The sequence below is a fragment of the Engystomops pustulosus genome, chromosome 1, assembly GCF_040894005.1.
Source record: "Engystomops pustulosus chromosome 1, aEngPut4.maternal, whole genome shotgun sequence".
In the NCBI taxonomy this organism is placed as follows: Eukaryota; Metazoa; Chordata; class Amphibia; order Anura; family Leptodactylidae; genus Engystomops; species Engystomops pustulosus.
In genome coordinates this window covers 159,457,847-159,529,935 of record NC_092411.1, presented here as the reverse complement: position 1 = coordinate 159,529,935, position 72,089 = coordinate 159,457,847, and the positions used below count along the sequence as shown (strand labels likewise).

The 72,089-nt window shown below is 41.1% G+C and overlaps 2 protein-coding genes across 4 annotated transcripts; both read left to right on the top strand.

The window, feature by feature from the left end:
- The first annotated feature begins 16,638 nt into the window (after window positions 1–16,638).
- Window positions 16,639–51,266, top strand: PIAS4 (protein inhibitor of activated STAT 4). 3 transcript variants are annotated; one of them, XM_072113174.1, is made up of 11 exons: window positions 16,639–16,857; window positions 34,470–34,914; window positions 41,585–41,669; window positions 42,877–42,918; window positions 43,000–43,090; window positions 43,185–43,313; window positions 46,998–47,103; window positions 47,351–47,424; window positions 48,159–48,319; window positions 48,580–48,710; window positions 48,831–51,266. In XM_072113174.1, exons 1-11 carry the CDS (start codon window positions 16,699–16,701, stop codon window positions 49,037–49,039), a joined length of 1,632 nt encoding a protein of 543 aa, XP_071969275.1. In that variant the 5' UTR covers window positions 16,639–16,698; the 3' UTR covers window positions 49,040–51,266. The 3 variants fall into 3 exon arrangements, with proteins under 3 accessions (XP_071969275.1, XP_071969281.1, XP_071969284.1); XM_072113180.1 differs by lacking the exon at window positions 16,639–16,857 and adding an exon at window positions 16,920–17,037; XM_072113183.1 differs by lacking the exon at window positions 16,639–16,857 and adding an exon at window positions 17,176–17,304.
- A 12,944-nt stretch (window positions 51,267–64,210) lies between these two features.
- Window positions 64,211–68,405, top strand: LOC140096275 (uncharacterized). Its single transcript, XM_072126580.1, has 3 exons — window positions 64,211–64,826; window positions 65,343–65,515; window positions 67,440–68,405. Exons 1-3 carry the CDS (start codon window positions 64,356–64,358, stop codon window positions 67,642–67,644), a joined length of 849 nt encoding a protein of 282 aa, XP_071982681.1. The 5' UTR covers window positions 64,211–64,355; the 3' UTR covers window positions 67,645–68,405.
- Window positions 68,406–72,089: the final 3,684 nt, after the last annotated feature.

Here is a 72,089-nt window from a genome sequence, read left to right as displayed (position 1 = left end):
GGGTTCCGGATTAAAATTTGCTTTCCATTTTTAGTGATAGACAGCCCAAATGGAAATGTCCATCTGAATGGGGTGTTTGTTGATCTCAAGGTATCCAGCAGAGGTTTTAGCGCTCTTCGCTTGGCCAGAGTAGATGGAGCCAAATCCTGGAAAAACAAGATTACAGAGTTCTCATATTTAAGTTCCCCATGCTCTCTACTGGCCTTTAGTACCGCTGCAGCCTCTGTATAGCTAAGGAAACCGCATATAATATCTCGCGGCGGATCTTGCGGCCTAGGTCTCGCTTTGAGCGCTCTATGGATGCGCTCTATCTTGAGGGCATCTGCTCTCTCAGGCCCTAGTAGTGTGGCGTAGATTTCTTTAGCTACAGTGGGCAGAGTCTCGTGCGCGACGCTCTCCGGTAAGCCCCGGATGCGCACATTGTTTCTCCGGCTACGGTTTTCCTGGTCTTCTGCCCTGGTAAGTGCTTCATTGATGAGATCATAGTGTCTAGCTAGAGAGTCTTTCACTTTCCCCTCAAACTGCACCATGGCCGCTTGTGTGGACTCCATCTGCTCTACCCTGTGGCCTAGGTGTTTTATATCCGTCTTGATTTCTGAGAGGTCTTTTGCTATGGGTGTCAGAGCTTGAAATAAGATCCTCTTTATAAACCCCCTAGATGCCGGTACCTGTGTTTCTTCTCCACCCGTATCCGACTGTTCACATATGCTCTCTCCATCTGAGTCTTCCTCTGTCCCCTGCGTGAGCTCAGGCGCCATCTTGGCCATGCGGGCGGGAGATGCTGCCAGCTTTTTCTTTATATATCTCTCCAGATCCGCCTGTGTTTTACCTCCTTTGGAGGTGCCGGGGGTGTCCTTATGCTTTTCTTTGTTGGGTTTCCCCATTTGAGAGGATGTTGGCTGCTTTTAGCTGTGTTCCGAGGTGAACCTGGTGAGGAGCTCAGCGTTACACGTCTGACTCCATCCGCGGTCAAGCTCCGCCCCCATCTCCCTACTCCCAACCCATGGATGAAGACAGGTAAGAGCACAACCAATCTAGTGCTGTACCTCGCTCCTCTGGATGAAGACTGGTGAGACCAAACCTTTCTTTAATATTTTCCCCATATCTGCCATTGTACATGCTTTAAGTACCTGCAGGCCCTCAAACACTATGAATCTGTCCAGGATTAATTATCCTGGTTTATGTTGACTGTCCCCGACTAGGTTCAACATACATTACAACCTTATGTGTTTGTTTGTTTGTTCATGTATATGCTGAGACCACTTTTTAATTTGATTTAATTAAATGCTAAGTTTTATATATTTTTGAGGGCATTTGCTTCTGTAAACTTGACTACTATTTGTGCCTGGTCAAAGGACTGGTTCCCTGTGATTGACCAATCATTTAGTGTGGACTGGTTACTGCTTTGTATCATCTGTTGGAGGGAGACAGATTTCCAGTCAGCATCTACACAGACCACAAGAACCTCCAATACCTACAGTCGGCTCAGCGGTTGAACCCGCATCAAGCCCGGTGGTCTCTCTTCTTTTCCCGTTTTGACTTCCAAATCCATTTTCGTCCTGCCGAGAAAAACATCAAGGCTGACGCCTTGTCCCGTGCTTCAGATGTTATGCGGGAGGACTATACCCCGAGACACATCGTTCCTCCTGAGAGACTTGTGCTGGCAGTGCCGGTGGACCTCCGGCAATTACCTCCCGGCAAGACTTATGTGCGTCCTGGTCTTCGAAAGAGGATCCTGACCTGGGGACATTCTTCTCGTGTGGCTGGGCACCCTGGGGTGCAACGCTCTGTGGCCCTAATTTCCCGATTCTATTGGTGGCCTGATTTGGTCAAGGATGTTCGGGATTTTGTGCGGTCCTGTACCTCTTGTGCTCGTAATAAGCCCTCACGACAAAAACCAGCTGGTCTTCTGTTGCTGTTACCCGTGCCTACCTGCCCGTGGTCTCACGTGGCTATGGACTTTATTATAGATCTGCCACCATCATCTGGCAATACCGTTATCTGGGTGGTAACCGACCGTTTTTCCAAAATGTCTCATTTCGTTCCTCTGCCAGGCCTGCCGTCTGCTCCACACCTTGCCAGCCAGTTCTTCACCCACATCTTTCGCCTACATGGACTTCCGTTGCACATCATCTCGGACCGAGGAGTCCAATTTGTCTCCCGCTTCTGGCGAGCCCTGTGTAATCAACTGCAGATAAAACTGGACTTCTCTTCTGCGTACCATCCTCAGTCTAATGGACAGGTTGAAAGAGTTAACCAGACTTTGGGCTGTTACCTGCGTCACTTTGTCTCTGCCCGTCAGGACAACTGGTCCACTTTGCTACCTTGGGCAGAGTTCTCATATAACTCCCTGGATTCGGAGTCTGCTGGTGCATCACCCTTCTTTGTTCTATATGGAAGACATCCACGTCCACCACTACCTCTCTCCGTGTCTGCTGATGTTCCTGCTGTGGAAGAGTTGGTAGCAGACCTTAAAGCTATTTGGGAACAGACTCGTCAGTCCCTGCTTTGGGCGTCTGCCCGCACCAAGACCCAGGCCGATAAAAAACGCAGGTCTCCTCCCATCTTCTCTCCAGGGGATAAAGTGTGGCTGTCTTCAAAATATGTCCGGTTGAAGATTCCCAGCTACAAGCTTGCCCCTCGCTATCTGGGTCCATTTGAGGTGCTGAAGCGTATTAACCCTGTGGCCTATAAGCTGCGCCTTCCTCCCACCATGCGCATCCCGAACTCCTTTCATGTCTCGCTGCTCAAGCCTGTCATCTTGAATCGCTTCTCCCAGCAAGATCCTCCTCCTACTCCAGTGGCGGACTCTACCAACACCTATGAGGTAAAAGAGATCTTGGACATGAAGACGGTGAGGGGGAAGCGGTTCTTCTTGGTTGACTGGAGGGGGATCGGGCCTGAAGAAAGGTCGTGGGAGCCAGAGGACAACATATTGGATCGTAATCTTCTGCAGAGGTTTCTCCAGCCTAGGAGGAGGGGGAGGCCGAAGGGGGGGGCACTGTCACTGGTGCTGCCCTGCCCCCGCCAGTGCGCCGCCAGCGCATCTCACCCGTCCCGGCTCCTTGCTCGCTCCCCTCCGCTGTGTGCGCGCGTCGCCGACTGCTAGGGCGCGCACGGCACCTTCTCCAAATTTAAAGGGCCAGCGCGCCATTAATTGGCGCTGCCCATATTGCCCAATTCTACATAAGCCTGCCTCTTCCTGTGACCCTTGCCGGATCTTTGTGCCTCATAGCCTAAGAGAAAGCATCCAAGCGATTATTCCTGCGTTCCTGTGTATTCCTGTGTGTTCCCGCTCCTGAGTCCTGTGTTACCCGAGTTCCTTCGTGTTGCTGTGTTCCGTGTGCCTGTGTTCCCGCTCCCACCTGCCTAGCCCTTCCGTTGCTGACTTCGGACTTGACGTTGCATCTCTGCCGCCTGCCCTGACCCTGTGCCTGGACCTGACTACGAGATTGTCATTCGCTAAGGTACCTCGACCTCGGCTGCCACCGCGGGCTGGTCGCACCTGTGGAACGACCTGGTGGTATCTTGCCGCAGCAAGTCCAACCCGCTTTGCGACGGGCTCTGGTGAAAACCAGGTGCCGCTTGGGCTCTGGTCCCAGGTGTCGGCTAGTTCCATCTCCCGCGTTGGTCCAGAGGATCCACTGATCCTGACAAGAACTCAGCGAAGAAGGAGGTGATGTCAGCTGTAACCATGTCTTTTCTGTCCCAGAGGGGAGTTGCCCATGCCAAGGGCCTTCCTGGAGAACAGGATGTTGATAAATGCCACCTTAGAACTTTCCATGACGAACTGTGTAAGCATAAGCTCACTGTGCAGGGAGCACTGGATGATGAAATCCCTGCACAACTTGGGGTCCCCATCATATTTAGACATCATGGATAGTCTCAGCCTAGGTTCAGCGGAAGGTGGGCTAACTGGAGTAGCTGGAGGAGCCACATGAGCTTGCCGCTGTTGCTGAGTTGCCATCATTTGCTGCAACATAGCGAAATCTAAGTGGCACTCGGTTTTCACCAGAGCCCACTGCAAAGCAGGTTGGGCTTTATCCGCGGTGGCAGCCACGACATGGTAGACAGACGTTAAGCACAATCATAGTTGGGGACAGGCAGCAGGTCAGGAAGGGCAGTACAGGATCAGAGTCGGGGACACAGAAATATGTCAAGGCAGGCAGCAGAGGAGCGTTGTCAGGAACAAAAACGGGGTCACAACGGGAAATCACAAAAACAGCACTGGGTGTGAGACAAAGCTTTCTCTAAGGCACAAGGCACGAAGATCCGGCAGGGTTTGCAGGGAGAGGCAGGTGATAAAAGTGCAAGTGTATAATATTACATTATTGTGTGTAATTTTATAATCGTCATTTTTGTAAGATGTTATGTGAACTTTTCCCATATAGGATTATTGGCTAGAATAGTGAGTCTGACCTAGTAGATCCAAGTATCTCAATCATGCTAATACCAGCCTTTTCTATATATCTATATAGAATAGTATCCAAACAGATAATAAGAACTTTCTGGTGCCATTTTTAACAATGGAGTCTAACAACAACCAGTCAAACCATTCTCCATGTCAATACTTATTGCAGTGAAAAAACTTTTTTATTTGTGTATTTACTTGTAATAACCTGTGAAAAGCCATTCCTTGTTCAACCCCCTTGGGGTCATATAGTTGAGATCATATATCTACCTTGATTCTTTTTGCAGAAGCTTCAATGTTGTGTTGCCTGCCCTGATATTTGTGGTGATCTTTTCTAGGCCATATATTTTAAGATCTTTACATTGGCCCATGTAAGGTGTTCCAGTGTAACACCCGCGGTCAGAGTGGGCTCAGATCGCGGTTGCTCAACCTGTTAAATAAAAGCTCTGGGGGCTCTTTCCCCCAAGATGGCCCCCGCCGAACAGTTTTTGGGGGGGCGCCGATCGTTGCTGTGGCATCAATGGGGTCCGATCTGGACCGCAGTGTTGCCTGCAAGAACTGCCGGTAAGATGGCGTCATGCATGCATGAGTATTGCAGAGTATTATCATGAACAAGCAATCAGATGATTGCTTGTTCATGTCCCATGCTAGAAAAAGTGAAAAAGTAAAAAAAAAAGTTATTCAATAAAAAATAAAGAAAGAAATCACTAAAAATGCCCAAAAGCCCCAAAACATATAGGGGCACATTTACTAAGGGTCCGCCCCGCGAATTTCACGGGATTGTGGCGCACGCGATCGATTTTTGGCGCAATCGGGGGGCGTGGCCACCGGACAACCCGAAGGATTCGGAAAAACCACGGAATTTAAAAAGCCATTTGTGTCGCAAGATCAAGCACTCACATACACCAGAAAAAAGCAGGTGAACTTCGGCGGACCTTGGTGCAGCAGCGAAACCTGGTGAATATCGGCGCACGGACCTTAGTGAATCCCAGCAGAACCCAAAACAGCGTCGGAGAACCCGCCGCTGGATCGCGACTGGACCGGTTAAGTAAATGTGCCCCATAGAGACATATAACGCAAAAAAAAGTCTAAATTATAAAACAAACCCCACATATATAGTATCACCACGTCCGTAACAACCCGTAGAATAACAGTAAACCCGCACGATATTATTGAACCCGCACGATAAACGCCGTAAAAAAACTGTTATAAAACCTCCAAAATTATGATTTTTACCTATTCAATCCCACAAAAGATGCTATAAAAAGTGATCAAAAAAACTTATGTACTCCAGAATAATACTGGTGTAAAGTACAACACATCCCGCAAAAAAACAAGCCATCAACCAGCTCCGTAGCCAAAAAAGTAACAATGTTATGGCACTTGGAAGACGGCAATACAAAAATGATTTTTCGCCAAATTAGGGTTTTATTTGACAAATTTAGTAAAACGTAAGAAAAAATATTCATGTATGGTATCCCTCTAATCATATCGACCCGTAAAATAAAGATAACATGATTATTAGGCTAAATGGTGAACACAAAAAAAAAAGGCAAAAATCCAGTACAGAATTGATGCTTTTCTACTCCTGCCCTCAAAAAAAAGTTCCTACATTTTCAACAATAGGGGATACCAACCCCAAAATGGTAACACTGGAAAAACCATCTCATCCCGCAAAAAAAAAAAAAAAGTGATCAAAAAAACTTATGTACTCCAGAATAATACTGGTGTAAAGTACAACACATCCCGCAAAAAAACAAGCCATCAACCAGCTCCGTAGCCAAAAAAGTAACAATGTTATGGCACTTGGAAGACGGCAATACAAAAATGATTTTTCGCCAAATTAGGGTTTTATTTGACAAATTTAGTAAAACGTAAGAAAAAATATTCATGTATGGTATCCCTCTAATCATATCGACCCGTAAAATAAAGATAACATGATTATTAGGCTAAATGGTGAACACAAAAAAAAAAGGCAAAAATCCAGTACAGAATTGATGCTTTTCTACTCCTGCCCTCAAAAAAAAGTTCCTACATTTTCAACAATAGGGGATACCAACCCCAAAATGGTAACACTGGAAAAACCATCTCATCCCGCAAAAAAAAAAAAAAACATGACATGGCCCAATAACGAAAAAGCAAAAATGTTATAGCCTACAAAAGGGGCCAACGAGGAAACTAAAATCCTGGCAGTTGCAGGGCGCTCCTTCCCTTCGCTGTGCACCCATAAAACAAATAACGGCCACATGTTGGGGGTCTCTGTACTCAGGAGAAATTATAGAACAAATTGTATGGTGGGTTTTCTCTTATTATCTTTTGGAAATGTGTACATTTTAGGGCTAAATGAATGTATAACTGGCACAATTTGACCATTCTAAATTTCACCTCCATTTTGATTCAATTACAGGCGGTCCCCTACATAAGGACACCCGACTTACAGACAACCCATAGTTACAGACAGACCCCTCTGACCTCTGGTGAAGCTTTCTGAATGCTTTACTATAGCCCCAGATTGCAATAATCAGCTGTAAGGTGTCTGTAATGAAGCTTTATTGATAATCCTTGGTCCCATTACCACAAAAAAATGTTTAAACTCCAATTGTCACTGGGGCCAAATTTTTTTTTCTGGATCTGCAATTATAAAATATACAGTTTCGACTTACATGCATATTCAACTTAAGAACAAACTTCCGGACCCTATCTTGTATGTAACCCGGGGACTGCCTGTACTATGAAGATCTCAAGGGGTTAAGAATCTTTGTAAAAGCTGTTTCTGCTTGAGGGGTGCAGATTTGAAAATGGGTTGGTTATATAGGGGGTTTTGATGCTAAATATGTAAAATTTCATGCAAAATGGTATTTATCCCCAAAATTCTGAAAATCCCGGAAAAGCGATATTCGATTTGTAAGCTGCGTGACATCAAAATAAATTATCCAGACATTTCAAAAATTATGAAAATGTAAAGTAGACAAATGGGAAATGTATTCAGCAATTTATTTAGGTGGTAAATCTATCTGCCTGAAAACGCAATTGGGCAGATTTACTTACCCGGCCCATTCGCGATCCAGCGGCGCGTTCTCTGAACAGGATTCGGGTCCGACGGGATTTATGAAGGCAGTTACTCCGTCATCCACCAGGTGGCGCTGCTGCGCTGAAAATCATCTGGACCAGGTGAAGGTAAGCGCTTCCCAAGCGACACATTTTCGGTTTTTAAATGCGGCGGTTTTTCCGAATCCGTCGGGTTTTCGTTCGGCCACGCCCCCCGGTTTCCGTCACGTGCATGCCAGCGCCGATGCGCCATAATCCGATCGCGTGCGCCAAAATCCTGGGGCAATTCAGGTACAATCGGCGCAAATCGGAAATATTCGGGTAACACGTCGGGAAAACGCGAATAGGGCCCTTAGTAAATGACCCCCATTGATTTCAAAAATGGCAAATTTTTTTAAAAATTCATAATTTTTTCCTTTTTTATTGTAAATAAACGCAAAACTTATCAGCCAAAATTTACCACTTAAATGAAGTACAATATGTGGGGAAAAAACTATCTCAGAATCGCTTAGATAAGTAACAGTGTTCAAAAGTTATAAACATATAAATCGACGCATGTCAGAATTTTAAAAATCGGGATGAGCCTTAAGCTACAAAATGGCTACATCCTTAAGGGGTTAAGTGCTACTCATAAGCGTTCGTATTCCAGAATCCACTGCACACCAGCCAATTTTTTAGTATTAAGAAGCAGAGCAATGGGGGAGCCCTGCGACCCTGCAGAGTATCCACAAGGGGCGCCCCAGAGCAATACTATTGCAGTATATGGGGATTTTCCTCCTCATTCATTGTAATGAAGAGGTTAAAACAAGACAGCCTCGGGTCTTCGGAAGACCCAAAGCTGTCATGTCGACGGATCGCCGCTCCCCGATGACGTCACGTGGAGTGACAATTCTCAGCAAAATGGGGGCGCCTATGCGCAATATGCAACAAAGACTCACTAGCTATGGAGATGGCTCAGCCCGTGAGCCCTCTCCATGCACCCGCACTTCTATGCCAGACAGTTTACACTGCTCTACAATGAATTAGTATTGTAGAGCAGTGTATTGTACTTGAACCAGCGATCAGAACATCAAGTTCAAGTATGTATAAGTGAAAAAAGGTAAAAACAGTAAAGTTTAAACATTAGAATAAATAAAAAAATAAATACATAAAAATATAAGCCCCTAAAATCTCACTTTCCCATAAAAACACTTAAGTATAAAAAAAACCCACAAACACACAAAAAACCACCACATATTTGGTATTGCCGCATCCGTTATCTGTATAATAAAACAGAATTTTTAATTAATACCTTTAAATAATTCTCTAAAAAGTGTAGGGGGGGGGGGGAAATGTTACACAATCTAAAATAAGACCACTAAAAAGAACAACTCTTCTCTCAAAAAATAAGCCCCTAACCAGATTTGTCAGCCGAAAAGTAAAAAAGTTATGCATATGGAAAAAATGGTGATTTAAAATTAGTTTTTATTCAGTAAAATTTATTAAAATACACAAAACCTCCACATATTTGGTATTGCTGCGTTCTTGACAATCTGCATAATAAAACAGAATCGTTATTAGATCCACAAAGTGAACCCCGTAAAAAACAACCCCAAAAAACCCTCAGTTATAAAAAAAAAATGTAATTAATACCCTTTAAAAAATACTCCAAAAAGTGATAGAAATGTTATGCACTCTAAAATAAGACCATCAAAAAGAACAATGCTTCTTGCAAAAAATAAGCCTTTAATCAGATTTGTCAGCCAATAAAAAAGTTATGCATAGGAAAGTCGGTGATGCTAAAATTAAAGGGGTATTCTCATCTGGGCATTCACATTCAGTTTTATTGATCTGCCATATATAAACATTTCTTCAATTACTGTATATTCCGGCGTATAAGACGACTTTTGAAGACAGAAAAATCTTCTGTCTTCTCTGGGGTCGTCTTATACGCTGGTAATCGTGTATTCACGGCGGCGGTTGGGTCGCGCTGCATGGAGAGGGCACACGGGCTGAGCCCTCTCCATAGCCGGTAAGTCTTTGCTGCATATTGCTAGCACCGATCGCGGGTGTTTTCACAGCGTTGGCTTCCGGCAAAGCTGCCGGCAGCCTCAAAAAGATAGCGGCGCATGGGCGCCACCATCTTACCTGGGATCGCCGCTCCCCGTGACGTCATCGGGGGCGGCGATCCGACTCCATGGTAGCCTCGGGTCTTCCGAAGACCCGAGGCTATTTAGTTTTAACCCCTTCATTACAATGTGCTGATAGCACATTGTAATGAATGAGGAAAATCCCCATATACTGCCATACTGTAGTATGGCAGTATATGGTAGGATCGATCAGACAACCTAGGGTTAAAGTACCCTAGGGAGTCTGAAAAATAGTATAAATAAAAAAAAAAAAAAAAAAATTATAATAAAAAAAACTAAAATTTCAAATCACACCCCTTTCCCTAGAACTGATATAAATAAACAGTAAAAATCATAAACACATCAGGTATCGACGTGTCCGAAAATGCCCGATCTATCAAAATATGATAACGTTTTTTTCAATGTGTTTAACCCCGTAATGGAAAATAGCGCCCAAAATCGAAAATGGCACTTTTTTTGCCATTTTGAAAAATATAAAAAAATCTATAAAAAGTGATCAAAAGGTCGTACAGTCCTAAAAATTATATCATTGAAAATATTATCAAATTTTGCAAAAAATGACACCACCCACAGCTCCGTACACCAAAGTATAAAAAAGTTATTAGCGCCAGAAGTTGGCAAAATCAAAAAAATTATTTTTGTACAGGAGGTTTTCATTTTTGTAAATGTATGAAAACATTATAAAACCTATACAAATTTGGTATCCCCTTAATCGTACTGACCCAAAGAATAAAGTAGACATGTCATTTGGGGCGCTCAGTGAAAGACGTAATATCCAAGCCCACAAGAAAATGGCGCAAATGCGTTTTTTCACCATTTTCAATGCATTTGGAATTTTTTTTCCCGCTTCTGAGTACATGGCATGGAATATTTAATAAAATAAAAATTTAAGGTACAGTATGGTAACATTTACAGTAAAATGGACGATGGTAATGTTGTTGTTGTATGCCTTATGTTTATGAGCGACAGTTTTCCTGCTATATACCTGCACGTCATAATTTAAATTAAAAAAAGGACCATGTTAAATTCAAATCTGTTTTTTTTTAAATTTTTACCAGTGTTTTGTATGCGTTGGAAAAGGGGTAGTCTTATACGGCGAATATATCTTAAACTCTATATTTTAAACAGGAAAGTAGGGGGGTCGTCTTATACGCCGGAATATATGGTAGATGTTATTAAAAAAATGTTCCTGTGTGAAGATAATTTCTCATAAATGTAGTCATATGGTCCCTTAGAAACAAGAGTGTTTCCTTGGTTACGAACACCTCTGCTGGAGGGATTGCACAAGGAAACAAAAAGTTACTGAATATTAAATGTCCGAGGAGTTACACAGCCGTCCTGTGGTAATGATCGCTGAATCCATGTGGTCAGGCAGAGCTCAATAGCACATGTCTGGCCATTGCTGCCAAAATGTGAGGCGGTCGTTTCCGAGGAAGCTATCTCGTTTCTAAGGGAAAACATTACTACATTTATGAGAAATTATCTTCACACAGGAACAATTTTTTAAATAACATTCAATTGAAAAAATGTTTACGTATGACAAATTAATTTAATTACCGTATATACTCGTGTATGAAAATGTGCTGAAAAACGTCCCCTCGGCTTATACACGAGTCAATACAAATGTCAATGCACTTTAAAAATAATAAACTTATATACTCACCCTCCGGTGGCCCTGATGTGCAGCGCTGCTCCCCCGATGTCAGCACGGCTCCTCTTCTGACTTCTGCACCTGTCTTCTTTCTTCTGTAACATCCTGCAGGGCGCTGCCATGTTTTTCTCCCAGGCGGTGCATAGTATGACGTCAGCAGTGGCTCGTCATACTATGCGCCTGCTGGCTGGGAGAGAGCGATGGCGGCGCCCTGAAGGATGTTACAGAAGAAAGAAGACAGGCGCGGAAGCCAGAAGACGAGGCGCGCTGACATCCGGGCCATCGGAGGGTGAGTATATAAGTTTTCTTTTTTTTTTAATGCTGGGCTGGCTGTATACTACTGGGGGCAGGTTGAGGAGGCTGTACACTACTGGGGGCAGGCTGGGGTGGCTCTATACTACTGGGGGCAGGCTGGGGTGGCTGTATACTACTGGGGGCAGGCTGGAGTGGCTGTATACTACTGGGGGCAGGCTTGGGTGGCTGTATACTACTGGGGGCAGGCTGGGGTGGCTATATAATACTGGGGGCAGGCTGTATACCACTGGGGGCAGGCTGGGGTGGCTGTATACTACTGGGGGCAAGCTGGGCTGGCTGTATACTACTCATAGCTCCCAACTGTCCCGCTTTCAGCGGGACTGTCACGTTTTTTAACCCCTGTCCCGCCTCCCGTCAATTTATGGTTTGTCACGTATTTCCCCGTTCCGCTCTGGCTAGAAATGTCCCGCCTCCGTCTGTGTTCCGCCCCCGACACCTACTTCTTTCTCTGGATGGCTGCAGTTAAGCCAGGAGGCGGGGTAGGCATCTTCCCGCTGCTGTGAAGATCTGGTCAGCACAGCCCAGCACCTCCCCTCAGTCCGAGTTTGGCCCCGCCCCCTCCTCTGAGGATATGCCTGCTGAGATGCCTCTTACCTGTGAGTGTATATCAGGTCCCTGCCCCCTCCCCCTCCCTCTCACAGCCCGGGAAGAACACATGTAGCAGAGCCGGGAGTGGCAACCGTGATGTCAGGTATCTGTGACTGCTGTGTCTGCATAGGAAGCTCTTGTGTGAAATACTTCACTTCCCATAGACCCCCTGCCAAATAGTATCCCCCCCACAGTGCCTGCTATTCTGCTTTATTTTACTAGATGTGACTTAACCCCTTAACCACCAGGCCCTTATTTATTTTTGCGTTTCCATTTTTCATTCCCCACTTTCAATGTTCCATAACTTGTTATTTTTCCATGTCCAGAGCTGTGTGCGGCTTGTTTTCTGTGTAACACATTGTCCTCTCTAGTAACGGTATTAAATATTCTGCGCCATGTACAGAGAAGTGGGGAAAAAATCCACATGCAGTGATATTGGTGAAAAAACGTATTTGCGCCATTTTCTTTTGTTCCCTGTTTCTACAGATTTCACTGTGCGCCCCACATGACACCTCTGCTTTATTCTTCGGTCGGTACAATCACAGAGACACCACATTTATAGAAGAATTATTGTGTTTTAGTAGATTTAAAAAAAATGTAAATGTTTTGTAGAAAAAAAAATTCTTAATTTTGCCATATTTTGGGGCCAATAACTTTTCTATACTTCAGTGTGTGTAGCTGTGTAAAGAGGACCTGTCACCCTGAAAAACGGTACTAGGAGGGCGCGATCACACGTTGCGTTTTTATTGCGTTTGAAACGCACTACAACAGCTGAGGAGGCGATTTGCCTAATGACATTACTGTTAACATTTCCGTTTACAGAACGCACTCTAAACGCAATTCAACGCATGTGTTAACAAACGTAAACAGTAACGTAATTAGGCAAATCGCCTCTCCTCAGCTGTTGTAATGTGTTTCAAACGCAATGAAAACGCAGGCAAAACGCACCGTGTGATCGCGCCCAGAGATCTTACTAAAGTGAGCAGCTCCTAGTGCTAAGCCAGACGCATCAGTTCTATACTGATAGCGTTACCGAAAACCTCCGATAACACTAACAAACTGCGCTGTACCCTAGAAACGCCAGACCGCTCTCAAAGGGTCCTACTTATTCATGAGGGGGCGGTCCGAGGCGTTGCCTCTTCCCCTGAAAGCCCCGCTCGATCCATAGGCCGGTGGTGACTGCCGCGTGTTATGCCCACAATCCCGCCCCCTCATGAATACACCACTTTGAGAGCGGTCCGGCGTTTGTAAAGTACAGCGTGGCGGTGTTAGCGTTATCAGAGGTTTCTGTGTAACTCCGCTGCGTTTGGTTTAGCACTAGAAGCTGATTACTTTAGTAACATCTAGTGCTGAATTTCTGGGTGACAGGTCCTCTTTAAGGTGTCATTTTAGCGGTATAAGATGACATTCACATTAATACCATTATTGAGCGGGTGCACAGAGCATGTCACAATAATTCAGTGCATCCGCCACAGTGTGTATTTGTGTCTTCCAGGACCGTGCCTGCTGTGGACTACTTCGGATTCGAAGGATTACGTCGATGACCGACACTTCTAGGAAATAAAATGGTCAACGAGGGTGTGTCTGCGTTTTTTGTTCAATTAAATTTATATTTGTTAAAAACGGTGTGATTTATTTTTTGGCGACATTCAAAGTTTGCCATAGTAGTGGTGCCGGCTAGATGACGGTGCTCATTACTAAGGGCTGGCCTTAGTGTTTGCCTTAATTTTGGCAAATTCACACTAACGCCCATACCATTAACCCGGTACCCACCGCCACCAGGGGTGCCGGGAAGAGCCGGGCACAAACCAGTACCTGACCGTCTATAGATGGTCAGGTAGTGGGGCGGCTGCAGGCTGTTATTATTGCGCTGGAATAGCTCCCTAACAGTGGGCTATCCCAACTCAGTAATGGCAAGCTGCTGCTGCCTGGGAGCCCCCTTTTAAGGGCGGACCCCACGCATATTTTTGCCAAAAATTGGAGGAAAAAGTTGGGAGGTATGATACTACTGGGGGCAGGCTGTATACTACAGGGGGCAGGCTGGCTAAAAACACTAAACACAAATATTCCCTATACACATGCAATAAAGTGAAAAAACACAAAATAGCCAAAAAACCCCACATATTTGGTATCGCCGCATGCGTAACAATCCGTACAATAACTCAGAAACATTATTGGACCGGCTCGGTGAACGCCGTAAAAACAAAACACGAAAAACGCGCCAAAAATGTAAATTTTTCATAAAATCTTTACACAAAAATGTTCTAAAAAGTGATCAAAAAAAGTTATGTGCAAAAATAGTACCACTGAAAAGAACACTTCAACACGTAAAAAATAAGCCCTAAACTAGCTCTGTCAACCAAAAAATATTAAAGTTACGTCTCCGAAAAGATGGCAATGCAAAAACAAATGAGATTTCCTCTATATTAGTTTTTATCCAGTAAAATTGTAAAAATAAATGAAAAACTATATAAATGAGGTATCACCGTAGTCGTAGTGACCTATAGAATAAAGATAATATAGTATTTTTAGTGAACGATGTACGACGCCCAAAAAATACAAAAAGAAAGTAAACTAAAATTGACAATTTTCTTTTCACCCATACATTCAAGAGTTAATAAAATCTCATCAATAAGCTAATGACCCACTAAAATGAAGTATTTGTAAAGTGCATCTCATGTCGCAGAAAATAAGCCCTTATATGTCCAAATTGCCAAAAAAATAAAGATTGTATAGCCAATAAAAAGTGACAATGCATAATCTGCCCTGTATGGCGCAGCTCCCCCCTCCAATGCCCTGGCGTGTGCCCATACAGCAGGTTACCACCACATATGGGGTATTGTTATACCCGGGAGGGATTGGGTATCAAATTTTGTGGAGCGTTTTGGTATTTTATCCACTGACAATTTGTACATTTTTTGAAAAACACATTACCGTATATACTCGAGTATAAGCCGACCCAAGTATAAGCCGAGGCCACTAATTTTACAACAAAAAATTGGTATAACCTATATTTTTTTACTCAAGTATAAGCCGAGTTAGGGTTTTCAGTACATTTTTTTGTGCTGAAAAACTAGGCTTATACTCGAGTATATATGGTAATTTAGCCAAAAAAAATTTACTTTCAAAATTGCATCCGATTTAGTTTTAACCCCTGTAAAACAATTAAAGGTTTAACAAACTTCATAAAAGTTGTTTCACGTACGTTGAGGGGTGTAGTTTCTATAATGGGGTAATTTATGGGGTTTTCTTTTATTTAGGCCTCTCAAAGTGATTTGAAACCTGAGCAGGTCCCTCAATAGCAGGATTTTGCGTTTTTTTATGAAAATGTGAAGAATCGCACCTAACGTTCAAAGCCCCATAACATCCTACAAAAATAAGAGTATGCATAAAAAACCATGTCCACATAAATTAGACATTTAGTAAATGTTAGTTATTACGGTTTTTTGCAGTTATGACTACGTATGGAAAAAGTAGAACATTTTGAAGTTCGAAAATCAAGAATTTTTCCAAACTTTCACCAAATATCTGATTTTCTCATAAATAAATGCAAAACATACCACCAAAATTTTTCAACTAACATGAAGTACAAAGTGTCACGAGAAAACAATTTTAAAATCACTTGGATATGTTAAAGCGTTCCGAAGTTATAACCACTTGTAGTGACACAGGGCAGATTTGAAAAAATGGGCCATGTCAGGAAGGTGAAAAGTGGCTTCAGCGTTAAGGGGTTAAAAAAAGATAGCCTTTACAATTTGACAATACAAATCTGCTCTAGATGTCACCGCCTTTCATTCTATGCCCTGCCGTGTTCCCATACAGCAGGATGCCACCACATAGAGGGTATCGGTGTACTCGGGGGAAATTGGGTATCAAAATTTGTGGAGCCTTTTTTCATTTATTCCATTGCAAATCTTTAATTTTGCACCCAAAATGAATGTATTGTGAATAAATATTACAATTTGTAGATCACACTTCAATTTTGTTTTAACCCCTATGAAACACCTTAAGGACGCGTTCACACATTCCGCTAGCGTTGCGTTCATAACACTACACTAGCGCAGAGGGGGCGGGGCTCGGGGCGATCACATATGCGATCGGCTTATGAATTGCATGCATATCGTCGCGTCGCGTTATGGACGTGCCCTAAGGGTTAACATGAAATAACAGCCTATTACGCTACTGCATGGAGGAGCTATGGTAACTCCCCCAGAAACCATTCAGCAGTTTCTGATAGGGATTCACCTGAAGCTGCTGTGTCCCTCAAAAATCAGCAAAGTATAACCAAATATTCACAGCCAAAGAGTCCAGTTAATGAATAAGCCTTTACCATAAAATAACTCTTTTATACTTTATAACCAATTCCTAAGGCTGCGGCCTAAATTTACATTATGAGAAATGCTGACCTGAAAACTTAGTAATTAGTTCCCGCCCACCCTCTCAGACCATCAGAGCCCGCCGTTTCTCCTTACAAAGCACTGCGTCACAAGGCAGCAAGCATGTGGAAGGTTCTACACTACCCCGCCCTCGTGTGATTGGCGTAGAAAAAAAAAATCATGAAGCGGCGTGCGCAGACGCGTAGAGGTTGTGACCAGGCCCGGCGTGGAGCGGATGGGGATAGGTCTGATACAACGGAATTGTGTCACGTGGGGCGTCGTCGGCCGGCGCGGAGGTCGCTGGAGTCCAAGATGGCGGCGGAGCTAGTGGAAGCGAAGGTGAGACCGGGAAAGATGGGGGAGGTCCTCTTAGGGATGCGTTTTTGTTAGTACTTAATAATACATCGTCAACTATATTTTTCGAGAGCTCGTTTGGTAGAATTTGTGATCCATTTGTTAGCTCGCAGTTCTTTTTACGCTGCTTCCCGTTATGTGCCCATTATTATGCACTCTCTTCCGGTAACCGCGTCATTCCCCTTTTTTTTGTCAGGGGATTATTCAGCGCATTGTAATGTTTTGGTTTTGATGCTTTACTTCCGTCATTTTCTACCTGCTGATGAAGTCATTTTAGAGGGAAATGCAATCCTGCTGTTAGACCATTTGTTAAGTCTATGTAATGGTGCCTAGCTGCAACTGTGAATGAAGTGGGTGGATTGTGAGTGAAATTCTTCCAGCTGCGGTGTATGTTGATGCAGAACTGGGTTTTAATGAGATCAGAGATAAAGGGTAAAGTATAAAGTTAACTTTCTATTATTTAATGTATGTAGAAATGTTGGGTATGGTGTGGTTGCTACAGTAGGTGAAGTACTGCTGTTCTTTACAGTAGGTTATGAACTGCACTTACAGGGCATCCTGGTGATATGTGCCATATGTGCAGAGGAAGCTTAGGTAATCCTTTTTTTTTTTTTTTTTTTTTTTTTTTTTCCTTGCAGGTTATTGTCTGAGACAGGTTGTGCTCACATGCAACATTTGTATTGTGTAGAGAAACCCAATTCAAATGTTGCAGGAAGGAGCCTGGCCTGTTTGCCAATGTGTTTCCATTGAAACTGTGCAAAGCATCTCTAGAAATGGATCTTCATTCAGCCTTACCCATCCCAGCATCCGTTGCATTGCGTTTCAAAACGCAATTTAAGCATTGCATGTGAGTGCAGGTTGTCTGAATATACACCAATATCTATTATAGTGGCATATGCTCTTTCACTTATGAGGGCTTGTTATTTGCAGGACAAATGTACTTGCCTATTGGCACAAACTAACATTCTGTGCAGTGTATTGGAAAACTGCAAATTAAAAAAAAATCCCAAATGCGGCAGAACGTGGGTGCCCCATTTTCTAGTGGCTTTTTGTTGTTACGGCTTTCTATGTATCCGGTGCTGGTTCGGCTCTGCATCGAAGCTGGCGTTGGTAGTCGCGGGGTGTCAGCGATAATCTACTGACATCCCAGAGTAACACCGGCGGTCGGATTAGGCTCCAATCGCGGGTGTTCAACCTGTTAAATGCCGCAGTCAGCGCGACTGCAGCATTTAAATTGTCTGCCAGGGGTCTCTGCTCCAATATTGTTCCCCCAGGGCTGTCAGCAGGCTGTGCATGTAAGATGACGTCATCTTAAAGGTATAGAGTCAGCCTATGCATGTGCTTAGGCTGACACAGCTACTACCCTGCAATACATCATTTTTGCAGGGCCTTATGAACAAGCAATCAGATAATTTTGTTCTTGTCCCATGGTGGAACTAGTAAAAATGTTAAATTTATTTTTTTTATTGAAGAACTTTAATAAATGCCCATAGCATAAAGACATATGAGCAAAAAGTAAACCCCACGTATATAGTATCACCGCGTCTGTAACAACCCGTTAGAATAAGAGTAAATAAATATTGAACCTGTATGATAAACGCCGTAAAGAAAATTGTTAAAAACCCTCCTAAAATTATTTTTTACCTATTTAATCCCACAAAAAATTCAATAAAAAGGGAAAAAAAAAATATGTACTCCTGAATGATACTGTTGCAAAGTACAACTTGTCCCGCAAAAAAACAAGCCATCAACCAGCTCTGTAGCCAAATAATCAAAATGTAATGCCACCTGGAAGACGACGATGCACAAATGATAGATTTTTCCCTGCATTAGCATTTTATTTGGCAAATTTAGTAAAACATAAGAAAAAAACATTTAAGTATTGGATCCGTATTGACCCATAGAATATACATAACAACATGATTATTAGTTTATATGGTGAACACCAAAAAAATAAAAGTAAAAAATCCAGTGCAGAATTGATGCTTTTATACTCCTGCCCTCAAAAAAAAAAAAAAAAAAAAAAGTTCCCAAATTTTCAACATTGGGGATACCAACCCCAAAATGATAACACTGGAAAAAGCATCTCACCCCACAAAAAAAATGCCATCACATGGCCCCAATAACGAAAGCTAAAATACTTTGAGGAATGATTCCCAGGGACTCCTGGATCAGAATTATGTATCTTTTTTTTTTTTTTTTTAATTTTTGCTCAGAATGATGGTTACACTTTAAGCTAAACCAGTTCTAAGCAGCCAAACACACGGTAAACGGTCAAAACGCATGCTTAAAAACGGACCAGAAAAGCCACGTGTGGCATCACCCTCGGGCTCTTTTCTAACTCCTCCACAAAAGGGTTTGTCCTTGGGGGTATGACCACACTGAAAATACCTTGTCTGCCAGAAAATTCAGTGTTGTGGTAGAGCAATGAATAGGAGGTCTTGTGCTCTTTTCACACAAACGTATGCTCGCCTGGGCGAGAATACAGCCGTGCACAGGAGAGAGGAGGCGTGTAGTACATATTTTCACGTCTGCCTTGCTTCGGACAGGACTTGCGTTCATATGGATTGTGCATGTCTAGACTAGTTTTACTCTGCACTAGTTTAAATATCGACAATTTTTTTTCATGACTAGACTGGATTTTTAGAATCCAACGTGTGATGATAATTTGTTTTAACTGCGGAACGCTTTAACATATCGAGGTGATTTTGAGATTTTAACATTTTTTATTTCATGTTAGTTGCAAAATTTAAGTAATAAGTTTTGCGTTTTAGTTTTGCCAAATTTTCATTTTTTTCATAAGTTCGTAAAAATTCTTTATTTTCAAAGTTTGAAATGTTCTTCTTTCCAGACAGGAAGTAAGACTACCCAAAAAGCTTAATAATTAACATTTCTGGAATGTCTGCTTTATGTTCGGACGATATTTTATGCGTCCTCTCATTTTTCTTGGATGTTATAAAGCTTAGAACTTTAGATGTGATTTTTCTCATTTTCATGAAAAATGCCAAAACTTACATTTTGAGGGACAACTCTGCTTTAATGTGACTTTGAAAGGCCAAAATAATGGTAATGCCCCTTACTCCACTATAAAAACTTTACCCCTCAACATATGTAAAATCACTTCTATTAAGTTTCACATGGGTTAAAACATTATGGATCTGCGATTTAGAAACTTGAATTTTTTTGGAAGTTGCATTCATTTAGGCCAAAACTGACACTTTCATAATGAATTAGATGATGAAATGCTCTGCAAAATTTGATGTCCAATTTCTTTTAAGTGTACTGACACCCCATATGTGGTGGCAAGCTGCTGTATGGGCACATGAGCAGATTTGTAACTGGGGTAGTTAGGGGACTTTTCCTGCGAATAGCGCTCAGTGCAGTACAGCTACTGCGCAGAGACTATGCCGGTTCATCTCTGCACAGGAGCCGAACCGGCATCGGGGATCGCGGGATGTTAGCGGTAATCTACCGCTGACATCCCTGGCTAATACCCGCGGTCGGAGTGGGCTCCGATCGAGGGTGTTTAACCTGTTAAATGCCGCTGTCAACGCGACCTCGCATTTAATGGGCCTTCCGGGGGTCTTTACCCCACGATCGGCGCCGCCCGTGCCGTTTTCGGGGGCGTCGGTCGCTGCTATTGCCGCTCTGGGGTCCGATCGGGACCCCAGAGAAGCCTGAAGGCAGTGCCTTTAAGATGGCGTCTGTGACGTCATCTTAAAGGCAAAAGCATCTGCATAGGCGGACACTGCTAATACCCTGCAATACATGAGTATTGCAGAGTATTATCATGAACAAGCAATCGGATGATTGCTTGTTCATGTCCCATGGTGGATCAAGTAAAAAAAAAAATAAAAAAAAAGTTTTTCAATAAAAAATAACTTTATAAATCACTAAAAATGCCCATAAGCCCCAAAACATATAAAGAGACATATAACACTCAAAAGTCTAAATCCTAACACAAACCCCACATATATAGTATCACCGCGTCCGTAACAATCCGTAGAATAAAACTAAATAACTATTGAACCCATCTGATGAACGCCGTAAAAAAAAAAAAAGCTTTAACAAGCCGGCAAAAATGATGATTTTTACCTATTATATCCCACTAAAAATGCAATAAAAAGTGATCAACAAAACATATGTACTCCAGAATACTGTTGCAAAGTACAACATGTCCCGCAAAAAAACAAGCCATCAACCAGCTCTGTAGCCAAAAACGTAACAATGTTATGCCACTTGGAAGACGGCGATGCAAAAATGATAGATTTTTTTTTTTTCCCCCCCACATTAGGGTTTTATTTGGCAAATTTAGTAAAACATAAGAAAAAATATTCATGTATGGTATCCCTGTAATCGTATTGACCCATAGAATAAAGAACATGATTATTATTATAACGATTATTATAACGATTATTTTCGGTGAACACGAAAAAAAAAAGGAAAGAAGTAAAGTACAGAATTGATGCTTTTCTACTCATGACCTCAAAGTTCCTAAATTTTCAACAATGGGGGATACCAACCCCAAAATGGTAACACTGGAAAAAGCATCTCTTCCCGCAAAAAAATGCCGCCACATGGGCCAAATAACGGAAAATAAAGCGAAAATTTTATAGCCTTCAAAAGAGGGCAACGAGAAAACTAAAATCCTGGCAGCTGCAGGGCTCCTTCTCTTAAAACAAGTAATATGGGGGGTCTCTGCACTCAGGAGAAATTGTAGAACAAATTTTATGGTGGGTTTTCTCTTTTTATCTTTTGGAAATGTGTAAATTTTAGGCCTAAATGAACGTATAACCGACAAAATTTGACCATACTAAATTTCACCGCCATTTTGATTCAATTACTATGAAGATCTCAAGGGGTTAACAATCTTTGTAAATGCTGTTTCTTATAGCTTGAGTGGTGCAGATTTGAAAATGGGTTGGTTATATAGGGGGATTTAATGCTAAATATGTAAAATTTAATTTCAAACAGTATTTATCCCCAAAATAGTCAATTCTGAAAATACTAAAAATCGCTATTCGATTTGTAAGCCGCGTAACGTCAAAATAAATTATCCAAACGTTTCAAATATTATGAAATAGTAAAGTAGACAAACGGGAAATGTATTCGGCAAGTTATTTAGGTGGTAAATCTATCTGCCTGAAAACGCAGTGATTTCGAAAATGGCAAATTTTTCTTTATTGTAAATAAACGCAAAACTTATCAGCCAAAATTTACCACTAAAATGAAGTACAACATGTGGGGAAAAAACGATCTCCGAATCGCTTTGATAAGTAGGTGTTCAAAAGTTATAACCATATAAAGAGACGCAGGTCAGAATCCAAAAAATGAGACTGAGCCTTAAAGAGAACCCGTCATGCAAAATAACCCCCCTAAACTAAATATATTTTCATAAACTGCCATTAGAGAGCATTGCCTCTATCCCTTTATTGTCCCTCTACATGCCTGTAAACCTAAGCAATGAGGTCCTAAAGCTGTATGCAAATGACCTGTGAAATGTCCAATGAAGCATTAGCATATTCAAGCTGTCCACTCTATTCATGAGTGGGAGGCACAGCCACACCCCCAGTGCTTGACTGACAGCCTGTATAATGATGTGAGGCTGTATAATGATATGCTTCCTGGTGGCCACGCCCCCTGCAGCCTGTGTGTGTGTGTATAGGAGAGATACAGCAGCTCCAGGCAGCCATGTTACAGCAGAACATGTCAGATTCATGTGTAGCTGATGTCTGTGTCTCTCACCTGTATATTAGGAGGATGCAGCATGTCAGCAGATGCAGCACTCACACTAGCCATGCTTTACTACACATTACACACAGATATGAGCAGGGGGAGGAGAGGGGAGGGGTAACAGCGGTGACATCACTGCCTCTGACCATGTGACCAGCCTCATTTACATGATAAAAAATAGATGATTTTACAATGATTAATGTATGAAATAAGTTGAATTATTCTTACCGTTAATTCCTTTTCCATTAGTCCACCATGACGGCCCCACATGGAGGATGACCCTTGACCCTGCAGGGACAGGAAGCGGAGAGGTTAAAACACCCCCCCCCCCCCCCCTGCATCCACATACCAGTGGCTTCCAATAACGAACCTTGGCAGTGGATACAACCCATTTATTATGTTTCATTCACATACAATATAGTCATAAAACATTTACAGCAATTATATGACATAGGGTGGGAATATACATGGGCCGTCATGGTGGACTAATGGAAAAGGAATTAACGGTAAGAATAATTCAACTTTTCCCCTAGCGTCCCCCATGATGGCCCCACATGGAGATATAACAAATAACCATTTCTTTTTAGGGGGGGACAACAGCCTGTAAAACCTTTCTACCAAAGGCTAACTCTCTAGCACAATGTAAGTCTAGTCTGTAATGTTTCGCAAAAGTCATGTGGCTGGACCAGGTAGCTGCTCTACAGATCTCCTCTATTGATGCTCCTCTCTTCTCTGCCCAGGATGCTGCCATGGCCCGAGTTGAGTGCGCCTTAACCTTCCCCGGGATCTCTAATTGTTGAGTTGCATATGCTGCTCTGATTACCGATTGGATCCATCTTGCAATCGATGCTTTGGAAGCTTTTTTGCCTTTATTTCTCCCCCCATATCGAAGAAGGATATTGTGATCCTGGCGCCAAGATTCAGTCTGTTTGAGATATTGTAACAGAGCTCTTCTAACATCCAGGGAGTGCCAGGCCATCTCTTTCGGATTTTTGGGCTCCTGGCAGAAAGAAGGCAGGATGATTTCCTGATTCCGATGAAAGTCAGATGAAACCTTGGGAATAAAAGTTTTGTCTAGAGTTAAAGTTACTCTATCACTGGATATTTTTAAATAAGGCTCTCTAATGGAGAGGGCTTGTATTTCTCCCAATCGTCTAGCTGAGGTTATTGCAACTAAAAATGTTACTTTTTGAGTCAGATCTTTAATGCTAGCCGATTCTAGAGGTTCAAATGGTGGCCCGGTTAGGTAGTTTAGAACTAAGGAGAGATCCCAGGTAGGAACTCTTTGTTTGAGTTGTGGCCTCAACCTGGAGGTGGCCCTAATGAATCTCTTAATCCATCTATGATCTGCAAGAGGTATATCAAAAAACGCCCCTAAAGCTGATATCTGTACCTTCAGCGTATTGGTTTTTAGTCCTTTTTCAAATCCTGCTTGTAGAAAATCCAGGACCTGAGAAATATTGGGAGATAATTGATTAGGGGTTGCTGTCCCACAGAAAGCTACAAATTTCTTCCATATTTTGGAATATATAGCCAATGTTATCGGTTTACGACTTGCCTTAAGTGTAGAGATCACACTGTCTGACAAGCCTTTAGACCTCAATAGTCCCCATTCAGGATCCAAGCCGAAAGCTTCAGGTTTTGCGGGTCTGGATGGTATATGGGTCCCTGATGAAGAAGGTCCTTCCGATATGGGAGTAATATTGGGTCTGCTATTGCTAAGGCTTTTAGTGTTGCAAAGCAATTCTTCTTGGGCCAAAAGGGAACTATCACAATCGCTTTTGCTCTGTCCGTGATAATTTTTTGTATCATCTTGGATATCAACGGCATTGGAGGGAAGGCATACATTAAGGGTGCGTCCCACTTGTGACTGAATGCATCTCTCTGACAGATCGAGACATCTCTTTGCAGCGAGAAGAAAAGACCTGTTTTGGTGTTCTCCCTGGTAGCGAAGAGGTCTAACACTGGAACTCCCCATTTCTGTGTTATCTGGCCATAAATTTCTTGGTTTAGAGACCATTCGTGATGGTCTATCACCCTCCGACTCAGGAAGTCTGCTATTCCATTCTGACTCCCTTTTAAATGTATAGCTGTTAGAGACAAAATGTTGTTCTCTGCCCAAGTGAAAATTTTTCTTGATAGATGCAACAGGTCCTGACTCCTGGTGCCCCCTTGATGGCGGAGATAGGCTACCGTCGTCACATTGTCTGAGTAGACTTTGATATGGGAGTCTTTCAGATATTGAGAAGCTCCCCTTAGTGCTTCCCAGACCGCCTTCAACTCTCGATGGTTTGAGGATCGTTTCTGAGTCGTCAAGGACCATTGCCCTTGAAGATACCTTCCTTCCAGATATGCTCCCCATCCTGACAGACTTGCATCCGTCTGAATGATCTTTATTGGCCAAGGAAACCAGTGAACTCCCTTTTTCAGATGATCTTCCTCTGTCCACCACACTAGGGATGACTTTATGGATGGAGGTAGTTGGATCTTTTGATCTAGGTGCGAGGGATCCTTGTCCCAGGATGACAGAATCCAACTCTGAAAGGTCCTTGTATGACTCTGGCACCATTGGACTGCTCCTATGCAGGCGGTCAGATGCCCCAACACTTTCATAGCCTCTCTTATTGTGCAAGACTGACGTTGCAGAAATAACAGCATTTTTTGAATCATAAGGCTCCTTTTTTCCTCTGGTAGGAAGGACATCTGGAGACTGGAATTTAGTTGTATACCCAGGAAGACAGTTACTCTGTTGGGAATAAGATTGGACTTTTCCCAATTGATGATCCATCCCAGTTGTTGCAGGGTTGAAATAGTTAGATCCCTGTGTGAGACCAACTCTTCTTCCGTAGTCCCAATTATTAGTAGGTCGTCCAGATATGGAATGATCTTGACGTTTTTCATTCTCAGATGGGCTATTACTTCTATTAAAATTTTTGAGAAAGTCCTTGGGGCTGATGAGACCCCGAATGGTAAGGCCCTGTATTGGAACCTGCAGATTTCCTTTGTTGGAGAGAGGATCGCAAATCTGAGATACTTTTGGGACTGCTGACAAATGGGAACATGGTAATAGGCATCTTTCAGATCTATTGTACATAGGAATGCCTGATGAGGGATGAGGTTGGTAGCTGAACTGATTTTTTCCAGTTTGAATTTTCTGTAGAGGATGAATTTGTTTAGTGATTTTAGATTGAAAATTAGTCGGAAGGAGCCATTGGGCTTCTTTATCAGAAACAAGGGGCAGTAATGTCCGGTCAATGTTGCACTCCTTGGTACTGGTACTACAACACCCATCTCTTGAAGTTTCATGACTTCCTGCCATAGCTGAAGAGAAAGAGATCGATTCTGCAGATTTGTTATTACAAATTTTTTGGGAGGAAGGGCTGTTAACTCCAATTTGTAGCCATTCTCCAACAGATTCAGGACCCAGGGGTTTGACGTTATCTGCGCCCACTGTTGATAGAACCTTAGGAGTCTTCCCCCCCACTCTGGCGTCATTGCTTTCTGAACGGCTGAGATGTGTTGCTAGAGCTGAGGAGAAAACCTCTTCCTTTTCCTCCTTTGGGATAGCTCCATCTCCCTTGCTTGCCTTTTCCTTTATAAGGAAATTTCCTTTCTCTTGGCTCACGAAAGGGTTGTTTCTTTGGAAAAGACTTTGTTTCTGGAAACCCTTTCCTCTTGTCTGCAGCCTTCTCTAGAATAGCATCTAGATCTGGTCCGAACACATATTCTCCCTGAAACGGAATACCACACAATTTGGATTTGGAACGGAAATCCCCACTCCATTGTCTCAACCATAGTGTACGTCTGGTAGCATTTGAGAGGGCGCCTTCCTTTGCGCTAAACCTCACTCCTTCTGCTGATGCGTCCGCTATAAACGCCGTTGCAGATTTCAAAGTTGGCATTGTATCCAGGATGACATCCCTCGGGGTTCCACTTCTAATATGGTTTTCCAACTCCGACAACCAGAAGAACATTGTACGAGCCACCGATGTTGTTGCTATATTGGCTTTAAGGTTTAACATACTAGCCTCCCAGGTTTTCTTCTAAAAGCTGTCTGCCTTCCTATCTAATGGATCCTTCAATTGTATCGCATCTTCAAACGGAAGATCCGTCTTTTTTGCAATTTTGGTTACCTGAATATCTACCTTAGGGGGGTTATCCCATAGGCGAGAATCCTGCTCATCAAATATTAAACGGTTCTTAAATTCTCGGGATACTGAAATCCTGTTCTCTGGCTCTCTCCACTCCTCTAAGATTAACTGTTTTAGGGTTTCATTCACTGGAAATACTCTCCTTCTTTTTGCTTTTAGAATACCAAAGAGTTCATCCTGAACTGATTTGGATTCTTCAACATCCTCGATCTTAAGCGTATCTCGTACGGCTTTTAGTAGCGCATCTAAATCTTCAGACAGAAACATATATTTTGATTCCATTTTACATGCCGAGGAAGAGGGAGGTGGTTCCATTTCAAATAATTCTACATTTGATGTGGATGCCTGTTCGCCCTCAGAATCTGATTCTGAAAGGGATTCTACCACTCTGGGTCTTTTGCAAGGTGGTTGTAACTGCGGAATCAATGCAGAAATGGATGAAGACACTGATGACTGAATCTCACTCTTAATGAATCCCTTCATTTCATCCATAAATGACGTTCTTTCCTCTCGCATCAACCCAGCAATACATTCCTTGCAGATTGTCTTTTTATAATTAGGAGACAGTTTATTATAACACATATTGCATCTTTTTGAAGACGCTTTTTTCCCTCCACCTCTTTAGTTTTCTCCTTCTCCTTAGTATCCTGCTAAGAGAGAAGGAGATCAGGAATTTACAGAGATCTTTTTCGGTAAAGGAGAATAATCCCCCCGTCCCCCCAGATACCCCCGAAACCACTCACAGGAGTTATAGGCGGGGGTTCTGGTAATGTCACATCCATAATCAGGGATTCCATGCCTTCAATCTAAACAGAGTATCACGCATTTAGAAATTTCCAAACATAACATGTACTACAAGAAGACAAAACCTGACCTTATACAGAGTTTTTGCCGATTAAAGCTGCACCTGCATAACAGAATAAGGCAATTTAGACATTATACAGCAACATTAAGGTCATAGACCTGACAAAGTACCTTGCACCCACTGTTTAGGAGTGTCACGACCGAGTCACCGCTGATGTAATCCTATAGACCTCAGAGCAGCGTGCAGGTCGACCAGCGCTGGCGTCACGAGTGATTCTGTAGACCTCAGATCAGCGTGCGCCATTTTTTAAAATTTTTTGGCGCCCTGCGCCGGCTTCAAGGTCCGGAAACGTCACTTTCGGTGAGACGCGGCCCACCGGAAGTTGTCATCACGCTCCCGACACGTGGCCGGGAGCACCAAGATGGCGGCGCCGGGTGTCTTTGGCTTCCCGGAGCCGCAGGCAGAGCCGGCTGGAGACTTCGTGGGACCAGGAAGAGGAGGCACGGCGCTGATCGCGATCCCAAGTCTCCGAGGATGAAGGTAAGTACCCGCTCCTATTCACAAAAAACTCCCCCATACAGTCCCACATGGCGGAGACCGGAGGAGTACTCTCCACTCCCTGCCCGTGTAGGGACAGGAAGCCACTGGTATGTGGATGCAGGGGGGGGGGGGGTGTTTTTAACCACTCCGCTTCCTGTCCCTGCAGGGTCAAGGGTCATCCTCCATGTGGGGCCGTCATGGGGGACGCTAGGGGAAAACTAGATAAAGGCTGGGATGGGATCCTAGTGAGCTGCTCCAACAGGTAGAGGTGACAGGACAAGTGACACAGACCTGATGACAGGTGTCCTTTAAGCTACAAAATGGCTGCACCCTTAAGGGGTTAATTATTATAAAATTTATTTTTTTACACACTTGGGCTTGAGCAAACCTTCATCCGATCGCTTGTTCGAGCACTTGCCTTTTATGCTCAGTTAGTTACAGCCGGGTTCTGCCAGGTGAAACCCAGCATGAGCCGGCAGCCTAGGGGCACACACCGGACCCCGAAGCTTCTGCAGTAAGGATTTGTTCCCCTGGTAAGAACAACAGGGGAAGTCTGATCCACGGGGGACACACTTGCACGCCACGGTCATGCTTGACCACTGCGTGTAAGAGGTGTTAAACGCCTATTACAGTGCACAAGCAATACCCAATGTCCCACAGTCTTTTTCTGACGCGCTAACATAGAAAGGCGGTGCATCAAAGTACCCTTAATGGCCACCCTAAAAAACAGATACGTTTAAGGCATCATTGTGATTTGTAAATGCAAATGTTAACAGCAATATAATTGGTCGAATCTCCTCTTCTCAGCCATTGTATTGCATTTCAACATGCAATGGAAAATGTTAGGTGTGAACGCAGTCTTGGTGAGCACTTATTTTCCAGGTAGCTGTTCATGGCACATTTGCATTGCAACTGTCAATGAATTTATCCCATGAATTCTTCACCCAATTCACAACCTCTGGCAGTATGTAAAAGATCTACTAATCCTTATGTGTGGCAATCTGTATCAATGACTTCTAATAGTTCTCATTTTTAAGTGCGGCCTTGTAAGCTTGAAAAGTATTGCACTAGGTCTTCTTGATTTATGAAACAGGGTATTGTATATCAGAGTAATCGCTGAACAAAAGTTCATTTACACAAAACATTTTTAAACAAGCAAAAAGAAAAAAAATAGTATCTTTAGCCTTGTGTCACATAAAAGGTGAGATCTTTGAGGCTGGCTGAGGTCATTGATTGGTCTCAGCAGGTCCTGTGCTCAGGGCTGTGGAGTGGGTAAGCCAAACCTCCAACTCCTCAATTTCCCCAAAACTTTGGATCGGACTCCAGCTCCACCAAAATGGCGTTGACATCGATTCCAAAGTCCTGTTTTCCTGGCCGCTCTAGCAGTGCCTGAGGTAAATGTGAGCATTCCTTCCCAGTGCCTTATTTCTCTGATCTATAGCAGAGGAGCTTTACTCCTGAACATTTACATAATGTGCAGAACAGTCATCTCAACTAAAAAGGACATCTGGGTCGCACGAGCTGCGCCGATAGGCCACATGCAGACTGCAAAGCCATAAGTTTCAATCTGTACTCTGCTGACAGCCCAATGAGCAATTCCATTACTGATGCAACATGACTGTTGGTAGTGTTTGTGCAGGAGCCTGGCTAGCAGTGAGTGCAGCTTAGAGTTCTCGCTAGCAATGGGTCTTTTCCTGGCGCTCCAGTCCTGACACTGGACTGGTTGTATGCCTCTAGGTAAGGACCCAGTCAAGTACTTTTCAGCTGTGCTGTTCTGCTGTGGGTCCTGATGCCGCCGCATGCAACTAGCACACAGCCAGAGCCGCACATGGAGTAGAGAAGAAGCTGCAGTGTAGTACATGGTGGAGAAGATCCAGGAAACCTAATCAATCCAGCTCACCTGGTGTTGTACGGTTCCAAAAGGCTGAAGTGCTGACAGCACGCAAACAATAGAAGTTTGTTGAATTGAACCAGCAAGTCCACAGGGATGGATTCTCAATAAATCTTTTGTTTCTTTATTTCTTCCTCATAAAACTAGTAATGGACAAATTAGCAACATCGCGACTCTTAATCATAGAGCAGTCGATTTATTGAGAATCCCTGTGGACTTTCTGGTTCATTTCAACAAACTTCTCCTAAGAGCCAGGAAAGGAGAGGCTTCATAATATTTCTTTTTTTTTTTTTTTTTTTTTTGGTCTGAATCGGGGGGTCTCCGGTATATTATGCTCCTTGGAGTCTCCAGTATTATTGTCTGCTTTGGGAGTCTCCAATATTTGTCTGCATTGGGGTATTGTCATCTATGGGTTTTCCAGTCCTTTTAATGTCTGCTTTGAATGCAGCATTTGGTTTCTGTTGTGGTATTTTGTTCTGTATTGTGGTTGAGGGAGCATCCAGGGTGCTGGTTACTGGAGATGAGCAGTATGCCCCTTGGACCAATAAATGTTGCTCCGAAGGCCTAAATCCTTAGATCAGCGATAGAACAGACACTTAAAGGGGTAACACATTCTCTAATTCACTGTTCTTAACAAAAATACAGCATTTCACAGATATAATTCCAACCTGTGTCTATCAGTCCTGGTGTAAACAATTTCAGTTGTCCCTAGACACAACCCTGTAACTTCTGACTTGGTGGTCGGGCCGCTATCTTGAATTTGTGTGTGTGAAGACCGCAGAGCTGAGTTTCCCTTTTTCTGCACTGTAGCTCTGCCCCCTGCAGACTGCACGAAGCTTTGACACACAGAATCTGATTTTCTGAGGCAGCACCATCATGGGGACAACTACACCAACAAAAAAACAAGGATGTGTATAGTGGATATAAATACAATTAATTTATTAGAAACGTGCAACTACGTACAATACATGAAACAAAGATAAAACCACCTAAAATTACACCACAATTGCTCCTTCCTTGCCATTTTTCATACACATTTGGGTATAATGCTTTTTGGTTGGGTTACAGGTGTTATTTGGTGATTTGCTTACTGTATGCATTTTTATTATGGTATTCATTGTATTAATCTTATCATTTTTTTTTTTTTATGGAAATTTGGCAAATGTTTCTAAAAATTCTTTTTTTCTTTTTTTGCTTTTCAAGCAGGTAGTCATATCACCCAAACAACTTCATAACTAACATTTCCCAATTGTTGTCTTTACATTGGCATGGCTTTTTAGGCATCCTCAGTGGGCGGGGGGAAAAAAAACGCCCATATGAAACCACCCTTATGATCTATGTGGCTACATATTAACACCGTGGTCCAGAACCATCCGTCCATAATTTATAACTGTCAAGGCGTTCTTACTCAAATTCTTATAAACTGCGGAGGGTGCCTCTATTGTGCGGCTAATACAATGGCGCACATCTAAAAGTGACTTTATCTCATGAGCTTGGTTTTTGGATATATAGTTTTTTTTTTTTTTTTTTTTAACTTTAATTACTATTGTGTAAGGGAGCATACAGTGATATATCTGTGTGAAGCTCTGCAGTTTTCAACAAACATTATTGGTGCCCTCCTGTGGATTTAACGTTCCTTTTGCTCTGTATTTTGATGTATGTACACGTGGAGTATGTATGAACTCCTCAATCTTAATGTTTTTAGGAAAGCAAATTTTTTTTCTACAAGTATTCTGGTTTTGTACATATTTTACAGGAAATTTTTAATTTTGTCTGCTTTCACAAAAATATGTAGAATTTAGTGGGGACTTTACTTTTTAATATGTTTTATTGCTATATTTTACAGGTTGTGACTGTCTTTAAAATTTCTAGATGAAAATCAGAAATTTTAGTTGTTTTAGTGGTATGGTTTATTAATATGCTCTGAGGTCACATTAATGTGCTCCAAAGCAGATCTCACTGCTGCAGGACTTGCTGCTGTATGGAACATTGACAGAGAGCTCTGTTACATCATTGGGCACTCAAGGTCCTATTAGATCTGCAATCGTACATACCCCATGTGTTTATCGGATGACATGAAATCGCAGCATGCTTAGTTGGAGAGGTATTGAAATGTCTTTGGGGGTGGGGGGGTTGCGCAAGTGCCTGGCAGATGGGGCCCTTCGTCATTTTAAAGACAGTGTGCATAGGCTGACACTACTAATATTATCTTGAGTATTATCATGAACAAGCAATCAGATGGCTTGATCATGTCCCATGGTGGTACTAGTAAAAAAAAAAAAGTTATTACATAAAAAATGCCCAAAGACCCATAACATATAGAGAGACCTAGAACGCAAAAAAAGTCTAAATCGTAACACAAACCCCACATGTATCACTGTGTCCATAACAACCCGTAGAATAAAAGTAAATAATTGTTGAACCCAACAATGAATGCCATTTAAAAAAAGAAAATATTTAAAACCTGCAAAAAATGATTTTTACCTATTGAATCCCACCAAAAATGCAAAAAGTGATTAAAAAACAAAATGTACTCCAGAATGATACTGTTGCAAGGTATAACAAGTCCCGCAAAAAAACAATCCATCAACCAGCTCCTTAGCCAAAAAAGTAAAAATGTTATGCCACTTGGAAGACGGCAATGCAAAAGTGATAGATTTTTTTTTTTTTTCCCCCACATTAAGGGTTTTATTTGGCAAATTTAGTATAACGTAAGAAAAAATATTCAAGCATGGTATCCGTAATCGTATTGACCCATAGAATAAAGATAACATGATTATTAGTCTATACAGTGAACACCAAAAAAAGTTAAAAAATCCAGTACACAATTAAATGCTTTTCTACTCCTGCCCTCAAAAATAAAAAAGGCCCTAAATTTTCAACATTGGGGGATACCAAGCCCAAAATGGTTTAACAGGAAAAAGCATCTCGTCCCGCAAAAAAAAATGCCATCACATGGTCCCAGTAACAAAAAGGCTAAAATTTTATAGCCTACATAAGGGGACAATGAGGAAACTAAAATCCTGGCAGCTACAAGGCGCTCCTTCCATTCTCTGCCTCGCTGTGCCCCATAAAACAAGTAACTGCCACAGTTTGGGGGCTCTGTACTCAGGAGAAATTGCAGAACAAATTGTAGGGAGGGTTTACTTTGTGTTTTGGAAATGTGTAAATTTCAGGGCTAAATGAATGTATAACTGACAAAATTTGACCATTCTAAATTTCGCCTCCATTTTGATGTAATTACAATGAAGATCCCAAGGTTTTAACACTAGTCTTAAAAGCGGTTTATGATAGTTTGAGAGGCGCAGATTTGAAAATGGGTTAATTATACAGGGGGTTTTGATAAATATGTAAAATTTCATTCAAACTGGTCAATTCTGAAAATACAGAAAAAAGATATTAGATTTGTAAGCCGCGTGACATCAAAATAAATTATCCAGACATTTCAAAAATTATGAAAATAGTACGTCACATGTCGGGTCCCGGTGCATGGAGAGGGCTCGCGGGCTGAGCCCTCTCCATAGCTGGTAAGTCTTTGCTGCATATTGCAGCAAAGGCTTACCGGTAACACCCGCGATCGGCCAAATGGCTACTTCGGGTTAACCCTTTCATTACAATGTGCTATCAGCACATTGTAATGTATGAGTAGTAAAATAAACATATACTGCCATACTGTAGTATGGCAATATATGATAGGACCGTACAGACACTCTAGGGTTAAAGTACCCTAGGGAGTCTGAAAAATAGTAAAGATAAGAGTTCAAAAAAATATAATTAAAAACGTAACGGAAGTCTCGCCCAAAGTGGAATGCCACTTTTTTTTTTCTATAAAAAGTGATCAAAAAGTCGTACAGTCCTAAAACTGATAACATTTGTAAATGTCATCAAAATCTGCAAAAAAAAACTGCACCACCTACAGCTCCATACACCAAAGTATGAAAAAGTTATTAGCGCCAGAAGATGGCAAACCCCCCCCCCCCCCCCCCCCCCAAAAAAAAAAAAAATTTTGTACAGGAGGTTTTAATTTTTTTTTTTTAAATGTATGAAAACATATATAATGTATATGTCATCCCCGTAATCGTACCGACCCAAAGAATAAAGTAGACATGTCATTTGGGCCGCACAGTGAAATCGGTAAAATCCAAGCCCACAAGAATACGGCACAAATGCAATTTTTTTTAACCAATTTCACTGCATTTGGAATTTTTTTTCCAGCTTCCCAGTACACGGCATGGAATATTAAATACCACCATTTTTAAGTGTAACTTGTTACTCTGAAAATAAGCCATCACACAGCTCTGTACATGGAAAAATAAAAAAAGTTACAGATTGTGGGGAGTGAAAAAAGAAAACACAAAAAACTTAAAAGGGCTGTGGCAGGAAGGGGTTATACTATAAACTGGCTACGTCCTTAAGGAGTTAAAATATAGTTCAAATGTTACTAACTTTTTTTTTTTTTTTCTTTTCTTCTTCTTAGAACATGGTGATGAGTTTTCGAGTATCGGATCTGCAGATGCTTCTGGGATATGTTGGGCGCAGTAAAAGTGGTTTGAAGCATGAGCTTGTAACCCGTGCTTTGCAGCTGGTGCAGTTTGATTGCAGCCCTGAAGTCTTTAAGAAAATAAAGGAGCTTTATGAGACAAGGTATTCAAAGAAGTCCTCTGATGTCGTTCCTGCTGCTCCAGTGCCGCCACCACATCGGTCACCAGACTCTTTGACTGTCCATCCATCTTATGATCATGGAACAGCAGGCCCAAGGACTTCTCTTTCCCCAAATAACCTAGACTACCCAGGCCTTTATGGCAAACATGTGAATGGCCTCTCTCGTTTACCTCCCAAAATAATGACCAAGCCTGAGGTTCGACTTGTGAAGCTGCCCTTTTACGATGTAGTGGATGAACTTTTAAAGCCAACAGAGCTTGGTGAGTTAAGTGTGTGTGTTGTGTTTTTGTGCTCTCAAATTTTTTTTTACCAGGTTTGTGGAGTCCTTAAGCCAAACTGCTGACGACTCAAATTCATTGAATCCAACACCACCAAATTGGTCAGACTCCATAGCACTGTTTACTGATCACTAAAGAAGTTCTAAGTTGAGTGCAGACATTCCTTCCAAGTGCCTTATTCCTGTGATCTGTAGCAGAGGAGTTTCTCTGCTGAGTATGTACATAAAGTTTAGCCACTTTCCTCTCAACTAAAAGCTTAGAAGAATGTTGCACAACATAAGGCTGGCAGGCCACACGCTCCTGAGAGTCCAATGAGTGCTTCCATAACGCATTAGAGTGCTCAATGGTGTAGTGGCAAGTGCAGATATGAAGTCCTCGCTGCTGCAAGGTCCTGTCCTGCCGCTTTGCTCTGTGTCTTTACTGTTGCGACCCCTTAAAGTTGATCAGTATGACAGTGTGTTGATCACCCCTGGCCTAAATCCTTAAACAGGGCAGACATTTAAATGAAATTTCCAAAAAAATTTATTATGTATTTAATCAACTCCCCCAACTCCACAGCCCTGTTGTGTATCAAGTTAAAGATGTCACCCCTGACCTTTATAGTAAAGCACTGCTAGTGTCTGTGCTTTACCTGATGACATGCTCTCTTCCTATACATGTGTGAGATGCAGACATCTGGTACACAAATATCTGATGTGTTCTGCTGTACACATGGTTGCATCCTGGAGCTGTTTTATCTCTCATACACACACAGGCCGCAGGGTGCGTGGCCGCCAACACCAGGATTGTCTCATCATTATACAGGCTGTCAGTCAAGCACTGGGGGGGTGAGTGTGCTTCCCACTCAAGAATGTGGACAGCTTAAATACGATAATGACTCATTGGTCATCTCAGAGATCATTTGCATACAACTTTAGGACCTGCTTGCTTAAGCTTATAGGCATGCTGTCTAATGGCAATATATTTAGTTTTGGGGGTTAATTTGCCTGACTGGTTCTCTTTAAGATACAGGATATAATATAGTACTTTTAATCTACAGACTCCTTTCTCACATCATTAGCAGGTATGTGGCTTGCATCTGTCTTCTCTACCTTTTTTATAATTTTTTTTTTATTTTAAGTGTTAAAACTCTTAAAGAGTAGGTCTTAATACCTTCCTGTATTTGGGCCAACGCTAAGGAAACCTTTGTCACAATAACATCACTACAACTTCCTGTAACCTATAGAAGAGGGGCACAATTAGGGGAAATTACCAGGTTTTTCTGTTAAGAGTAGTGATCTGTTGTAGTCCTAGGGTCACAATTAAATGTGATCTGTTGAGAGATCCAAACTGAACCTATGAAAACCATAACTTAAAAATAAAAAATTGACTTTTACCATAAGAGGACTTATTTTCTGCATAATAAATTGTACTTCCTAGTGCATTTTATATTCCTTGCTATGCAGTGAAATTGACAAAAGACATTCTTGTGGGCTTTATTTTTATGGCTTTCGCTGTACGCTCCTAGTGACACCATTACTTATTTGGGTCACTAAATCATGGAGATTCCATATGTATGTAGGCTTTAAGGTTTTAATATATGTAAAAAAAAAAAAAAAAATTAAAACATTTTTTAAAGGGAACAAAGGCAGGAGGCATGTTATATCCAGAGGGGTCTCTGACTCCTCAAATTTGCATACAAATAAAGTTTGAAATCTACAGGAGCAATTCTCCTTATAAACATATACATGCAGTTACATTCAAGATAGGTTCTGTAGATTTGTTCTTAAGTTGAGTTTGTATGCAAGTCGGAACCGTATACTTTATTATTGTAACCCCAGTCAAAAAATTTTTGGTCTCTGTGACAATTGGATTTTAAGTGTTGGATTGTCATAAGAACCAGGATTAACTATAAATATTAATAACAGACAACTTTGATAATTGTTAGTTGTTTACTGTAGCCTAGGACTAAAGTACAGTAAATTACCAAAATCCGGAGGTCCGTTTAACTAGGGTTCGTATGTAAGTCAGGTGTTCTTAAGTAGGGGACAGCCTGTATTACTATTTACCTACCTGGGACGTAGTAGATTTCCTTTAAAGAACATCTACCACAAGGATGGAGGATTGTAAACCAAGCAAACTGACACATTGGTGTGTAACCCATTTGGCAGGATTTTTTTTTAGCTCATGCCCTGATTTTATTTTTTAAGGCATTAAAAATTATGCAAATGATAGGTGTTAATGGACACTGGAGCCCTTCAACCATTACAGATTTGGTAATTGACACAAATGCATACCTGTCTGTATCTTATCGATCCCGGCACGTATCTTCATAAAGCTTGACAGGCTGGGTACCTGTAGAAAGATGCCCCTGCGTGACATCACTGGGATCCAGCTGGGTAGAAGAGGCAAGTATTGCATTGGAGTTGTGTGTAATTACTCTCACCGGCCACTTTATTAGGTACACCTGTCCAACTGCTTGTTAACACTTAATTTCTAATCAGCCAATCACATGGCGGCAACTGTGCATTTAGGCATGTAGACATGGTGAAGACAATCTCCTGCAGTTCAAACCGAGCATCAGTATGGGGAAGAAAGGTGATTTGAGTGCCTTTGAACGTGGCATGGTTGTTGGTGCCAGAAGGGCTGGTTTGAGTATTTCAGAAACTGCTGATCTACTGGGGTTTTCACGCACAACCATCTATAGGGTTTACAGAGAATGGTCCGAAAAAGAAAAAACATCCAGTGAGCGGCAGTTCTGTGGGCGGAAATGCCTTGTTGATGCCAGAGGTCAGAGGAGAATGGGCAGACTGGTTCGAGCTGATAGAAAGGCAACAGTGACTCAAATCGCCACCCGTTACAACCAAGGTAGGCAGAAGAGCATCTCTGGACGCACAGTATGTCGAACTTTGAGGCAGATGGGCTACAGCAGCAGAAAACCACACCGGGTGCCACTCCCTTTAGATAAGAACAGGAAACTGAGGCTACAATTTGCACAAGCTCATCGAAATTGGACAGTAGAAGATTGGAAAAACGTTGCCTGGTCTGATGAGTCTGAATTTCTGCTGCGACATTCGGATGGTAGGGTCAGAATTTGGCATCAACAACATGAAAGCATGGATCCATCCTGCCTTGTATCAACGGTTCAGGCTGGTGGTGGTGGTGTCATGGTGTGGGGAATATTTTCTTGGCACTCTTTGGGCCCCTTGGTACCAATTGAGCACCGTTGCAACGCCACAGCCTACCTGAGTATTGTTGCTGACCATGTCCATCCCTTAATGACCACAATGTACCCAACATCTGATGGCTACTTTCAGCAGGATAATGCGCCATGTCATAAAGCTGGAATCATCTCAGACTGGTTTCTTGAACATGACAATGAGTTCACTGTACTCAAATGGCCTCCACAGTCACCAGATCTCAATCCAATAGAGCAGTGATGGCGAACCTTTTAGAGACCGAGTGCCCAAACTACAACAAAATCCCACTTATTTATCACAAAGTGCCAACGTAGAAATTTTATTTGTGATTTATGCTCCCTGTTCTGTCACAGCTTTCATTCATATCAGCACTCTGAGGACAACAATTAAGCAGAAGCTAGAAGAAGTTTGGAGGATCATTGTTCCTTCCAGGGTCCCATAAACAGGAAGAATTGTCAGGGCTGGAGCAGGAGCTACAAATGGTAATCCAGATCTGTTCACACCATCCAACTCCTCCAGTAGTCCCAGGTAGCTCTGTGCACAGCAAGTCCTGAGCTGTTTGGGACTGTAGGAAGATTCCTGGAGTCCTCTCTGGTGATGGCCTGGGTGCCCACAGAAAGGGCTGAGTGCCACCTCTGGCACCCGTGCCATAGGTTCGCCACCACTGCAATAGAGCATCTTTGGGATGTGGTGGAACGGGAGATTCGCATCATGGATGTGCAGCCGACAAATCTGCGGCAACTGTGTGATGCCATCATGTCAATATGGTCCAAAATCTGAGCAATGCTTCCAGCATCTTGTTGAATCTATGCCACGAATCTATGCCAACCCGTTACTAGCATGGTGTACCTAATAAAGTGCCCGGTGAGTGTATATCAGTGATGGCGAACGTTTTAGAGGCAGAGTGCCCAAACTACAGCCAAAAACCCACTTATTTATCACAGTGCCAAAAGGGTAATTTAATCAGCAACTTATTGCTCCCTGCTCTTCCACAGTTATCAATCGTATTGGCATATTGAGGACCCCGATACCATTAAATGAAGGACATATTCAGCTAATCATTGTAGCTTTCCTCCAGGGTCCTTTTGAGAAAGAAGAATCGTGGGCAGAAGCTCTAATGATCCAGCCCTGTCTACACCTACTTCCTCTTCCCGCAGGAAGTTTCTGGAAAACTCTGTGCTGGGGTGACAGGCCTGGGTGCCCACAGAGATGGCTCTGAGTGCCACCTCTGGCACCCGTGCCAAAGGTTCGCCCCAACTGCTATATATGGTGCATCGACGCGACGATCGGCACACTCCGTGCAGGGCACGGAGATGTTGATCGTTACCATGGCAACCCTGAGTTCCGATAAGGACCCCAGGGCTGCCTATGGTAGCTGCCTGCTAGGATTGTGCACTGTGCACGATCTAACAGTGCAGCTGTCAGCCTATGCAGAATGCATAGGCTGACTATGTAATATGCTGCAATACATTAGTATTGCAGTATATTACAATGAACAAGTGATCAAATGATCACTTGTTCATGTCCCACCCTGGGACAAAATAAAACAGTAAAAAAGTGCAACTAAGAAAAAAATATTAAAGAATAAAAGTCCCATCCCATGCAGTAATCAAATAAAACATAAAGTGAAAATCGCCAACAAAAAACCCCACAACTTATAGGGTATCACAACGTCCATAACAACCGTACAATAAAATTGTCACTGAACCTGTACATTGAACGCCTTTAAAAAAAACACACAAAAAAAACGTACAAAAATGATAACATTTTCACAACTGACCGCATCACATAAAATTAATAACTTTTTTTTTTTTTAACCACCACCAAGAAAGAGTTAATAAAATCTGGTTATTAGCTATTGGGTCCCTCCATAAATGATGTACCTGAAAAGTGGATCTCTTCCATAAAAAAAAAAAAAAAGAATCCCTTATGTCCAAATTACAAAAAAATAAACATTTTATAGCCTGTAAAATGTGACATTGCAAATCTGCTCTGAATGGCGCCTCCTTCCGTTTTATGCCTGGCCGTGTGGCCGTAGAGCAGTCGCCACCACATATGGGGCAACCACTGGGGAGAAATTGGGTATCAGACTTTGTGGAATTTTTTTTGTCATTTAATACTTTGACGATTTAATTTTAGGCCAAAGTTAATATATTGTCTAAAAAAAAAATTTACAGCTTGTTGTTTTACACATTGAGAGGTGTAGTTTCTAAAAATGGCATGATTTATGGGGTTTTACTGCTGTTTTAGGCCTCTCAAAGTCACTTAGACCTGAGCAGGTGCCTATATGCCAATATAAAGCAGACATTCTGGAAATGTTAGTCACAGCACCCAAGTACCTTTTATATCTGCCTGAAAAGCAGAAAATTATGAACCAAACACAAAAGATATCATCAATTTTTCTATTACTTTGAAGTACAATGTGTGACGGTAAAAAAAATCACAAAATCCCCTGGAAATGTTAAAGCATCACAAAGTTATAACCTCCTCTAATGACACAGGGCAAATTTTAAAAATCAGGTCTGGTCCTAAAGGTCGAAAATGGCTTGGACACAAAGGGGTTAAAGTAAAAATTAGCAATAAGCATGAATACTCTGCTCTGTTAAAATGATACTGATAGAGTACAGTGCCCATTGTTCATTAAATTGGGGGTAAATGTCACAAGTGTAACAATTTTATCTATTCAAGCTCCTTGAGACCAGATATTCTGGATTCATTTTCTAGTGATTGGAGTGTTCCCCTACAGTCATACATATGTCGCCTGTACATTGCACGCTTAAAGGGGTATTCCAGGAATCGGCATAATGCAAATGCATACTCAAAATATAAGCTAATATGTAATTGGTTATTTAAAATTTTGCTCCCCTTAGCAGAAAAATGCTGATGACATGGACTGTAATGAAGAATTAAAATGCTACTGGCCCTTTAATCAGTCCGTTGATTTCCTCCACGCGGTCCGTCGCAGAATAGAAGATGGCCGCTGGTCACATGTCCACATCACATGTCCTGCTCCTGCCTGGGCAGGTCATGTGATCACCACTATGTTTGGCTGTAGTCAGTTGGTTGCAGTGCATCCAGTATGGCCTGTGTTTTGGTGATGGCAGTTACACATCATTACTATGGTAACAGAGCAAGAAAACCTGTTACATCACTGGGAGCAGAGCCTGAGAGGTAGGAGGAGTTACTGAGAACTAAAGGATCATGGGACTTGTATTTTCCAGTGGCGGCCATCTTGGTGATAACTCCACCTACTTTAGAGAGGACATAAAATGTTGTGATTCATAAAATCAAACTATTTATGCTCCGTTTTGTGACTAATGACATTGAGTATTGTTATATTCATTTATTTATATCATCATGGGTTTTTGTGTCAGACATTCATATTCCCGGAATACCCTTTTAACACATTTCCTATGTAACTCTGGAAGATCTTGTAACTGGAGACTTCACCAAAGTCTGTTTTTGTCTTTCAGTTGCACAAAACAGTGAAAAACTCCAAGACAGTCCTTGTGTTTTTGTACTGTCCCCAAGACAAGTGGACCTAATAAAGAATTCAAGGTACTAATTGTGCGCAGTATGTATGCTTTACTATTTACAGGATGCTTCCTCAAAAAATTGTATGTCGACGGTGCAAAAAAAATTTTGTTTTTTTTCCTCCCCTCTGGCAAACCAGGACAGGATTTTCAGATTCCCTGAAAATTATTTGAATGATTAGATGTCACAGAACTCAAAATGAGCACATCCAATTCATGGCTGCTGTCTGTAACTTGGCAAAAAGCAGGATACACCTGGTTTATACTTGTCAAACATGTATGCTTATTGAGCCCACTGACCACTGAGTAATTACAGCTGTAGTTGAAATTGAGCTTCAACACACATTTATGTATCATAAATGTTGTGTCAAAGTCTTGGTAATGAAAGAAAAATGTCCGCTTGGACAAACATACCGTGTACTTGTGTATAAGCCAAGGTACCTAATTGGAAACGCCTATTGACTTGAATATAAGCCTAAAGTGGGTAAATGCATCGGTTACAGCCTGCCAGCCCCTGCCCCCTAGTATATAGTCTGCCAGTTCCTACCCTAAGTATGCCCAGCCTATTTAAAAAAAAAAAAGAAAAACTCTGTACTGTTCTGACACCGCGGGTATGTAGGTATTTTTTTTTCCTTTTTTTATGTTTATTATATAATGTCACAAGTTTCTACATTTATTGACTTGGACAACTCCTTCAAACTATTTACTCGTAATATTAGAAAAGTTCAGATGATAAATCTAAGACTTACTAATCCATTTCCGACATTGGACATAGTACTACTTTACAGGCGGAAAGGTTTTTTATGAAAATGTGAAAAATCGCACCTAAAGTTCAAAGCCCATAACATCTTACAAAAATGAGAGGATGCCTAAAAAACCATGGAGACATAAAGCAGACATTTAGTGAATGTTAGTTATCAAGTTTTTTGCTGTTATGACGATGTATGATAAAAGTGGAACATTTTGAATTTCGAAAATCATGAATGTTTCCAAATTTTCACCAAATATCAATTTTTTTTCATAAACGCAAAACATGCCACCAAAATTTTTCAAAGTGTCTTGACAAAACAATTCTAAAATCACTTGGTTATGTCAAAGCGTTCCGTATTCATTCCCACTTATAGTGGGAAGATTTGAAAGAATGGGCCATGTCCAAAAGGAGAAAATTGGCTTTGGCGTTAAGGGGTTAATTAGAGTCTCCAATTTTTTCTTATTCATTCTTATTCTTTTAGGGATTTGCAACCTGGCACCAAATCTGTTCAAGTCGTCTTGAGGTAAGTTACCTCCAGGACTTCACTTTCTAGTGTATAATTCAAAGTGTTTCTGTGACTTGCATTATTACGTTTTTCTTTCAGGATTTGTTATACAGATACTAGCTGTCCACAAGAGGATCAGTACCCTCCCAACATTGCTGTAAAGGTCAATCACAACTACTGTTCAGTGCCAGTACGTAAATGCACCTTTTTAATAATCACATAATCTTTTAACTTCACCATTTCAAAGCACTAGTTGTCATCAAGAATTTATTTTATTCTTTTAGGGCTACTACCCCTCAAACAAACCTGGTGTAGAACCCAAGAGGCCATGTCGACCGATAAATCTTACCAATCTCATGTATCTGTCTTCTGCTAGCAACAGAGTGACTGTCACTTGGGGAAACTATGGCAAGGTATAAGTGCACTTTCATCTACCTTTTTTTTTTTTTTTTTTTTTTTCTCCATGAAATTCTATGAAAGAATGCTTGGGTTACTCTAAAGGCAAATGTATGCAGAATGTATAAAGTGAGCCCTACAGAGGTAACTTAAACTAAGAGTACCCCTGTTGGTTTAGTCAAAATGTTCACCTGCCTAAAAAGAATTCTATGCATACAGGCAGTCCCCGGGTTACAAACAAGATAGGGTCCATAGGTTTGTTCTTAAGTTGAATTTGTATGCAAGTTGAAACTGTATATTTTATAATTGTAGACCCAGACAAAAAAATTTTTTGCCTCAGTGACAATCCGAGTTTCAACATTTTTTGCTATAATGGGACCAAGGATTATCAATAATTATTCACTACAGACACCTTACATATGATCATTGTAGCCTGGGACTATAGTAAAGGATCCAGAGAACTTCGCCAGAGGTCACAGTGGGCAAAGGGGTCAGTCTTCAACTAAAGGTAGTCTGTAAGTCGGGTGTCCTTAAGTAGGGGACAGCCTGTACTTTTGTACAACCCTCAATTTCTGATGTCCACTGATTACAATCTGCAAGGGATAGCACTTGCTTGCCAACACCCCACTCAACACCCTACTTCGTACTACATTTGATACTGAATAAGGTATCGCCTACACCATTGCAGAAATATCTGAAATATGTCTGGTGCTAAAACTACCCCATGCAGATGAATTGACTAACTTGAATTGAAAACTTCTGCAGCAAATCTGCTTTGATTTGACCTTTTGAGAGCTTGACAGTCCCTAACAAAAATCTTTTGTGGAGTTTGACATCTTCCGGCGCAAATAACTTTCTCATACTTATATTTCAAAATGGCAAAGTGATATTTTCAACTTCAAGCGCTATGTACGGGGTAAAACGCAGTGAAAAAAGTTATTTTATTTAAATAGATCAAGCATTTTCGGACGCAGTGCTATGTGTTTATGATTTTTACTGTTTATTTATATTTATGAATTCTAGGGAAAGGGGGTTGATTTGAATTGAACACGTGGTTCCGGACCGCGGCTGACCTCTGTAAAAGCAATAAAAACCAATACTCCCCTTCTTCATTCCCCTTGCAGCAGTCTTCTCTTCTTTCACTTAATTTCCACCTTAATGCACTGCTCTATTGATGGCGAGCGTCATCACATTGTCTACCGACAATAGAACCATGCATTAATGCGGAAGAGAAGACAATGGAATGGCAAAGGGGACATTGGAAGCAGAGGGTGGGGGCAGCGAAAGGAACACACCTCAGGTTGGATTGTGATACCTTTTTTAAATATCTTGGCGCACTCAAAATTCTGGTATTGGAGCAACCATAGGTTGTTTATTCAAACCAGTACCGTACAAAGTGATTCTGCAATAATACCCTTCACTAACTAATGTCCGAATTCTAACAAATCCTATATATTCTATCAATTCTAATCTGAAAGTAAGTTTTCCATATCGCAAACAAAAACAGTTGAGGAAAACACACTTCTCAGTATCCTGAACTACACATGCACAAGCCAGAGGGCGCACAGCCATGCTCTGTACCCCTACTGCTTACATGTCTATGGAACGCAACCACAGAGAGTCACTTTGTATCTGTGTGTATGTCTGTTACTGTCACCACTACCTGTTGGAGCAGCTCACAAGGATCCCATCCCAGCCTTTATCTAGTTATTTCATACTTTAATGATTCTAACATTATATTTTCTTGATTATGTAAATCAGGCACATGGAGAAAGTGATGTTACCCCTCTCCTCCCCCTGCTCATGTCTGTGTGTATGTTTAGTAAAGCATTGCTTTATCTGCTGACACTGACAGTCACCAGCTACAGAAGTAGTGTAACCGCATGGCAGGCTAGTATAACTGCTAGGATGCAGCTGTGTGTATTGGAGTATCTCATACACACACAGGCTGCAGGGGTGTGGATTCCAGAACCAGGAAGCACATGGTGGAGCCGGCACCAATAGTGTCACATCATTACACAGGCTGTCAGTCAAGCACGTGGGTGTGGCTGTGCCTTCCACTCATGAATAAGCTTAACTGCAGAATATGATTGACTCATTGGACCCATCTCCGGTCATTTGCATAGAGCTTTAGGATATGATTAAGTTTACAGGCATGTAGAGGGGCAATGCCTTCTACTAGCAGTTTATGAAAATATATTTAGTTTTGGGTGGTTAATTTTCCCCGACAGGTTCTCTTTAACCCCTCACAGGCGGCCCATGCGCCGCTATCTTTTTGAGGCTGCTGGCAGCTTTGTCGGCAGCCATCACTGTGAAAACACCCGTGATCGGTGCTAGCGGTGTTACCGGTAAGCCTTTGCTGCAATATGCAGTAGAGACTTGCCGGCTATGGAGAGGGCTCAGCCCGTGAGCCCTCTCCATGCAGCGCGACCCGACCGCCACCATGAACACACGGTGGGCGGTCAATTACCGGCGTATAAGACGACCCCAGACCAGACAGAAGATTTTTTTTTTTTTTATACGCCGGAATATACGGTAATTACATCAAAATGGAGGTGAAATTTAGCATGGTCAAATTTTCTCGATTATATGTTCATTTAGCCCTAAAATGTACACATTTCCAAAAGAAAAAAAAAAATAAAATATACAGAGACTCTTTCCCCCCCCCCCCCTCCCTCTCTCCCACATGGGGTTGGTACTTGTTGGAGAAGGAGCGCCCTGCAGCTGCCAGGATTTTGATTTCCTCTTTGGCCCCTTTTTGTAGGCTATAAAACTTTAGTTTTGTTATTTGGCCCATGTGACGGCATTTCTTTTGCGGGATGAGATGCTTTTTCCAGTGTTACCATTTTGAGGTTGGTATCCCCTTTGGTAAAAATCATTTTTGGCGTGCTAATTTTTTTAAAGGCGTTCATCGTGTAGGTTCAATAATTATTTACTTTTACGGGTTGTTAGACGTGGTGATGCTATATATGTGGGGTTTATGCTATGATTTAGACTTCTTTTTTTTTTTGTGTTATGTCTATGTTATGGGGATTTTCATTGAAATTTTTTTTTTTTTTTTTCTCTATTTCTTTAAACTTTTTTTACTTTTATTTACTGTTTCCACCTTGGGACATGAACATGCAATCATCTGATTTTTATTTTCACTTTTTCTCATAAATGATCCTTATACTTTTTAATAGTATTCAGTACTAATTGCTTCCTCTCACAATATGGCACATGGCTTTGTCAGTAAAACAGAACTAAGCTTTAACTGGATTTGAAGTCAAATGCTTTCAAACATTTTTTGTATAGTGTGTGTGTTTTTTTTTTTTTTTTCCCCCCCCAAAAAAAAAACCTTTCCTATCCTCCCCTTGGCCTCCTGGCAATACAGGTAGACACACATGCATGTTTTCTGCTTGCGCGTGCTTAGCGCATGGATGTGCCTCTGTCTGCCATGCCGGGAGAGAAGTCATGGGAGGCGAGTAAGTTTAAAAATCTTCCCTCCCCCTCTAATATGGTGGGCACAATTTATTTTTTTTGTGGTAAAATTTGATTCCTCGGCTTATGCTCAATCTATACTCTGTATTTTATTTGGTATGTAACCCTTCTGTTAATTGATGTGCTATTCTTATTTTTGTGTACTTTCATATAAGTTTTGTGTAAATGTTTCTATAAACCCCTCCCCCACACATCCTAACATATTTAGCTTTTTTCAATAGAGTTATTCGGTGGGCTTGTATTTGGTAAGACAGCGAACTTCAACTGAGCTTCTACAACGTTTGAAGACCATTGGAGTAAAACATCCTGAATTATGCAAGACCCTTGGTAAGATTATTTGTGAATTTTTTATTTTTTTTTCTAGTCTGAGCCTTGACTGCAATATGGCAACCCTTTTAAGTCTGTTTACAATTTAGGATTATCTTCCATATATGTACATTCACAGATCTTTGCTTTAGCGGATGAGTGCACTGTACTATTCAACTATTTTATTTTTATGGAAAAAAGCTTTTTGTAAAGTTTTTTTTTTTTGTTTTTTTTTTTTTTCTTTCTTCCTCTCCCTCAATCATTGCAGTAAGGGAAAAGCTGCGTCTAGACCCAGACAGTGAGATTGCGACGACTGGTGTCAGAGTGTCACTTATATGTCCGGTAAGACAAAAGATTTAAAAAAAACCTCAGATGCAACAGACATGGATTATTTGTCGTGAGCAGGAGGTTCTGTTTAATGTTCCAATGTCCCAGGTTTAAAAATCACTAAAGTGGGTTTCCTCCGGATATGGCCATTTAATGATATATATTTTTTTTATATATTTTTTTTCTGACCGGAGCTCCAAAGATTCTCTATTCGTTCTTTCCAATTGGTATTGTAACTGCGCTTTTTTTTTTTTTTTTTTTTTTTTCTTCCCCCTTTTATCGTTAACTGAGATTCTCCTGGACCGGTCCTGAGCGGTGGTTAGCTCCCAAAAGCCAAGTGTGCAACACACTAAGAAAGACTTAGTCCCCTGCTATGATGCTGACCTACAATGCCAAACATCATTTATGGACATAAATGAGACAGTTTTAGTAAAATACCAGTTACACCAGGCCCCCCCCCCTTATCCTCATGCAATAGCGATATTTGGAGGTATATCCCCACTGCTTTGCTGAAATGTTGCAACACCAACCTCCTCCACCCCCAGTTTTTTTTTAAATTTGATAATAAAAACTACTAGTTTTGTTCTGTGTACGTATTTGTTCATATAATAATGCACAATCGCGCTCTAAACCCCCCCCCCCCCAATCTCATGCAAATTTAACAGTAAAGGTTGGAACTAAAAAGTTCTATACTAAAAAGTATTTATTTGCTTCACACTATAGCTAATACTTTGCTCTCTATTCTACAGCTTGTAAAAATGCGGTTAACTGTACCATGTCGAGCAGAAACCTGTGCCCACTTGCAGTGCTTTGATGCAGTCTTCTATTTACAAATGAATGAAAAAAAACCAACTTGGACATGCCCTGTGTGTGACAAACCAGCTCAATATGATCAGCTTATAATTGATGGGTGAGATAAAGATTGCCTTGCATGTTGATGCAGATGCTTTAAACTTGAACAGAACTGTTACAAATGTAATTTGTATGTAAAGGGTTAAAAAAATACTGAAACATAATTTCTTTAGCGGCAGTTGCTTTATAATTTTGGTCTCCAGAATGTCTCATACAGTTGCTTGCACAAACCATGTCTTGAAGTTACGGATATTTTGAGTAGTTACTTACAATGCTTCTACACCTAAACCTGTTTATGAACAATCTTTTATGTTTCAGACTTCTGTCAAAGATCCTTGCTGAGTGTAAGGATGCAGATGAAATTGAATTTCTGGTCGATGGCTCTTGGCGTCCAATAAAAGCTGAAAAAGAGAGAAGCCACAGTCCAGACTGTCCGATTCTTGATTTAGGTATTTCCCTCTAAATTTGGATCTATACTTTCTTCAGACCTCTGTTGATCTTCCCACCTTCTTACTCTGTTTGAATAATTAAGTTGTTACTAAAGCATTGTTGTTTGTATCGTTTCTCAGGTTCTCCAGAAATGACTGCGAAGGTCCCCCCTCCTAGCAGCACAGTTTCAGCTGAGAATGGGAAGCCTGGGCCAGACGTTGTGGACCTAACACTGGACAGCTCTTCGTCTTCATCCTCCTCCTCTGAAGAAGACGAGGAAGAGGAAGAGGAGGACCGCCCACCACATAAGAGACGCTGCTTTGAAAAAGGGCTTTTATCGGCTTGCTGACCCCTTTTTGTTTTCGTACTGTGGACTTGGACCTTGAAATTGCAAAACGACACAGCTGGGTGCTGTTGTCCCTTCTTCCTACCAAGACCTGTATGCTTCACAACTTTTTAAGTGTCCCTTCTACTTGTACATTTTAGGAGGCATAGAACATCATGTTGACCTGTAGTGGGTTAATTCTCTTTTTGTCTTCATTCCCCGTTTATTTTTTATTTTCTTTTTTTTATTATTGTATATTGGAAGTGGGTCCAGGAGACGGACTGAGGGGAAAAAACCATTCCATGCCTCCTTTTCAACCACTCTCCTTGCCTTCAGACACCAGTTTGTAATGCAGACGATCTTCCTCTTTTGTGCTCCAATGGGAGCAACAAGAGAGGGCAAAGTAGTAAAGTTTAAATATTTGGAACAATTGGTTTGTCATTGAAGGGATGTGAATGTTTTGGTGGAACATTAAAGAGAAAAGAATAATGCTGTAGATATGTATTCAGAGAAGAAATGGGATGATGACAGAGCCATTGTGGGGATGGAAAAAGTCTGCTTGATATACTAACTCTTGGCTTCCTGCAGATTTGTAGAGCAGTTTTGGTCATTGTTCTATTGAGTAATATGCAAAAAGCGGGATGTGTTTAGATTTTGTAAGCAACATTTGAGGGGTGGGAGAGGGGTTTACACAACGCTTTCAATCAAACTACCTCTCTGCTATTCAGGTTTTTGTTTCTATGCTAGTTTGGGGAGGGGTTAATGCTGCTCTAGACTTTCTTACTCCTCCCCACATCATCTTCCTTACCTTCACTTTGATGCCCCTCTTCAAATCTCTTCTTACTCTTCTTGAAAATTTCAAGAAAACATGGCATTTGGGGGGAAAAGACCGGAGATGTTTGCAGATTACAGATAAAATCGCAATTCTCCCATAACTTTAATAATCATAAACCAAAAGCACTGTACTTGCTAAATTGCATAAGACTAATATGTTTAGGCAATCCTGTTTCTGCTGTAGGAGAATATCTCTTCCCAGAGTCTTGGCATACTGCACATAAGTAGCAAACTTCATACTTTTTGGATCTCACCACAGCCTTTAGGCACCTCTGAAATGCATCTTAATGATATTCTCTTCTTACTGTCTAATCCTATATGGGTAGGTAACCAGGTCTTATTTGTATTCTGTTTGTCTTTGGTTAATTTATCATCACTACTCAAGTCAGCTCAAAGAAAGATATCTTGTGCTTGTTGCATCAAATATATAGTAACAATTCCAGACATTGGGTTTAAAATTCTTCAAATTGTTGGAAATCATGCTGAGAACATGCATTGTAATGGAAAACAGTGTCTGCATGTGAGTTCAAAGTTGGCATTCAGCCACAAGGGCAGTTTCTGCTTGAATTTTGTGTGCAACAAATTGATTGCATTTGTCGTCATTCTTCTTTTTTTTTTTTTTTTTTTTTTTTTTTTTTTTTTTTTTTTTTGGCTTAAAGTCAGTTATCGCTTTTTCTCCTGGCCCTCCTATTCAAAATCTTTATTGCACTTATTGGAGGTCATAGCCTACCGTAGCCTGTGTGGAATAAATTGTTCTCCCAGCCATATATTAGAATGCATTTCTTCTGAAACTTTCACAATCTCGAGAACAATTTTTTATAATTGTGCAATGAAATATCCAATTTGACTTATCACCGAATTTTCTCAACTTTCAATATAATGTAGATGGTGAGCTATGCTATCCTTAAACTACTATGGCATCCTGAATGACCCCCCCCACCCCTTCCCCCAAAGAAGCTAAAATAATTACATAGCACTATATCTCATTAAAAGTAGTAACTGTGCAAATGGCTTATGTGTATAACCACCTACTACTTGGTGTTAACCAAAATGAAATGCACAGAGCCAGTGCTTGCTCTCCTCCCCTAAAGACATTTTTGTTTATGTTTTACTCCCCTCCCGCTGCAGAGAAAGACGAGACGTAGAACTGGTTCTAAATCGTCCACCTTGAGATTGCATTTGTTTTATTTTCTTGTTCTAATTTAAGTGTTTTTAAATCTTCCTAATCAGTCTCTAGTGTCTGTTGTTTTTTGTTTTTTTCTTTCTATAGATGTTGTGTTTTTTTTTGTTTTTTTGGTTTGGGCGGGGGGTGTTTTTTACAGGCTTTGCAAAAATACTAAAGTCTTTTTCTTTTTGTTCCCAAATTTAACAGGAAAAACGCAGATAGTGTTTGTTACAATAAAAATATTTGCAATTATGCAGTTGCTCAAAAGTCTTTCATATATTTATATACATGTTTATAACAGAATGTGATAACTGGCACATTAAGGATGTTTGTTTACTCCAGAACAAACATATCCAACTTCTGACATTGTATATTTACTTGGAATTACTGAAGTCACATTTATGTGATGGTTTACTAGACTTGCTTTAGGAGTCCTTTGTCAGTCACTTTTGGCATTGGTGTTGAATCTGTCAGCTTTATCAATCTTGCATGCTTCTCGATTGTAGTGCACATTTCTAACTATAAAAAAAACCAAGGTTGCTTCTGCCTTGTAACTTTTTGAGGTTGTCAACCTTTGGACAAAATGCTGTAGTTCCTTTGTCTAAGTTGGTGTTTAAATACAGTTATTTGGGGGGGGGGGGGTTCCCTCCCTCGCACCCGAGGTGAGAGTGGAGCTGGTTAGTGCTCATTTGTGATGCCCCACAGAAAAGCCGAACAGTTAACAAAGCCAAATTTCCCTCCCTTGTGTCGACGGGTGACAGAAATTTTGGGTATAGCTGCTGCTAGGAGGAGGTAGCCAAATAGGTGTAATCTTTTCTGCTAGTTATAGCTAGTAAACTTCTATAGGTAGTAAGATAATATTTCGGCTTTGTCTGTAGGAGGCATACCTTGGTGCAGGGGTCTTTGTTTTCAATTTAGATTCTTCCTTAAGTTTAGTGATCAAGGACAACTACAACTGTCTGTTTTTTTGTTTTGTTTTTTTTTCCTCCAGTGAGGAAGGGTCATCTCCCATTACACCCCACCCATTCCTCGAAGAAGACTAAGTCGCCATTGAGTAGCCCAATGTCGACCGTTTGAAAACATCCCCCAATTCCACCAAGAGCTCGAGGGTTCAAAAGGGGTGACTGAGGCAACCCAAGTTGTACTTCTTGCACCCATATAAACATTCTCTTTCTGTGCGGTGTAAGGCCCCATGTACACAACTTTATTAATGGAAATTGCAGCCAAATCATGGTCCTCATAATGTTCTATTTCACCTGAAAGAGCTAGCAGTCAGGATCCAATTGAACCATAGTAAAACTGGTCAAAAACATTCACTGGCTGGACAAGAATGTTTGAACTCTGTCCGCTTTCCAGGCATGGGAAGTAGGAAAGCAAAACAGCGAACAGGCTACGTATACCCATGGTAAAATTATGGTTCACTCAAATCCCATGTAGTCAACATGCTGGTCCTTCCATGGACTCTTCCAATGACCCTGAGAATCCCCCGCACAACAGTGTGCAGTCCATGTTAACGTGCTGTATGGTGGCACAATCTGGAACTGTAATAGTTAATCCGCAGCTTTCTGGCTGGCAGAGAGAACGTTTATGCGTTATTTCTATATAATGCAGGGAATCCCGTCCACTCCACTGTGTGCAAGAGCCCTTAGACCAATAACCATGAAAATTCGCTAAAAATGCCTGTCCAGAAAGCAGTTCAAGGAGTTTTGCTACAAAGCAAGTTAGGCCCTAGCTTGTGGATAGGGCCTAACTTGCTGATTGGTGGGGGGGGGGTCTCAATGATGAGTACAGCGTTTTGTAATCTCTGTCAACTCCATCAAGCTGAACGGGGCAGCCCGGCCATGGTCGACAGGAATATTTCGGACCCACCTATCAGCAAGTTAGGCCCTATCCTATGACTAACTTAGTCATACAAACAAGTGTTTGCTGCATATTGCACCCAGTGGCAACAATCTCGGTTGTTATTCGTTTGCCACCGGCGGTGAGCACCGCCATAATATTGGCTCTGCTTATCGCACCGCTAGACATCATTGCGGAGCGATTTAGCGATTGCCACGACGGCCTGGAGTCTTTAAGACTTGAAGACCTGTCATTGCTGTTGATCTGTGGCAGTGGCACACTTTTACAAATGTATAAATATTTCTCCATATACTGCAATACAATAATATTGCAGTATATGGAAGGGGCAATTAGAAAAAACAAGAGGGGAGTGTAATTTTTTTTTTTTTCCCTGATTCCCCTTTCTCTAATTCCCCATGCACAATGCCATTGTTGGGACATATACAGCTGCAAGACGCAACAAGTGCTCACCGTACTGCGCTATGGCCACAAAAACAACTTTGGCTGTAAAAACTGAGCAGCACAACTTTCTATGGAGAGCAGGGTGCCTAAAGCCTCATGCACATGCCCAAATGGGTTTTCCTGTTCTCTATATACAGCTGTTTCCTTTTCATCCGCAGCACACATATGGGATTTATCCCCTAGGTACAACTCAGAAGAGAACAGGTTAACAAGCAGCAGTAGACAATTAAACAATTAGTGTCTTGGCTGACTCCACCTATATAAGGCCGGAGCACACACACAACCCTTGTATTTCTTTTTCTCTTAGGTATTACAGAAGAGTTCAGGTCCTGTGTGTCTACACAGGAAAAAAAAAAAAAAAAAACTATCCAGATAATAAGTTTTCTAGCTCCACTGTGTCTTTACACAAAGCAATTGGATGCACCGGCCCGGGCTGTATACCATTGCATCCGGTCCCGGTGGAGCCTGTACAGCTATCCGGTCTTTACAGGGGCAATAGCTGAGGCTGTGGTGTGTATCTGCCACCATGTACCTGGCACATGAGATCACACCTGCATCACCCACCTGCTGGGCCTTGTGCTTCATCACCCTGCGTCACCATCAGACGCCTGGATCGCCTCCTGCATAGGCCGCAGCCCAGGTAAGAGCCTGTACAGCCATCCTGTCCTTACAGGGGTAATAATTCAGACTGTGGTGAGTATCTACCACACCACTGACACATGAGATTGCTCCTGCATCTCCTACCTGCTGGGACTTGTGGTTCATTAACCCTGCATGCCTCTCCATCGGACGCCTGGATCGCCTCCTGCATAGGCCGCAGCCCAGGTAAGAGCCTGTACAGCTATCCTGTTCTTACAGGGGTAATAATACAGATTGTGTTGTGTATCTACCACACATCACTGACACATGAGATCGCTCCTGCATCTCCCACCTGCTGGGCCTTGTGGTTCATTAACCCTGCATGCCTCTCCTTCAGACGCCTGGATCGCCTCCTGCATAGGAGCCTGTACAGCTATCCTGTCTTTACAGGGGTAATAGCTGAGGTTGTGGTGTGTATCGGCCACCATGTACCTGGCGCATTAGATCGCCCCTCAATCTCCTTGTGGTTCATCACCCTGCGTGCCTCACCATTGGACGCCTGGATCGCCTTCTGCATAGGCCGCAGCCCAGGTAAGAGCCTGCACAGCTATCCTGTCCTTACCACAGCCTCAGCTATTATCCCTGTATCTACCATACATCACTGACACATGAGATCACTGCTAGTATCTCCTGTTAACCTGTTTTCTCCTGCTAGAGATCTCTGCATATTATAGTTTTTTGTTTTTTTTTACAGTTACCACATGTTGTACAGAGATTTACGCATGTCATACCCTGATATCACCTGACCCTGCTATCACTTGCATTACAGGGAACGCTACATGTCAGCTCCTGGGATATAAATTGTGAGGAGCTGGTTGGCCTGCACTCTTGTGCTGGACATTCTGGTGTTTCTTATGCACATTGTTGGCTCCATACGTGTGGTATATTTGAAAAAAAAATTTTTTTTTTACTGTTTTTTATTACCATGGATTAAAATAAAGAATATGACGTTTTTAAATCCTTGATACGAGTGCTGGATCAATTTCACTCTTCTCTGTGAGCTCTGCTTGAATTTACCAGAATTTACCAGAATTTCATGTGTATAATCTGTGATCTTTACACTGTGAATTTACTAACCATTGTTCTCTGGACTAGACCTCCGGTATGTAATGTGCATGCACTCGGCCTCTGGTAAGTAAAGAACATGGCCTGTGTGTTTATACACTGTACCCACGGCCTCTATCTGGTGAAATGTGCAGGTATCTATGATCTGTATACATAGTAAAATACTGTAATAATGATGCAGAGCAGACTGATACCAGAATCTCTAAGTTCTGCTTATATGTATGTTCTCCATAGCCTGCTCTACATGAATGGCATTGGAGAGCGATCCTCTCATATCCCGGCAGCAGAACTCCTCATACAGTGATGTCGGCTGCCTATGGCTTGTCTGTACACATCTTTACCTCATACTAATGTGTCCTTTGTGTTTTCACTAGACGGCCTCTCCTGACCCCTATGAGAGGTGGAAAGAGGAGGAAAACTAGGCAGAGGTCTATTGAGAATGAGTCCAATATATATTCTACTTTGTTTACCCTTGGATACAGATCCAGAGATCCACACAAATCCCAGGCTGAAGCCTTGATATGATGGATCATCTCACAGGAGATCTCTCCTTTTCTTCTAGATCTCCATACATCCTCTATTGCACATTCTCGCTTATAGGAATATTCCTTCTGAGGATGTGGACCCAGATTCCAGTGGAATCCACGAAAGATACTAAAGAGAAACAACAGGGAAAGGATGATTCTACTTTCCAATCACTGATGATGACGTCTTCCCTACTCACCCAGTCCTGTCTAAATATTTTCAGCGTGGATGGACCACACCTGATAACGGCATTAGAGGTCCAATGACCAAGGGATGAAATCCTACTCTTAGTCACTACTGGCCATGTGACCTGTCACAATACCAATCTGATGCTTCTATTACCAGCATTAAGGATTCTTCTGAAGTCCTGGTTGCTTTGGCCTTGGGAAAAAAACAGCTGTATGGACAAAGCTCTGGAATAAGGACGCCCCAGCAAAAGGATTATTTGAATTTTCAACATTTTTTTGCCAGTCTAAAGTATTTATTCCACAGTTAAGGCAAGATCCTGGCTGCAGGCCCTGTCCTTTTCAAGATATAAAAACTCAAAAAAAACAGGAAGAACGGGAAGAGTTTGACGTTCCATCACATCAACTTATTGCGTGTGTCTGAACCGACCCTGTGTACTATCTTCCATGAGTAGGTGAAAAGCCACTTAACTCAAAACCGTGGGAGTTAGTGCATCTGGCCTGGTGTAATATGAGCAATAAGAAGACTGAGGTCCTTCTCTTCAGATTGGCCAAAGTCTTTATCAGACACCTGGTGTCCTCAACAATACATTGAGTATACACTCTAACCTTCCCACCTGACAGATCCTGACCAGCAATCTGCTAGTTGTATATCTCTGCCACAGAGGTATCACTGCGCGGCATCAACTGTCTTATCAGATCTTCATATTCCCATCCTGCTTCCACATCAGGAGAACACCGGGATAGCGCTTCAGACTCCTGCCCACTGCATTGCCAGTAACATCAATAAAGGTTCCATACCTGGAGGCCTGGTTATTTCCATCGAACTTCTGAATCTTCAACTTCAAATTTGAAGAAGAGTAATGAAAGTCTATAAATGTATTTTTGGAAACATTTCCCCTGATTTCAGCTAACAAAAGTGAGTAAGTGACAAGAGCCCTGGCCAAACGCCTATTACCATAGATGTGCTTCAATGAGCAAAGTCCATATTTGAACTGAAGGAACCTTTTGCCTTCAGAACTGCCTCAATTCTTCGTGGCATAGATTCAACAAGGTGCTGGAAGCATTCCTCAGAGATTTTGGTCCGTATTGACATGATGGCATCACACAGTTGCCGCAGATTTGTCGGCTGCACATCCATGATGCGAATCTCCCGTTCCACCACATCCCAAAGATGCTCTATTGGATTGAGATCTGGTGACTGTGGAGGCCATTTGAGTACAGTGAACTCATTTTCATGTTCAAGAAACCAGTCTGAGATGATTCCAGCTTTATGACATGGCGCATTATCCTGCTGAAAGTAGCCATCAGATGTTGGGTACATTGTGGTCATAAAGGGATGGACATGGTCAGCAACAATACTCAGGTAGGCTGTGGCATTGCAACGATGCTCAATTGGTACCAAGGGGCCCAAAGAGTGCCAAGAAAATATTCCCCACACCATGACACCACCACCACCAGCCTGAACCGTTGATACAAGGCAGGATGGATCCATGCTTTCATGTTGTTGACGCCAAATTCTGACCCTACCATCCGAATGTCGCAGCAGAAATCGAGACTCATCAGACCAGGCAACATTTTTCCAATCTTCTGCTGTCCAATTTCGATGAGCTTGTGCAAATTGTAGCCTCAGTTTCCTGTTCTTAGCTGAAAGGAGTGGCACCCGGTGTGGTCTTCTGCTGCTGTAGCCCATCTGCCTTAAAGTTCGACGTACTGTGCATTCAGAGATGCTCTTCTGCCTACCTTGGTTGTAACGGCAGGCGATTTGAGTCACTGTTGCCTTTCTATCAGCTCGAACCAGTCTGTCCATTCTCCTCTGACCTCATTTCCGCCCACAGAACTGCCGCTCACTGGATGTTTTTTCTTTTTCGGACCATTCTCTGTAAACCCAAGCGATGGTTGTGTGTGAAAATCCCAGTAGATCAGCAGTTTCTGAAATACTCAGACCAGCCCTTCTGGCACCAACAACCATGCCACGTTCAAAGGCACTGAAATCACCTTTCTTACCCATACTGAAGCTCGGTTTGAACTGCAGGAGATTGTCTTGACCATGTCTACATGCCTAAATGCACTGAGTTGCCGCCATGTGATTGGCTGATTAGAAATTAAGTGTTAACGAGCAGTTGGACAGGTGTACCTAATAAAGTGGCTGGTGAGTGTACTTCTATGTTATTATTCTAACACGTCTATCTCATCTGCAGCAATCACAATGTGCTGCTGCCTGCATAAGTAGTTTACTGTAAAGAGGTTACTGAAGTCCCCAATGTACAAGAGAATGCAAAACCTTGCCCTAAGCAGAGGCGAATCTTCAGCCGTTGACGTATCCTTAGTCATATTTCTGACATCCAGAATACTCAGTATCAGTGGCGTTACTACTGCCGTAGCAACCGTGGCGGTGATGTTAATGGGCCAGCCCAAGACCCACGTCCGAATCATAAATTATGCACGCCGTGTACCCAGGGGGACTTGTCCCTATTGACCATTGCTGCCGCAGCTACAATGCTAAGGGGGCCTAGGAGGTGCGGATGAGTACCTCTATGTCCTTGCAGCTGCTGCCTGTCCCTTAGCCTGCCTCACCTGGCCAATCCACCTGTGTGTCCAGGCGGCGGGTTGTCCTATCTTCTTCCTGCATGAAGACATGTGACGTAACATGACACATCCTGGCCAACGCTGAGTGGAGGTTTCTGGGCGCCTGCTCACAAAGGATACATCTTCTGGCTTCACTAAAGGTCTAAGACCAGGAGAATCCATGAGCCAGCCTATCATGTTCATGCTTGATGGCCACAATATCTTCCAGGAGGATTACAGAACTTCAAGCACTGTCCTTCGAGGATTCCTACCTTAACATTCTGCCAGAAACCATCATGTTACTTTCCTGCTCAGCATTCATCCAGTTTCCTGCTCAGCATTTCTACAGTCTTCAAAACAATTCTTTCAAACAATACAATTTCAAAGAACCTTAAAAAGGGGGCAAATTGTCCACATGGATCATGGACTCCATGAGATGCTGTTGAGTCTTTCTGGTCACGAAGCTCCAGACTGAGAGCCAACTCTACATCAGCTTCTTTAGCTGAGCTCTGTCACGTCTCAGCTCTAAAGAGCAGCCACGTGGTCCTCTCCATCCTCATCTATAAATCTCTGCAGGATGGACTTCTCTGCCTCCTAAGGTTTCAGCCTTCAACAAGGCAGTGCTGCAACAGGCGACTAGGATCCCTCTCCTTGTAAATTCACTGTGGTTGGAGGTATTTTTTGTTAAAAATAAAACTTAGCTTTTATTTTTCTAAAATTAAGATTTTGCAGGACTGTAAATACAGATGTTTTATTTATTATTTAACAACAATCTGTCATTTTATTTGTCCAGTTTGGTGACATTGAATCGTGGGCTTTAGACCTAGTTTTAGGCTCTTAATAGTCCTCACGATAGTGTATGTATACACTGCAACCTTCTGCTGCCGTTGTCTCCACTAGACTCAAAGGACAGAAAGTTTTGAAGCACAGTGTGAGTGTGGTCGTGTTCCACACTTTACACTGTGTCTTTCAAATAGAACAGCTGATGGATATTGTTGTGCCGCTAGTAACCAGTGTGTAACATTAAAGTGTTTACACTTTCTATTTGTTCTGGCTACTCCGATTCTTTTCTCATATTAACGCGGCTATCTGACATCAGCTGGCAGCTGACAATTGACCCTACGCGTTTCCTCATTGCCAGAGATTCCTCAGGGGTCTGTTATTAGGCATGTTTAAACTAGGGTGATGAGACATCCGTCCCGAGTGCACGCCCGGTATGTACTAGCCGTGGCGCGCGCCGGCAATGTCCTGTTAATATTCAACTCCCCCTGCTCGTCACCGCTGACGAGCCTCCCTTCTGGTCCAATCAAAAGACTGAACATCACATAGTGACGTGAGACCGGAGCTGCGGGTGAACGACCAATCACAGCCATATGGGAGGGATGGAGGGCTCTTGGCACCTCCCCTTGGTGTGCGATCGTCATTCTCTCTGCCGTGGTATCCTGGGACTTAAGGTATGTACCATGGAGTGATCTGTCACTCATGTTCCAGTTTGTTCTTATTGATATGGGCTATATCTTAAGGGTATATCTGATTAGGGGGGGGGGGTAAATTTGTTTAGATAGGGAAAGCACTGCTTCCAGTGCCTTTGTTGCAGATTATCCTGGCAGATTTTTGTGTGTAAATCCCAGTGATACCGCTTATATGAATTTCAAAACAAGTGTCTACTTTAGGAATTGTGCCAATAATATTCTGATGTCATCTTCTATTTTAATATTCTTCATCTACTGTTGCTGGCTTGGTATCAATTTTTGGAGAGTCCAAAAATTTATGACATGGAGTAATTGTCGCCTATAGTGTGGTCACATAGTACTCAGTGCAAGCTCATTCTACAGTACCAGAGTATTAGTGTCCTGCATGTTAAGCCTTTAAGGTACTGTCATAAGTACTGCTTGCTAAGTCCCATATGCGTGCTGCCGAACGGACGAAAAAGGAGGAAATTTGCTTACCGAAATTTCCATTTCTTTTAGTTTGTGAGGCAGCACAACTTTCCCGCCTTTAAATGATGAAACGTTATTGCATATAATAAAAATGTCAGCTCATCTTGCAAAAATGTCAACTTACACAGCTCTGATCGCTGAAGTACGAAAGTAATTGGTGTCAGAAGATGGTGTATAAATTTGTTATTCCCATGATCGCACATACCCAAGGAATAAAGGAGTGTAAGCCATATAAAAACCAAGCCCATAAATAAAATAAACCATGTGTGGGGTTTTTTTATTTACCAAATTCACCCCATTTGGATTTTTTTTCCCAGTACACAGCATGGAATAGTAAATACTGTTCAATTTGTTCCAGAAATTTAGAAACCTAATAACACGAAGGGCCAAGTTGTTAAAGATATCCTGTCACCACATTCTCAGCTTATGTACGGTTATATCTATAGGGTCAAAGAGCCAGGTGTGACTTGTCTATGTGGTGCCAGAGTAGGGTTATGGTCATCAGTTCTTATAAAGGTTTTCAGCATTTCCTTAATGGAAGGTTGGTGTGCAGTGCAAACACTTACATCCCTAACCACAGCCCAGCCACCAGCAGAAAGCCCGGGAAACAAGGTATAACTGTTATACTATCCCTAACATTAATGCCCTGAGGTAACGTCACCATTGGAGGCCCTGTACACAAACCAAGAGCCGAGCATTAGCGGAGAGGGAGGGAGAAAGGGATTAGCTTACCCTTTAGAAATTAGATTAGAAATTCCGTTATCCCAGAATATTTCTATGTAGTAGTAGGTGGGCCCCCAAAATCAATTTCACTGGTGGGCCCCAGGCACCCCAGTCCGACCCTGCATGTGCCAGCAGTTTGTACTTTTTTTTTTCAAACAGAAATCTGGCACAAACGCTTTAATAAATGTGGGTCAATGTGTCTGTGAATACCTCAGGATTCACTTAGCTGCTTTTGTCATGTGTCACATGATCAATAAACACTAGTGAGCGAGTGCCACTGGCAGCCGTGAATACCATCTCATTACTTCTGCCATGTTTTACAGATGATGTGGTTGGATCATGAGCTTTAACACACCTTCGCCATACCATTCTTTCCATCATTCTGGTAGAGGTTCATCTTAGATTCATCTGTCCAAGGAATGTTCTTCCACAACTATGTTTGCTTTTTTAGATGGTTTTTTTTTTCAGAAAAGGCCAATCTAGCTTTTTTATGCTTATGAGTGGCTTGTAACGTGCAGCGAACCCTGTGTTTACTTCTCTTTATGGTAGATTTGAATTTGGATGTGTCTACATCTTGGAGAGTGTTGTTAACTGTTGCGGGGGAATTTTTCTTCAACATGGAAATCATTCTGCAATTATCCACCACTGTTGTCTTTTGTGGGCCTCCAGGTCTCTTTGCATTGTTGAGTTCACCAGTAACAATTGTTCTGCATATCATAAAATTGAACATAAAATAACATTATATGTAATAACATTGGGACATCACCATTGATCACATTAAGTAAATGGTATAAGATCTTACTTTGTATTTGTATAGTATTGGGGTCAACTTTTAACCCCTTAAGGACGCAGGTTTTTTTTTTCCGCTCATTTCTCGCTTTCCACCTTCAAAAATCCATAACTTTTTCATTTTCCCGTGTACGGAGCCGGGTGAGAGCTTATTTTGTGCGTAACAAATTTTACTTTCCCGTGATATTATTATAACATGTCATAAACTGGGAAGCAGGAAAAAAATTCCAAATGTAGAAAAATTAAAAAAAAAACAAATGTGCGTCACGTTCTTGTGGGCTCAGTTTTTACGACATTCACTCTGCACTCCAAATAACTGCTCCACTTAATTTTTTCTTTCGGTACGATTGCGGTGATACCAAATTTATGCAGGTTTTATTGATTTTAATACATTTTCAAAAATTAAACAAATGTGTACGAAAAAGGTAAAAAAAAATTTGCCATCTTCTGACACTAATAACTTTTTCATACTTTGCTGCATGGAGCTGTGTGATATGTCATTTTTTGCAAAATGAGCCGACATTTTCATTACTACCATTTTGAGGACTGTGTGACTTTTTGATCACTTTTGATCACTTTTGATTACATTTTTTTTTGTCATGTAAAAGGCGCATTTCGGACAATTGGACGCCATTTCCCTTCTCGGAGGTCACCGCCGGCAGATAGATCGGGCATTTTGGGATGAACCGATATCTAATGTGTTTGATTTTTACTGGTTATTATATTTTATATCAGTTCTAGGGAAAGGGGGGTGATTTGAATTTTTAATATTTTATTACTTTTTTTTCACTATTTCTTAGACCATCTAGGGTACATTAACCCTAGATGGTCAGATTGTTCCTGCCATACACTGCGATACAACTGTATTGCAGTATATGGCGCTTTTGTATGTGATTCATTACAATGAGCCACTGGCTCATTGTAACGAATATGCATAAACCATGCAGCCTCGGGTTTGACGAAGGTCCATGGCAACCGATTGCCGCCCCCCGATGACCAGAGGTAACCTGGTGGGGCCCATACTTGTGAACACTAGTACATAACTAGTAGATTGTTTAACACAACTTAGCATTTGTCTCTTCGGTCACTTGTAGTTATTCCAGTTGGGTAATATCCTTATAGGTTATGTATTACCTGCATCGGTTCTTCGCCGCCACAATGCCTCCACTGTGCTACGGCACCACTGCGGACTCGGGATGCTGTGCAATCATATGCTCTCATTCCTAGTTCCGCATTCTGATGAACTGCAGATGTGTTGGAGTGTGCTGGAGCGTGCAACTGAATTCCTCTGGGTCCTAGTGCTGACGTCTAAACTGAATGAAGCCGGCTTTCTTTTGCGATGATTGTCTCTCGTTTGATTTACCGCATTCACTGGTTGTCAGAGATATAACAATGATAGGTAAGATGTGTCTATATTGGTTGCTAGGCGTGTTTCGGGGTGTCTAACCCTTTTTCATTAGCTAGCTATTCCATCACTAGTAGCGGTATAGGTTGCAACCAGGCACTTTATTAAAGGTGCCATTTGACCCCAATACTATACAAATACAAAGATGGATCTTATACCATTTACCTGATGTGATCTATGGTGATGTCCCAATGTTATTACATATAATAAAGTGATTTTATGTTCAATTGTTCGTGATGTGCAATTTCATGCAATAAACACATGTTGAGTAAAAACAGTGAGTAGTGCATGGTATACGTTTTAATTTTATCCAATTTTTTATATTTACCAAAGGGCACACGGTATTACCAGAGCACACTTCCCACTAGGGGTTTGTCCAATAGGTTGAGAGTGCGGTATAGATATTCAATATTTGAGTTCACCATTGCTTTCTTTCTCAGGATATACCAAAATGTAGCTTTTACCACTTCTTAAATTGTATCAATTTCTAAGATGTTTTATGTTTTCGCAGCTCCTTTCATCGCATTTGTTTTCTTTACAACAAAATTTTTCAAATGCAGGCACCACACATCAAATCTACTCAAGGTCTTTCGTCTGCTTACTATACAATAACATTATGAAGGAATTGTGCACACATGCCCTTGAAACAGATTTTGAGTCAATTGTCCATTTACTTTTGGTCCCTTTAAAAATAGGGTGACCCATGTTAAGGAGCTGAAACCCTTCATCCTCAAATGAAAGCTGAAAGTTTGGACTTTATGTCCATTATATAACTAAACCTTGAATATATTTCAGTAAACGGTGTCCAAATATTTATGAATATAACTGTATATTAGGAAATTGTATAACTTTTAATTATACAAACAATTACATTCATTTACTTAAACTAGTCAACCATTATATGTGTGTATTATGGCATGTTTGATGTGTGGCTTCGTGTTTGGCATGTTCATTAATCATGTTATTTTTAGGATTAGGGTGTAAATCCTCACAGATAACAAAGCTTCTAAGGATAAACAGATGCAATTAGTGAACTCGTAATATGTGCCTATTGCAGAAGGCACAGATGCCCGTTGAGAGAGAGTACGAAGTGAGAGAGAGTGAAGTGTGAAGCATTCAGTTCAAATAATAAGAAAAGATTCATTAAGTAAATAGGAAATTTACAAAAGAAACAGAATTATTTTATTTTACAGTACACAGAATGTCATCTGCTGTCCATAAACTGGGAGCATCTTTTTTAATAGATTCCTTAATGGGCTGGACCACTGCACAGAATGAGAAAAGCATTTATGATAAAAGATGCCTGGCAGAAAGTATTCAAAGCAAAGAAGAAGTACTTAATTTCCCTGCAAACTTATTGGTGAAGTCTGCCACAAATCATGAAGTACCACAGAATAGCAGGGTTACCGAGGATAACCAAACAGAACAAAGAATGGATCACCCTATAAGCAGTCAAGAGAGCCCAATGATACTTCCCACAAATAATTCTGATAAAATAAAACTGGAAAACATGGAGAGAACAATGAAAGAAGACAGCAATATTCTTGAGAAGCCAAATCAATCATACATAGCTCTGATTTCTAGAGCAATCTTGTCCACAACTGAAAAGAGACTGCAATTGAGTGACATATACCAATGGATCATGGACACCTACCCATACTACCATAATCAGGTAATAGTACAATTCATATATAATATTACCTTTATTGTAACTCACATTAATGTGCATATAAAGCAAAAAAAATTGATTCGATTTTCATATTCTGGTAGTTTGTAAAAACGTTAATAGCCTATAATGTAATTTTTATGTTATTTGCTATGTGTCATTTGCTCTTTGCCCCATAAAATTAGAAACAATAAGCAGTAATAATAAATAAAGATCCTGATACAACAGAGCTCTGTGGGTTTGTAATGGTCAAAATAGTTTTATTGCAGAGGGAAAATTGCTAGATTCACTATTAACAGTAGTACTATAAATTATAACAATAGCTAAAATCATGTAATAATATTGATCATCACGCCTCTGCTTTTAATATAGGTAGATTTTATATGCCTTTTAATCTGTGAAAGTTCAGTATGTTTTAATATCAGTGTGTAATAATATATCCTTCAAACAGTAAGACTTATTTCTCCATGGATCACATAAAAATGACAAGTTTGTACTAACCACATTTGATGTATGTGTTAGGACAAGAGCTGGAGGAATAGCGTGCGGCATAATCTTTCTCTTAATGAGTGCTTTATTAAGGCTGGACGGAGCGACAATGGAAAAGGACATTACTGGGCTGTGCACCCTGCTAACTTAGAGGCATTCTCCCGTGGAGATTACCAGCGCCGCAGGGCAAGAAGACGAATTCGCAGGTATAACTTGTTTTGCTATTTTAGTCCATTAACAGGTTGGGACTTACAATGGCTTCTTCATTGATTACATCCCACTAGTTAAGTTTACAGATATTTTATAGTTATTAAATTATTCTGCAAATGTGCTAGCTAAAGCTATTAAATAATTATCATGGAGAATCAGATGACCAGAAAAGATATTCTTCTAGAACAGTTACAATCACTGGCTTTTACACACTTGTATCTTGGTTCATCTACTGCATCAGTATTCCTAAAAAGAAATGTCAAGATTAGGTTGATTATGGATATTAAATTATTGATCATCTTATTTTTTACTTAGTTCCACATCTGGTTTGAGGTCACAAATAATAATAAACCAATACTAAACAAAAATACCAGAGTGGAGGTGGCTAAAATATGCAACTTTAACATTACAAGATACATTTGGCAGACTATTAAATCCAAGTATGAATGGATTACTGTACATATATCTACAGTAAGTCAACAGTAAAGTCTTGAAGGGCTTGAGAAAGGCTCCAGGTGTAATGAGCCGAAATATAGCCTTGACACGTGTGAATAAACAAGTAAGTTTTTGCCACATTTTGAATCTCTGAGTGCTGCCATTTTTTCGTGTTTTTAGATATATATCTAAAACAGTAAGTCAACAGAAACGTCGGGATGGTGGAATATCTTGCAAAATTACATTAGATCAAAAAATAAAATATACATGTCATTATTTTTTTAAAAATCTATCCAATAATACCAAACTCGGGCCCCCTACCTTGGCCCCCTACCTTGGCCCCCTGATGGTGCGATCTGATATTTTTTATTGTAGACTCGGATTCTCCAGGAAAAAATGAAATTAATTTAATCTATGATTCAAGTCATTGTCATTGACAGATGGCTCTATAATAGCTGAAAATAAAAATGGGGGAAAAAAAATTCATATATCTTAAGAAATACACATCGGATCAAAAATATAAAAAAATAAAAGTATTTCTTAAAAATCTATCCAATTATATTAAAGTTGACCCTGTATTTTCACCTCCATGGAGAGTGGTAGGGGGAATCTATTTTTTTATGTAGAAACTACATCCACCTAACTCAAGAACAACGACAAGGGACTAGTAGTTTTCTGTTCTCTTTGGGGGTGTTGGTTTAATATGTGTCCCCTTGTCTCTCACTCTTCGGAGAGCTTGAACAACTTAAGTCTCCTCCCATCTGATCAGGATTTTTTTGTTGCCTACAAAGTTTTCAAATGCTCTACATTAAATTCTTGAATTTGTAAAAAATACTAGACACATATATTTTTAGTTTTTCAATCCAATGTGTATTTAGCAATATATTCCACTATGCAAATGTTCTATATATATATATATATATATATATATATATATATATATATATATATATATATATATATATATATATATTAGGTGATTAAATAAAAAAACAAACAAAATGTTTTCCATTACATAGTATTGATCTCTACAATTGTCATGTGAATTCATCAGTAGAATGTAGTCTACTCATTCTGGGGCAGCAGACACAGGCTATTATAACAAATAACATCTTTGTCTGATGGGGGCAAACACTTTAGCTCATTATAAGCAGTGTACAGTCTCTGTGCTGTAAAGAAATGATACTTGAATTATTTCCCATTGGCTTAATTTATATTTGTTATTCTTTATTTATACAAATAAAGCTATTGATCATTTATAAGAATAGTTTTCTTAATCACATCAGTAAATACTTCTGCATCTAGTGAGAAGTTCACTTTACTTTACTTTCTTTTTGGGTGAAAACAATAAAAACCAAGGTTGACATGAACCCAACTATGTGGTGCCTCACTGTATTGTGTACAAGACTGGTTTAGGTCTAGAATAATTTTATAGTCCCTTCTTTTATTTATATGTACTACTATGTCAATTTCCTTCTTTAACAGGGTGTCTTCTGTTCTTGGAAACTCATCTCTTTTTCCTCTCTACAATATTCCTTGTTTTCACCAAAGACTATGCATTTGCTGCTCCCCTCCCTATACTCAGTCCAGTCAGACTCAACTCTGTCCTATAATGGCAAATCCTCGTCAACAGTTTTGTCGCTCTCTTGCCATACCAAATTTTTTTCCCTGGAACCAGCCTTATGCATAATAATAAGCAACAAATTAATTTGAACATTGTGTTCATTCAAGTTTTGGAGAATGTGGAACGTAATGTACAAAACTCATTATACAGGCGGTCCCCTACTTAAGAACACTCGACTTACATGCGACCCCAAGTTACAAACGGATCTCTGGATATTGGTAATTTATTATTCTTTAGTCCTAGGCTACAATGATCAGCTATAACAGTTATCACAGGTGTCTGTAATGAAGATTTATTGTTCATCCTGATTCTTATGACAACCCAACTTTTTTAAAATTCAATTGTCACAGAGACCAAAAAAGTTCTGGCTGGGGTTACAATGATAAAATATACAGTTCCGATTTACATACAAATTCAACTTAAGAACAAACCTACAGACCCTATCTTGTTTGTAAATCGGGGACTGCCTGTATATATATTGTGCAACTTGCATCACATTTGCTTCTCACCAAATAAATACTTTTTGCATGGTTACATGAATCCATATTCTATGCTTTATTTACCTTCATGGTAACCAAACTATAATTTCTGGGTTATTAAGTAGATATCAGCTTTGAATTCTTATATCATGAAGCAAAATAATGTGGCTTTGATTGTGTTTAAGTACTGTTTATAGTAACAGATAAAATATCTGTTAAAAAAAAAAAAGAATATACCAGCTGCACCAAAGAAAAAGTGACTTCGAAGTGAAATATTTATGAATATATGGAAATAATCTATGGAATATATACAATTTATATGCCAATTGAAGAATTTTGTATGGCACATATTGGCCAAAGAATGCTGCAAATTTTAGACAATTAGAAATGATAAATGTTATTTGCGACATTTAGAACATCTGGATTAGAAGATAAATGTGTCTTACTGACGATTAAAAACATTTCAAAATATCTACAAAAAGTCTCAAACTGCAATGCACCAAAAAAGTATAAAAAGACAGGAAAAAAAGGAAGAAATATGGACTTCAAAAGTCCATTACTTTTAAATGTTTCCATGTACAGACCTGTGTGAGGGCTTATTTTCTGCATAACAAATGTTACTTCTCAGTGACAATATTTATTCCATGCCGTGTACTGGAAAGCTGGTAAAAAATTACAAATGTGGTGAGATTGGCAAAAAAAATGCATTTGCATCACTTACTTGTGGGCTCAGCTTTTACGACTATCATTGTGCTATCACGGTGCGCTGGAAATAATACATCTACTTTATTCTTTGGTTCGGTACGATCACAGTTGTAGGTGGTCATTTAAATATTTTTTTAAATTTATTTTTAAACTTTTATAATATTATTTAGACCCACTGGGGTACTTTAACCCCAGAACTGCAGATGCCATGCAGCCTCGGGTTTGATGAAGACCCGAGTCTGTCATGGCAACTGATCCCGGGGATTGACGATCAGAACACAGATGGCGCCCACACACCGCTGTCTTTTAAATGCTCCCAGTGGAAGGGTTAATACCCAAGATCGGTGCTACCACTGATCGTTGGCATTAGCAGTGGGTGTTTGCTGCAATATGCCCCACCGCTTGCACTGATCGCGGCTATTAACCCTCTCAACGTCGCCGGCGGCATTTAAAAGACGGCGGCGTGCATGCGCCGCCATCTTTTTTCCGATCGCCGCGCCCCCAAACGTCATCGGGTGGGCGGCGATCGGTTACCATGGTAGCCTCGGGTCTTCTTTTGACACGAGGCTACGTGGCTTATGCAGGTTCGTTACAATGAGCCAGTGGCTCATTGTAATGTATGACCTGCAAAAATGCCATATATTGCAATACTGTAGTATTGCAGTATATGGTAGGAGCGATCTGACCATCTAGGGTTAATGTACCCTAGATGGTCTAAAAAATAGTGGAAAAAAAAAGAAAAAAAAAGTTTAAAAAATAAAAAACATTAATAAAATATTAAAAGTTCAAATCACCCCCCTTTCCCTAGAACGGATATAAAACATAATAAACAGTAAAAATCACAAACATATTAGGTATCGCCGTGTCCCAAAATGCCCGATCTATCAAAATATAAAAACGGTTACGGGCGGCGGAGACCTCCGAGGCGGAAAATGGCGCCCAAATGTCCGAAATGCGACTTTTACACCTTTTTACATAACATAAAAAATGAAATAAAAAATTATCAAAATGTCGCACAGACCCCAAAATGGTAGCAATGAAAACGTCGCCTCATTTCGCAAAAAAATTACCCCTCACAAATTTCCGTGCGCCAAAGTATGAAAAAGTTATTAGCGTCAGAAGATGGCAAAAATTTTTTTTCTTTTTTGTACACATTCGTTTAATTTTTGAAAATGTATTAAAACACAATAAAACCTATATAAATTTCGTATCACCGCGATCGCACCGAACCAAAGAATAAAGTAGGCGTGTTATTTGGAGCGAAGAGTGAAAGTCGTAAAAACTGAGCCCACAAGAACGTGATGCGTTTTTTTTTTCAATTTTTCCACATTTGGAATTTTTTTTCAGCTTCACAGTACACGGCATGTTAAAATAAATAACATTACAGGAAAGTAAAATTTGTTACGCACAAAATAAGCCCTCACACAGGTCTGTACACGTAAAAATGAAAAAGTTATGGATTTTTGAAGTTGGAGAGCGAGAAATGAGCCGAAAAACCCTGCGTCCTTAAGGGGTTAATACAGCCTCAGCACCTATAACGCAGAGCGTAAAGGGGTTAACTTTATAAACAACAGGGTCAATAATTCAAGATGGCTTTGCATATGTAATGGTAACAAAATTACTACATTGGACCTGCCTGTTGTAAAGCTATCTTTCAATAGCAATGGCACCATTCACAATAGGTTTTTGGCAGTAAATAATAAATACCTGTGTTAAAAACCTAAAAAAATAAGCCATAATGTGTAGCATTTTTTCTTATGGTTCTGTCATTTGATATTTTCATACCTCTACCTTATTTATCATCCGTGGCTTCATCATAAAATATTAACAGAAATGCCAACATGTCACCTAGGTTTTATCTATTACTGCATTTACCTATCACACCTTATACTTTAAAGTGTGTCCTAATTTCTGTCTAATTGCTTATGAGGCTCTTAACAAGATCTTCAGCTTTAAGCCTGTAATTGTTCTTTAGTCGGATTTAGTCCTCGCTGTTTAAGTGTTAATCTGAAGGCTTAATCGGTCGGAATCTGCTGAGCTTCAAAAAATAGTCGGCTTAAGCATTTTATCCCTTGGAAAATGTAGTATCATAGATGCATATGCTTCTGTTTATATATTTAGTCTTGAAGTTTTTGTATATCTATTTTTCTTATATTCTGCTACTATAATGATTGACAACAAGTTGGACCTGGCTAATGACAAAGAATAGCCTATTGTACCTTCAAATACAGATACAGCATGTAATGCCACCTGGCTGTGCTTGCTGCCCCATCCCGCAGTGAATGCTGGTCCTTTTGGAGTCTGAACTAGTTGCAGTCTGACCCAGCCAATGTGCTGCACATGTTTGCCTAAACAAATGCTGCTAGCTTGCTGCAGGTGAGGAAAGAATCCACCCAACTGGCTTCCTCAGGGATACTGAAGTGTTGTTCTGAGTCCATTTATAAAGGGAAGCGTCCCACATGTGACGGCCCGATCATAGCTCCTAACTTCCAGTAAAGAACCGGAGGTTTGTTATGTGCTGAGTAATTTTCCCCGACCTCCGATATGTCGTGCGCACGGAAGCGCGATCCTGTATCAGTGATCGCACCTGCACCAAAAATATAAAAACTGGCGCACGAATGCACTCTTATCTAATGTGTCCCGTACTGTTCCTAAAATATCCTGCGTACACCAAGAAATAATCAATTTACAACAATAGGAGGCTGCTGAAATGGCTACAAAAGTAGGTGCCTGCGCCAAATCTAGAAGGGTAAGCACATTTTGCTCTAAGGACATAGAAAAACACAAATATACCATATATATGAATAAATGTACCATATATGTTAAAAAATGGTCACATATAACAATATTAAAAGAGAGAAGTACAAAATATAAAAAAAATATAAATGAATATGTATACGTGTATGTGCAAAAAAGAAGATACAAAAATAATAATGAGCACATCAACCAAATGCCCCATATCTAAGTAAAAAAAACCAATTCATGAGTACAATAAATATATATATAAAATACATAATAATCCATGTAAATATATATGTGCTACATGCACAAAATTAAGCCCATGAACATACATAAAATACACTACATACTCAACAAAACCAAAATTAACTACATATTTACAGAGAAAGTACATGTGCGATGGTTAGACAAAGGCAGATAACCTGGCCATCCAAAAAAAAAGGGGGAAGCCTCAAAATAGAATGGACCACAGTATAGAAAATATGCAATATAGCACAAAATAACCAAATGTTATATATCAGTGATGGCTAACCTATGGCACTGGTCTTTCTGTGGGCACTCAGGCCATCACCAGAGATGATTCCCGGT

Bases quoted from the DNA above. Each gene is read 5' to 3' on its own strand.
- PIAS4 (XM_072113174.1), top strand. From the start codon at position 16,699: ATGAAGCGGCGTGCGCAGACGCGTAGAGGTTGTGACCAGGCCCGGCGT. The intron at 43,091-43,184 runs GTACGTAAATGC...TTATTCTTTTAG, and splicing joins ACAACTACTGTTCAGTGCCA to GGCTACTACCCCTCAAACAA. The intron at 47,425-48,158 runs GTAAGACAAAAG...TCTATTCTACAG, and splicing joins GAGTGTCACTTATATGTCCG to CTTGTAAAAATGCGGTTAAC.
- LOC140096275 (XM_072126580.1), top strand. From the start codon at position 64,356: ATGTCATCTGCTGTCCATAAACTGGGAGCATCTTTTTTAATAGATTCC. The intron at 64,827-65,342 runs GTAATAGTACAA...TGTATGTGTTAG, and splicing joins ACCCATACTACCATAATCAG to GACAAGAGCTGGAGGAATAG. The intron at 65,516-67,439 runs GTATAACTTGTT...CTTCTTTAACAG, and splicing joins GCAAGAAGACGAATTCGCAG to GGTGTCTTCTGTTCTTGGAA.